At 33.8% G+C, this 72,089-nt stretch overlaps 1 long non-coding RNA gene across 1 annotated transcript; it reads left to right on the plus strand.

Annotated features, from left to right (window-relative positions):
- Nucleotides 1–2,530: 2,530 nt before the first annotated feature.
- LOC150059152 (uncharacterized) lies at nt 2,531–18,478 on the plus strand. Its single transcript, XR_016536596.1, has 3 exons — nt 2,531–2,557; nt 15,490–15,610; nt 18,291–18,478. It is a non-coding gene; the product is annotated as an uncharacterized LOC150059152 (long non-coding RNA).
- The last annotated feature ends 53,611 nt before the right edge of the window (nt 18,479–72,089 follow it).

Raw genomic sequence — 72,089 nt, forward strand, 5'->3', positions numbered from 1 at the left:
TCTGGGTCTCTCATTAGGATTGGAAACAACCAATATCTGTTCAAGTAGTGTTCTCACCCTGCTCATATGTCCAACATTTAATAACCAGTCAAAAAGGTAGCTGCTTAACAGATTCCTCTTTTCCTCTATACATATTTAACTAAACTTGTAATTTTCTGTTCCTCTAAATCTAAAGATTACCATTTTCCTTTGGTCATGATTCCCATTGTACCGGCTTAACTTCTGTGTGAGCTCATTTGGTAATTAGATGACACTGTTTCTTTCAGGTTTATCTGTGAGTTCTTTATGCACAATCAATTTACTATAAAGATTCATATTTTCAGCTATTGTGACTATTGTTCCTGATGCTAAAGCATATATAACAAAGTCAGTTAAAACCCTTGTCACATCATTGTGATTGTTATTCTTAATATACTATGAGAAGTTATTTCTTTTCTCTTTTTCCTCCTCACAGATTATCTCATGTTGTTACTGTATCTGACTTTAGTACCTGGCATATTGTGTATATGTTAATATGTTTCCTAAAAATAGGAAGGGGAAAGGGAAAAACAAGGTGAGAGGAGCAAAAGTGGGAGAAAATCATGGGAAGGGGTATCAATGTTCAAGAAATAATGCACCACTACCTGATGAATGTTACTGTAACCCCTCTATACATCACCCTGACAGCTTTTGGATAATCTATTCATTATGATTTCTGAATAATTTTAATGCCTAATAGAATAGTTAATAATTATCACATAATCAATACATAGTTAAAAGAACCTGTGTTACTTCTTGACGATGAGATTTTATATCCATATCATTTTAGTAATATGGAATAACAGTTAATTTGAATTTTGCTTTACATTAATTTGTAAAGATTTTAAATTTTATTGTCATAGTTTGAAGCAGTGTTTGATTGGAAGCTTGTGTAGATTTGCCCATTAACTGACAAGTGTAACTATAACCCCTCTATACATCACACTTGGGTTGATCTCTCTAAGACCCATCAAAGCTTGCCCAATTACTTCATTTGGATAATATTTTATAATCTCTATAGTCTTCAGTTTATTCACTAGTGAGTGAGTATATGTGATATTTATATCCATAATTATTAAAATGACACGAATATAAACAGCTTTCAATATTCTTTACATAGGTTTTTAAATTGGCAATTTGTTATTCATTGTAATGAAAACAAAATTGAGTCAATTCTTAAAATGGAAGTATTTAAATCATGAGTATATGATGGTTGTTATCTGTTTGACTAACAGAATTTAATAAATCCTCTTATTAAAAATATATGTGCTTTTGAGTAAAAGCATAAATCAATAAAGAAAACTATACTAGCAGTAGTCATTTGTGATGAGTGTTTCTTAAGATAATAGTAATTTCAGTGCAGTCAGAGATTTATTAAATATTTTCCAAAAATATTTTTAAGTTCTTTAATTCAGTAAATCTATGTATCTAGAGATAGAATTGTCATTGAAATAATCATATAGTTTTCTTATTCTATCTTTCAATAAAAAACTTTCTGTTTGTGTTACTAAAATTGTCCAGATGCCAGGTTCATTTTTTTTGTGGGGATAATGTATAGAGTGGTTACAATTATATTCCTTAGGTAGTAGGTGTGTTACTTCTCATGCATTGATACCCCTTCTCAAGTTTTTGTCCCCGTTTCCCTTTTCCATGACTCCAGATTCTTAAACTAAATCCTTTATAGAAGGCTGTCTGTCTTCAAAACCATCTTTGAGTTCAGCGGCAAAAATTTTTTTTGGCAGTTGTATCATTTGGAAGGATTGTATTTTTTTATTAAAGAATTTATTAGCATTGATTTTTACATCATATTTCAAGTGACAAGTTTAATAAACAAGTGTTCAAGAAGGGAATCTCTATATACAATCATTAGGACTTAGATTTTAGAACTTAATCCAAATTAGGCTAAGAGTTTGTATGTCATAGAAATGTATTAATTTATGAAATAAAACAGTATGTCTATAGTCATAAGTTTTTATGTCTATATAGTTATGTTTATATTCTAATTACCATGTCCACAGCAATGGATATGCACATTGGTAATTATAAAAACTAGAATTATGTTTATCTCTGTCCTTTCTACTTGAAAATGCTAGAGTAAAATAACCATATAAAATTTCACTATATTTTAAGAAGTCATTAAGAAATGTAAGTTAGCTAAATCTCCAATTATCCTTGGTCAAAGATCAGAAAACTTTTTTCCTAAAAAGCCTGACAATAAAATATTTCAACTTTTTAGACATGCATTGTAGATCTCTTCTTTTTCTTTTGTGTCAGTTTAAATCAATACAATTGTTTGTTAGCTTTTCCCTGTGAAAGTCAGCATTATAACCAAGCTATAATTATCCCGAGACTTATTAAAGCATTTTTTATTATTTAGAAATCTGAAGGTAAATCCTGAAAGTTCTTAAATTTTCCTGAAATAGTACCCTTACCAAATATCTGGATGACCTTGTATAACTTTTGATAAAAGCACAGCATTTAAGATTGATCTCATCTTCCTCTTACATTTCAGATGAGAGGACAAGTTTGCCAACAAAAGGTAATGCTTTTTTTTATATCACAATGCAGAGTGTTTTTAATGGATATAACTAGAGAAATTAGTTCTAATGTACTACAAACTGATGTCAAAACTTTCCAGGTACGTAATCAATAAGTAGTTAGGGAATTTCATGGTTTCCTGGCCTATTACAAGCAATAAATTCTCATTTTTTCTGAAACCATCATATTGCTCTACAAATAACTTCATTATTTTATATTCTAATCTGTTCTCAGGAAGCTTAATAGTTATCACAGTCCTTTATAATATAAAATTATTTTATCCACACCTGCCACTTTGGCATAAAACATTCCATCACATGAAGAAGCTTGAGAGTTCAAGGAAAACCATTACATTTTCTATGGCATGGAATTATGCCATAATATGCTCTAGTTTTCTGTGGAGGTAATAGCAAAAATTTATCAGCTCCACCTTGAGAAATAAGTAAAATATCTTAAGTGCAGTATGCACGTTTATTTGAAGTTAGATATATTCCCTATCAAATCTTATTACTTTTCTTCTTGATACAGTTTAATTCATTGTTGTACTATTTTGCTTCCCAGTAGGCTTTTTGATTATTTGGATGTAACAAGGAGTGATTCATTCACCTATCTTCACAAATTACCTACATAAGATACATTTATTAAAATATCCTTTGAAAAACTAGACTCATTTTTGGATGATGGTTCATACCTTAGCATTAAAATAGGAAAACATCAGAATAAACACATGATACTTGTTCCATCTCTAAAAATATTACAAAATCTAAGTTACTGAAGCAAATCCTCAAACTCACCTGAATTTATTAGTTATGTGCAGATAATTTTGCTGTGTTGTAGAGATAATGAAGTGGTCTTCAGTAAATATCTCCACCTAAGTATGTTTAATAATGTAAAAAACAGTAGATTCTCTAAATTTTAATAATAAATGGATATTTGAAAGATAGGCACATATGCAAAAAGAGATAAAGTGTTATAAAGAACTCTCTGGCTGAAAATTATACAGCCAACTTCTGCATTCATTAAGTTACCTCTTTTTATAAAACCCCAAGAGTTTATTGAGGCTTCCCTGGCAAGTTTTAATAGATTTATTAGCAAATTTTATAACAGAATGTATTCTTGGAGAAATATAGGTAACATTTCATAAAAATTATCCCTTGTGTTCTCAGGAATGCTAATTCTGCTAGAAGAACTTCTATGAAATATTGGAATAATTTTGCCTGAAATTAGTCATTAAAGGCCAAACAAACTGACTAAAAAGCCATAGGCAGTTGTACTACCAATGCTTAGTAAATCTCCTGTGATGATCGTATCTGTGACCATCACAATACTGGCAAAATTTTAAAGCTTTCAATCCCAAGAGCCCATTAGAACACCACAAAATAAACATCCTCTCCTACATATAACAATGCAGAGGAGTGTGGGAAACTTCTTGGCAAATTCTAGTCACATAATAAGCTTACTTTGAGTGAGAATTGTGACTTACGCAATGCATATATAATTGCTTAATTTTGTTTTTCAGTTTTTACCTTGAAGAAAATCCATTTTCAGAGACCCAGAACTTCAACATTTGGGGCCATGATGAAGAGTTTGAATCTTTTGCATAACTCAGTCATTGTAAAAATGTCCCTATTGCTTTAGATCTATAGGAAAAATAGTATAAAATGGAATTCTGAAACTTTATAGATGCACTAAAACCCTCATATTTTTTCCCTTTTTTAATCGGTTATGGAGCTTAAACTCTGGGCCTTAAACTCTGGAGCTTAAACTCTGTACCTGATTTCTTCAACTCAAGACTAGCACTCTACCACTTTGAGCCACAGTACCACTTCCAGTTTTATGATGGTTAATCGGAGATAAAAATCTCAAGGACTTTGGTTTGGGGGCTGGCCTTGAACTGCCATCCTCAGTTCCTAAGTAGCTAGAATTATAGGCATGAGCCACCAGTACCTGACCTGACCCTCAGGCTTTTGTACTTTAAATTATTTACTATCATAAGATGACAAAGACAACCAATTTTTCTTGAAGTTTGTCAACTTTTTAAGTTAGAAACACCCTACTTAAAATTACAAGATTATTTCTTTTTTTCTGTACCCTCTAATTATTGCCTCAAAACATTGTACAAATTATTGCATCACAACATGGATACATTTTAACAAAACACATGAAATTGATGCATTGTTCCTTTAATCTTCAAATCTCCCTTACATGAACTAAGATCTACAGATGTATTTTCAGTGGAAGCACATTTTAATTTCAATGGAATTTACATACTTCTATACTGTGTGTATATCCATATCTCTGTAAAAATGTGTATGTTTTCATATTTCTTTAAAAACATCTGAACCACAACTATCAAGATGAAGACTTTTGGAATAATTAGAGATAATTTAAAATGAGTCAGTTTTATATATGAATTAATATAGAACAATAATATGCATCTGTGAAACTACATTCTTCTGTATTTATTTTCTGTTACCTTCTTTATTATTAATCTATTAATTTATAAAAAAATTCAGTTTTATTTTTGTCTTTTATACATTTAGTCATATGTGATGAGTCCACTAACCGACTACATTTGTGTGTGTGTGTGTGTGTGTGTGTGTGTGTGTGTGTGTGTGTGTGTGCATCATGGGGCTTGAACTCCACCTGGGCGCTGTCCCTGAGCTGTTCAGCTCAAGGCTACTACCCTACCCTTGAGCCAAGCCCCATTTCCAGTTTTCTAGAGGTTAACTGGAGATAAGAGTCTCAGGTCCTTTTGTACCCAGGCTGGCTTTGAACCTTGATCCTCAAATCTCAGCTTCCTAAGTAGCTAGGATTACAGGCATGAGCCACTGTATCCGTCCTGACTACATTTTGTATAAGTACTTCCTAAAATGAAGTCATAATGATTGCTAGTCTTGTACTAATTTATCTTTAGGATATACTCAGTCTCTTGGTTGACATTCTAATAATGGAACTCAACAATTAAATAGTAAATTTAGATAGTAAACACTGGAAAACCAACTGTGCAAAACCTTTAATCCTCTCTTACCTACAGAAGATATACAACTACAATAGATGACAATTGTTGATCTCCCCTTGGTTCCTGAGAAATCTTTTATCTTGATACACTCTTTCATTGATCCTACCAGTGGAGCTTGGTTGCAGGCATTACCATTATGCCTATTTCTATTTGTTTATCATTTCTTTTTATGAAAAAGTATGTAAATGCCATGGAAAAATCACAAATTTTATCATGAACTAAGTATTAGTGTTAAAAACATTGTGTGTGTGTGTGTGTGTGTGTGTGTGTGTGTGTGTATCACTGAATATAAAATGAATGTGTCATTTCCCAGGATTTATCTAAGCTAATGAGGAATGGAATTTCTAATAGTCTGAGAAAACAAAGCAGAGATTAAATGAATTTATGAAATAGAGGTTTGGAAAGGGACACCATGCTTTGCAATAGTCTTCTCATGGTCCCTTTGAGAGAGCTCAGACTGGGAGAGATTTGCCTAATTCACAAGAGTGACTAGCAAACGTGTTGGTCTGTAACTTTTCTGTTGTAATGTCATACCATCCTATTATGTGGGCTTGGTGAAGTTGATTCCCAGATACAGACATATCTCTTTAAAAAGGGAGTCAGCTGCCACTGTTTAAACATTAGTGTATTGCTCAGAAGACTCTAACAACCAGATCCTCATGAAAATGGGCATATTTGACAAACAGGATCCGTCCTTTCGAACTGGTCCCAGTTTGTACTGCACTGGTCATCCTACATCAGCTATGCTCTTCTGCTTGGCCTTCTGATGATGGTGGATGTGAGAATTTAATCTCTGCTTGTAACAAATTATCTCTGAGATTCTTTATTCTGATTATCACAGTGTATAGATGTAAAAATAAAATGAGTTGGAGGTATTAAAAGAAAGGAAACGCCAATAACACTTTTGCCCTAAATAGTTTGTGAATTTAATATTCATGCATCTTTACTTCTATGCACGTTTCTACTTACAATCGTCTATCTCCAAATTCATTGTCCCTACCTCAAATAATAATTTACATTTTAATACTATTTTCTTACTAAATACAATGTGTTAATGGAGAAAATAAGGAATTACTGGTGTGTATATTTTGAGACTGTGAGTAGGCTATTGTCAAGCTAAATTTGCAAAACAGCCTTTGATCTTCAGAGATACACATGGCAAAATCAAGAATTGAGGTCAGGAAGAGAGAGAGAACAATCAGAAGGAAGAAGAGATCCCTTTGTGAAATTTCACCAAATTGTGATTGTGCTGCTTGTCCTTGGTGTAAGCAGCTAACAGCATACTACTGAATTCACCGTGTCTAACACAGGTTACAATTCTATTTCAAGTGTCATAGGCAGAATTCAAGCTATGGAAAATTACATCTTTTTGTAAGCCTCTAAGTTTATCGTATCAACTTTCCTAGTACTTAGTTGTTGGCAGCATCAAAAGTATATACAGCCTGCTTGTTTCTTCATCATAAAATAGTTTATTATATAGAATGCAGGGAAAATGGGAATTAACTGAAAGTCAAGTCATTACCACATCTCTGATTTAATGATTCTATAAGTAACTTCCCGTGGTTGTTTTATTTCCTTTTATTTTCCACATTAACTCCTAAATGCCTAAGTTCATTTCTCAAAGGCACATTAGTGATTGTCTATGTAGGTGCTCACAAGCTATATTTGCTAATGAGACACATGGGAATAGTTCCATCCAACAAATTTAATGTTTTCCTTTGATTTCTATATAATAGCTTAATATTTCAAAAGTACCAGTAGCATTGAAAGCAGTTTTGCAAGGCTATCTTCCCTATTCTTAATTCCCCTACTATCACATGTCATATTGGATGTAGCCTTCTACCATTGCTTTCAGCAAGACACATGACGACATGCATACTTACCACTGCTTCTGAATGTATGGAATATACTTGTTTTCATATTCTCTCTGTAGCTTTCTTTTTGCAAGAAAAAAATCATCTACCTTTGGGCATAAAAACTTTTCTTCCTGAGGAAACAGTTCTTTCAGCTGCAGGAAGTAAATGCAGAAATTACTTTGGCATACCCCTGTCCAGAGTAAAAAATAACAATTCCAACATTTTTTGATAACTATCTGAATTAGTGAAAGATTGTCATTGATTTCCTAATGATTATCATTGAAGATGTTCACCACATAGCCAAAATTATGATGACATGATTTTGCTAAAGAGCAATAACTTTTACTTATGAGGATTATGTCATTTTTTCCGCACCAGTATTTTAAATGAAAATATGCCTAGTGTCTGTGGGATTGTTCCAAATTAACACAATAGAAAATGTGCTAACACGCTGAGTGCCTACAACAACAAGTTGGAAAAATCGCAAACCAACAAGTTAATGTCTCACCTTAAGCTCCTGGAAAAAGAGCAACAAACCAACCCTAATCCCAGTAGAAGAAAGCAAATTATTAAAATCAAAGCAGAATTAAATGATTTGGAATCCAAAAAAACTATAGAAAGAATCAACAAAACAAGGAGTTGGTTCTTTGAAAGAATTAACAAAATTGACAAGCCCTTAGCAAATCTTACCAAAAAAAGAAGAGAGCATATCGAAATAAACAAAATCACAGACGAAAATGGTAATATCATGACAGAAATTACCAAGATCCAGAATATCATGAGGGAATACTTCTCAAACCTTTATGCCAACAAATCTGAGAATCTAGAAGAAATGGATGAATTCCTAGCCAATATTAACATACCCACACTGAACCAAGAAGAACTAAACCAACTCAACAGTCCTATTTCAGGCTCTGAAATAGAAATGGCAATTAGAGAACTTCCACCTAAGAAAAGCCCAGGGCCAGATGGATTCACAGCTGAATTCTATAAGGTCTTCAAAGCAGAGCTCATACCAATACTCCTCAAGCTCTTCAACGAAATTGAAAATGAAGGTTCTTTACCAAACTCATTCTATGAAGCCAGTATAACCCTCATCCCCAAACCAGACAGAGATTCATCAAAGAAAGAGAACTATAGACCTATTTCTTTGATGAACATCGATGCAAAACTTCTCAACAAAATGCTGGCCAACCGTCTACAACAACTCATCAAAAAAATAATACACTATGATCAAACTGGATTCATCACAGGGAGGCAAAGCTGGTTCAACTATATGCAAATCAATAAATATAATTCAACACATCAACAGGAGCAAGGACAAAAATCACATGATTGTCTCAATAAATGCGGAAAAGGCATTTGACAAGATCCAACACCCCTTTATATTAAAAGCTCTGGAGAAACTAGGAATCCATGGAACATTCCTCAATATAATAAAGGCTGTGTATGACAAACCCTCAGCTAGTATTATACTTTATGTGTTTATATATACACATATTACATTAAGAAAGTTGAAAACTGTAAAATAAATTCAGTTTATTATTAGGAGATTGGAATATTTCAGAGGAAGCTTGATTTTTTAAAAGTCATTAGGTAAACATCAGGTAGAAGAATCAGAGTATTTAAAGTCTCCGGAAGGAAAGGAATAGATTCCAGAGCAACTAATTGAGAGATCTGATTAGCAATATATTATACTGAGATGGTAATAAAAATAAATAGAACAAGGCAGGACATAAAGATGATGTGCAGTTTACAGAGTCATTGGGCTCTCAAAATAGTTTCAGTAGGACAGTGACACAATTTAATTAGTCTTCCAGGAAATAGCAGAACTATGTATAGTGGTGGAGATGAAAAGGCAAGTGGTAAGTAGTTACTGTTCTTAGGAAGACTTTGCTGAGGCTCAGGCAAGATTGTTGATAACATACACAATACACAGTAATAATAATGGCAAATATGTGTATATATTCATAATTATGCACCCATATATTCCACCTTCCTAACACCCGACTCAAATGCCATGCAGTGAGTAGAGATTAAGCTGGGTTGAAAATGATATAGAGGGATGTGACTAGATACAGGACTATTTTATGAATACAAATACCAATTCATTTGTTATATTATAATTTTATATAAAGCATATATCATACGTTATTATATTATATTTTGTTATATTGTAAATCAAATTTGCATTATAGTAGATATTAAGATACATCCACACAATAATCTTAGTCATCTAAATTAGCTATCAATCAGATAATAAGCATCTAAAAATGGTAACTCTAGCCACATGTATGTGAGATTGTACTGGGAAAGCCCATGGAGATGAAAATGTACAGGGAATCCACATAGGATGGAATGGTACAGAAAGAAAGGAAGAAAGAAGGAAGGAAGGAAGGAAGGAAGGAAGGAAGGAAGGAAGGAAGGAAGGAAGGAAGAAAGGAAAGAAAGAGAGAAAGAAGGAAGAAAGAAAGAAAGAAAGAAAAAAAGAAAGAAAGAAAGAAAGAAAGAAGGAAAGAGAGAGAGGGGGAGAAGAGATAAAAAGAAAGAGAAAAAGAAAGAAAGAAAGAAAGAAAGAAAGAAAGAACAAAAGAAAGAAAAGAAAGAAAGGAAGGAAGGAAGAAAGAAAGAGGGAGGGAGGAAGGAAGGGAGGAAGGAGGAGGGAGGAAGAGAAAGAGAAAAAGAAAGAAAAAAAATAAAGAGGGAGGAAATAAAGGAAAGAAGGAAGGAAGAAAAGAGAGTGAGTGATTAAAAACAAGCACTGTTATTTTTGTAATTATAACATTATAATTATTATTTTTGTAATTGCAAATATGCCACCATTAAAATTTATTTTGAATACTGATTATAAATGTTACTTATTCATTTAATAGATTTTTTTCCAAGTTTTTAAAATTTTATTGATATTTGTGTGGAGTTCTAAAGGAACAATTTCATCCTGCCATCATATTTTTAGGTAGCATAAGTAAAGGAAACCAAACTAACAGTCTAAGGCAAAGGACACATTCACAAAACACCTACTTCTATATTCTGGCCTCCATCTGAGATTCTAGCTACAATAGATTCTGTTCCATTTGTCTTTTCTAAACTTTTTTTAATTGCTCCTTTGCATGTGGCCCTTTCTCTTCCACTGCAGAAGCAGTCCATGACCTAGAGGAGTGAGCTTTAGAGGGCCAGTAATTACGTTCAGAGAAATGTACTATCTTTTCAGTGGGATTGAAATCTCTAAAGCAAAACTTACTTCATGATTTATCTTTTAAAGAATGTGAAGAAATAAAGATAGAAGCATAGTAAAACTCATCAGAGTTTTAGGCAGTTGGGATCTTTCAAGCTCTACTGCCTAAATCTGAGCACCTACTTTGTGGCAGGAGTCTTAAAATCCCAGGACAATTCAGTGAGTAAAAAAGTATTCCGTATGTTTCTTCAAAGTGAACTCAGTAATACCACTGTGCAATTTTTTTATCAAAATCATATTGGAAAATTATATCATGAAAAGATAATGAATTGTTGATAGTAGAACAAAGAGATATTGTTGACATTGGTTTCCAGGTTTTGAAAGAGCCCAACAGGTGGAGAAGAGACAGGAAGTTAATGTATCTTCAGCAGAATATGGCAAATGGGTACCGATTTTATTTGCTATTTATTGTTTATTCTCATAATTATATAAATTCCACAAAAGCATGATCATAATTATATAAATTCCACAAGAGCATGATCTTTTAGCATTTGGTTCACCACTGAATCTCTCTCAAATACGTACATGCTTCCATGCACACATACACACATCTCTAATCTGACAACAATGACAATATTCTTAAAACAGGATCAACAGGGTACTTTAAAAATTCTAGATGTGGTCAACTAGACCCAGGATTAGCTCTCTTGCTTATACCTGCTTATGAAGCCTTGAGTCATTTTCAGTTCAGTTTTCTATGGCATAGTACTAGTGTCAGGGTACATTTATTCTTAAAAATGATAGTTTTCTGAATGGAACATTAGTGGGTTTAAGAGGTCTGAAAAATGATAAAATTCATATTTTACTACATTTTTATAGAATATTTCTTAATACTTTAGGAAAGTATGGAGCTCATTTATGTTAGCTGCTAGAAACTATCATTTCAGTATACTCAAATAGCTAAAGAAAACACAATTTAACTACAGAAACTATCATAAAATATTTTTCTCAAGAAAACATTTATAAATCTCTGTTCTTTGGTTCTTATAAGCCATGCTATGACATGAGTACAAGCCTCCAAAGACAGAAGTTCTTACATTATTTATAACTATAATGTTTTTTATGAGACTATTCTAAGTTTCCAATGTTTGGCAGAAAATTGGAGAACATTTTAGCAAGAATAAAACTAAACCTCCAGTTCTTACGGTTATATCAAACACTTTAAGTGAGACTATATCAAGTATAGATAATATAATGTTTTCAAAATAGTAGAACAAATCTGAATTTAAACTAGTAATTACAACTTTACTTTGCATTAATTTTAAATTACATGGTAACTCAAGAAGTTCAATATTGAAAAAGGGATGTCAGTAAATCAATGAAAACAGCTTTAGCTTATACTTCTTATGGATTTTTCATATTTAGATGTTCTCATTTAATTATAAAAGCCATATCACTTTGGAAAATTACTTAGAAATTCTGTATGTAAATCAGAGGAAAGAAATTACACATCCTAGAGTAAGAAAATACTGTACATAAATAATGAATCAAGGAGTAGGTCAATAACCCATTCTAGAGAATTTCATAGAATTACAATAAAATCAATAAAAAGATGACTAATGTAATATATTAATGACCAAAAAAGACAGTAAGCTAGAAAAAAATTAATAGAAGGCAATAGAAACAACCTAAGAAACTGTAGATGTTAGAAAATGTAAGATGTTAGAAAATGTGTTAAAAAACTGAACATACTTAATCATCTCACCAACCACAATTACTTATAATTTGTACTCCCCAGTAGAATACAAGATTTCTTCTATATAACATTTATAATTACAGTATTCAGCTCTCCTTCTACCCAAAGGCTAGTTTTTCCTCAAAGCTATTCTAGTGAACCCTTTAAAAGATTATGTTCCTCCTTCAAAATCTCTATCTCAGAAATATGAGAAAACTTTCCAATGTCAAGCTTTTTATTTAAAGTCTAAGAAAGTCTGACTCAGTAAAAGTATCTTTTAATGTTTTTCTCTCACCTGATGGTGATCAAAAAGAAAAACATAACATTTCAGTGCAGAGATGTGAGAAATGATATGTCCTTCTTGAGCATGATCCAGCAATACACTTACTACAATTGTGCCTCCATTTCTGGGCGAAATAACTATCTATGAATGTAGAAATTTAGTAGATAAAGGTAGTTTCTCCACGTGTGAAAATTAAGCGGAAAAGAGCACAACATAGCTTTCTGTATTAATTAATGAAGATTTTATTTATCTGGATTTATATCTTCATTCACATGTTTACACTTATGTCAGAATATATCATTGTGCACTTGAATGTTCCATAAAGCATATCTCGATATATAAAATAATTCAAACATGTAACTTATCAGGATGGCTACATCCTAGACATATACAAACATAGAACTGATAATGTCAAATACCATAACTTTGGATAAGATATTGACCGTGGATTCAGAAATGATGATACTTTCCTGTGATCTTAGATATTCTAAAAGAAAGTGGTGAAAGTTACACTGTGGACTGAGATTTGCTCTAATCCAAAATTGTAAAATAATTCTTAAAAAAATAGATAAGTCAAGAAAAAACATTGAGGGTGTCTTTCACTTACCTAGAAAACTCAAAAGCCTGGATGAAATTTCTTTTATTAGCAAAATAGAAATAAAGTAGAAATAAATGTTTCATAAAATTCATATGCACACATGTACTGCATTTGAACTAGTAATAAATATTATGTAACAAATTATGCAGAATAAATCTTGATGTTTTCCTATAGATAATATTATCACTTATGTCTCATGCCATCCACCCTCTTCTTTGTTATGCTTCTGCATTTCGTTCTGAATTCTTTCTGTTCCTCTTACTTCTATTAAATTGAGCAGTCACTGTGGAGATTAGGATTATGAACACAGCCTAACACAATTGTTTCTGTATTGCTGAGCAAAGGATGTGCACTGGTTCCATATGTGGATTTTTTTTGTAGACACTGAGAATCTACTTTCTACTGATGGCTACAGATTTCATGGCTCCAGATATATTATGTCACTGAAAGTGAAGCACAAATATCGGGATATACTCTAAGTGATTTGTATTCATAATTTTGCTTAAACTTCAGAGAAACTCAATAATTTAAAGTGATATAATTATGCTTATTACATTTAACAGAGAACTAAACTTAGAAAGGTTAACCTGCCGATAACTAGAGCATTCATATTTTACAGAGACAGTTCTAAATCAGACAGCCTAGTCAGAGAATTTCCCTTACAGTTCTGTAAATTTTTTCCAGTCCAGAAGCTTGAACTCTGGGCCTTAGCACAGCCCGAGAGCTTTCTCAGGGCAAATGCTCTTACCACTTGAGCCACAGCATCACATCTTTTTTCTGTGTATTTGGTACCAAGGAATCGAACTTACGGGTTCAACGGGTTCTTGCATGCTAGGCAAGCATTCCACCACTAGGCCAAACTCCTGTTCCAGTTCTTTGATATTTTATAACAATAAATCATAGGTATTTTCTCCACAAGCTTAACCACTGTGGTGTCTACATTTGCTATAATGTTCTTTACTGCATACCTTTAGCTCTTGAAATCCACGGCATTTTAAAGTATCAAAGATTCTCAGGTATTAGAAACCATGAAGATTGTGTCTTCTGGAAGTAGAACAATTAAATATGAATCATCTGTGTTCCAGAAACATTAATAAGGAGCAATGTTAGAACTTATTTTGACTATATAAAGAAAATGGATTTATCTATTCTAAATAGAGCAAGAAATGTTATCCTATTAATGGCATGATGTTTGTTCAAGAGCCAAAATATCAAGAGCATGTTCAATGGATTTCAAGTGTATACTATTTTATTCCATATAACTGAGCATCACAATCTCAGTTTAGAATAAATTTCTCGATTTTGGCTACATGAAGGAACCTCACAACATTTGAAGTATATCAAATGTAGCAGGCTGACAATACAGTTTGAAACTTAGTCAAATTGCTCTAAATTTTCATTGGCTAGCCAGGAAAACTGAAAAACAGGAAAAAAACTGCCTTACTTCCATATAGGATGAAGCTACATGAAAGATCTCCAGGATGGAAACAAGAGCTTTATATTGTGTGATTGTTGTTCTTAATATACTATATTTTTTCTCTTCTCTTTTGTTGCCCTTTGGTTAATCTCATTTTGTTACAGTATCTGACTTTGTTATCTGGTGTATATATATATACATATATATATGTGTTTATTTGAAATAGGAAAGGGAAGGGAGAAATCAAGATGATTGGGGGATGAAGGGGGGGAAATGGGGACAAAAACATGAGAAGGGGTGTCAATGTGTAAAAAGTAATGTACCCTCTATCTGGCAAATATAACTGTAACCCCTCTATATATTACAATAAAAATGCCTCACTTTAATAAGCATTATCTTTGCTTCAGATTAGATAAAAATAGAAGAAACAGCATGAAGGCTTAGAGTGTGTGCCCACCCATTTAATAAATCAAACGATGTTTAATTCTGTCTGCTACTGGGTTTGTCATTCATAAAAGTGACCAAACCACTTAGTTTCCTTAATGTGATATCACAGTGAAAACATTATTTGATTATTTTAAACAGTAAAGCAATATGATACTACCTGTTTGGCCAAACTGTATTAATATATTATACATACCTGCTTTACTAGAAGACTTACAATATCTGATAACAGAATGTGCCACCTGGGCTTTAGAAGTAGCTGCTTTCCACTAAAATGCCTGGAATCTGAGTTTCTTCCGAACACATCCTAGTTCTGAGGAAGTCACAGTTGTGTCAGTGTGGGAATAGCAAAGCATCTCGCTTACAAATTAAGTTGAAGAATATACTCCCTTCTTTCTTTCAGAGCACATGTTATTCAGGTTGGAGCCCTGAGATGCTGCCAACAATGATGGATTCTCCAAAAAAGAAAAAGAAAAAAAGAAAAGTCATGATAAAAGAGGAAGCAAAATGAGAGTCTTTCTATGGTGAGTGGAGCATCATCCTTATCAGCAGTGCACATGTCCATATCCAGATAAACAACATTTATTAGAGGGGAATGTTTATTAGAAAAAAATCACTTTTTGTTTTCATCAGTTCTCTATCTTGTAAAAACTGTGGAGTGAATTTATTTTCCTGTTACGGGTAGAGCCAGACTTTAGATATATTCAACTGTAGCTAAATGGTGAAAGCCCCTTTTATACAACTGCTTTGGGTGCAATTTTGATTTGTGGAAAGAAAGTCACATAAACCACTAAATGGGGGCTGGGAACATGGCTTAGTGGTAGAGTGCTTGCCTAAAGTGCATGCCAAAGCTCTGGATTCGATTCCCCAGTACCACATATTACAGAAAACGCTGGACGTGGCACTATGGCTCAAGTGATAGAGCACTGGCCTTGAGAAAGCCCTGAGTTCAGGCTCTGGGACTGGCAAAAACAAACAAACAAACAGAAAATACTAAATGGTAATGACTGTGCTCAGTCAGAAGAGGTAAGATAAGAACAGTCTGGCAAAATAAACACATGATTAATTAAGAAACTATTAGGAGAAAGCTAATAATGTAAGTGCAACTATCATGGGGTAACTTATTAGTTACAATCTAACTATTTTTGTCCGTTGTGAGACTTGATTGTTCCCGAGCTCTTCAGTTCAATGATACCACCCTACCCCTTGGCCTGGGCATTGTCTCTGAGCTGCTGTTTTCTAAAGATTAATTGGAGATAGAAGTCTTATGGAATTTAGTGACCTTGCTGGCTTTGAACCACGATCCTCAGATATCAGCCTTCTGAGTAGCTAGAATTACAGGCATGAGTCATGGCGCCCAACTCAATTTTTCATTTTATCATATATTTTTATTGTAATTAATAGAAGGGTTACATTATATTTGCCAGACTTATGTTTCTAAAAGACCCATAAGGTGTATGGGATCATTTTGCAGGTGAATTAAATAAAGACTTTGAAGTATTAAATAAACTTTGAAGTCCCACTTGTGTGATTTTTGGCAAACTGCTTAGGTTCTAGATATCTTTGAAAATTCCATTGTGGTTGTTGCTAGCTTGATCATTTTTGATGTATTCCGGAGTTTCCAGGGCGTGGTTCCACTCTTGCTCCCTTCTTCAAACAGTGAAAGACTTACTTAACCACTATTGCTTTTGAATTACATTTGCAGCACCAAGGAAAGTACACTTACCTGCTTGATATTTGTGTATGTTACAACCAATATCTGCACCAGCTTAGGAAGCAATACACAAAATGGGTAAATAAAATGTTTGCTATGTATTATTGTCACATTTTAATGTTTTGGATATCCCCGACCCATTTATGTTCTTAGCAACACTGGCATTTCAGAATAATGTTTACATTTGTTCCTTTGGTGATTATCCCTTCTATTCACTTCATGCTTATGCATATGAATTTCCTTTATTATAAGTTATATGCAATCTATTGCATTACTTAGGAGGTAAGTAGCTGCATTTCACTTTTCAAATGAATGAACTTATATGAACTTACACTGACTCCATTAAGTCCATCTATTCACAGATGTTAAAGTCCTGCTCTAATTAAAGTCCAATGCTCTTTTATATAGTTATGGCTTTCTTTAAATATTGGGATCAAATACTAAATCTCCATTTACAGAAGTGCTTATAGAGGATACTCATCAAAACCCATTAATATTTCTTTCCCTAGAAATACTTTTAGTTTATGTCCTGAAGCATAAAACAGGAACACAACAGAAGAGGTTGGGTTTATGCAAGTTAGCTATCTACTCTCAAGTTCCTACACACACATCACTTGCATGTCTCAGTTATTGAATTTATAAATATGTAATCAATTGCAGTAAGAAAATAAGCTTGGTGATTTAGTTAACTGATGTATAATAATGTGTAGAAAATGTAACAATGTGTAAACAATGTATATATTTAGACTAATTTATAGTTTAGTTGTAATTATATGATACTTGGTTAACTGTTGTTTTTTTTTCTCCAACCAGCTTAGAATAAAATTCCAAAACATAGTCAACAGAAATACATCCACCAATAAGTAGTTTGCATTTTCCTTGCAAGCTAATTACCCTTCTCTAAGGTTGTTAGTTTCTCTTGCTCCCACTCACATGACAGTGTATAATGGTGAAAAATATGATTATCACTACACCCCCTACAAGCTGAATTTTAATCTCCCCAATTCTTGAAAGTTGCCATCACTTTTTCCTTTCTATATCATATTAATCTGACTCTGTCCCCAGCCCATTTCACCGAAAACCCTTCTCTGATAACAGCCAGCTCTTCCTATTTGCTGGTCTCTATTTTCAATACAAATCTGTATTACAGTTACCACCTGTTTTTTTCTCTTCCTGTCTTAGGGCTTGAACTGAGGGCCTGAGCATTGTCCTGAGCATTATTCCTTAAAGCTAGCACTCTACCACTGGAACTACACTTTATTTCCAGCTTCTTGTTCTTGAATTAGAGATCAATATATCATGGATTTTCCTACCTGAGCTGGTTTGACACTATAATCCTCAGATTTCAGCTTCCTAAATAGCTAGGGCTACAGAATAAACCACCACCATCATCGCTATGCCTGTTACTCTTTTTGTTTGTTTGTTTGTTTGTTTAACAAAACCTTTTGTGTCTTTTTGTTATTTTGTGCATTTTTCTCTCATTCCTAAAGGTTCTCATCATGAATAGTAGTAGTCTTACTCCTTGGGTGATCTCTCTCCCTGATTGCATTTCTTCTCATCAGAATAATACATCTGATAGTTTCTTTGATGACAACTCAAGATTGAAATCAGGTACTTTCTGCACCACTAAAGGAAGAAAAAAGTCATCCCATTTTTCCCACATACTGTTAAATGTAAAGTATTTCCCAATAAAAATTTGATCCATCTCTTCCTGTGTCCTCATTTTTTTTCATCCTAAGAAGATTCAAACCAGAAGGAGTAGGCAGCTAAGAGAACAGTTTCACAGATGCTAAAGAAATGCAGATGATATGCAGAAATAGATGGCATTTTGAAGATCTGTGTTATCATTATTAGTTTACAGTACTTGGCTTATATTTTGAAATAAAACTTTTTATTAGTAGTATTAAATTGTAAGAATTTAATCTGTGGAACCCCAGACCTTACTTCTATTTTAGTTGGCTTCTGATAATGTTCTTGATTTCAGAGATGCTCTTTATATAGGAAAGGCTCATTGTCTAATTATTCTGATGACAAAAGATGAAGACGTGAACTTTAGAAGCATAATTTAGTTCAGGGTTTAGAACATTAATGTTCATCTAAATTTGAAAGTTTCTAAAAGTATATCATGGTATTTCCAAGTCTGTTAGTTTTTAATTATAGTAATTATAATGAAAAAGTCTAATAATTTCTATTTAGGGGAATGGGAAGAAAGTCACATTGCCTTTCCTAGATCATCCTATACAACATATAACATCACCAATAAATTTAATCTAGTATGAATTCTCTGACTCTAAAATCTCAGCACATAAAATCAGCTAAGTATTCATTTAATTACTTCATGTTCCTTTAAAATATACCAGAGACTTTAAGGAAAGATCCATAATGCACTTGAGATTTTCTTAAATAACTTTTTAAGAATTGAGAAGTCATCTCACAAAGTGATATTGGCATTAATATGTAAAAATGGTCTTCATTCTTTTTATGGTTTTCAAGATGGGTTTGCATATAAATCTTACTAAAATTTGACGCCTACTCATTTCAAAGCCAATATTCTAAAAGGTTTCACTATATATTAGAAATAATAAGGATGGTGTATTATAGCATCATAATGGCAAAGATAGAAAAATGTCTTATTTATTATGGTAGTAAGTCAAGTCATAAAATGTAACCTGTGTTGGATCTAGAAGTTTAAAATGTATTTTAAATCAATTTAAAACAGTAAAGCACAGACATTTAAAGCTGTTGCTAAACTGGGTTAAAGAATTACCCTGACTGAAATAAAGTGGAACAATTTTGTCAGAAGCTCTGTTGACTTGCAAGATGAAAGTTGAGATTTCAGGGTTTGGAGTCATCAACATAGCCTTTCAACTATTCTTGCAGCAGTGTGAGAAAACCATAGACCAAACCAAAGTCAAACCCTTTTGTAGATATGACCAAAAATAAAGCTATTGGCAATAAAAAATTATTAAACATGAAATGAGATATGCTTTCTTCCTTTTGAGATTAGTAGTGTGGAATATACTGATTGATTTCAAAATACCACCTCAATTTATTGTTCCCCATGAGGGATCTTGAGGTAAGGCCCAAGATTAGAACCACAGAGCAGCACCAAGCCCAGTAGAGTGAAGGAATGTGATGTCAAGATCCTACCTCTCTCTCAGAGAGGAAATCTCCATAGAAGTTCCTCAAGAAGACTTCAGTGGTATGAGGCTGTACAGAACTAGGCTTCTCAATCAATGCTCCTAGGATAGGATGAAGAAAAACACCACATTTCAATGGGCCAGAAAAATCTGATTCCTACCTGCAGAAACTGGCATGCATTAGTTTGACATGATGTCTGTGTTGAGGAAGGATGGGATTTCTGCTAAAAGGCAGAAAGAAAATAGGCTTCTTTTTCTGTTCTGTTCTGTTTTTCCAGCCATATTTAGATATTGTCTTCATTGAAGCAAAGACTTCAGCAGATAACAAACTTCCCTGATGCCTGGACCTTGGACTCTATAACTTCTAGGATAGTGAGAAATGAATCTCTATCATTTATAAATTAACCAGCTTTAAGTATCTGGGTAGAACAGTATAAACAAAGTTCTTTCTGATTGTTACAAGTCACCTTTCTTCCTTTCAGCACACATTTGTGGTTCCCCAAAGCATTTTTCCATGTGTTCCAAAGAAGATCATGAGTTCTTTTTCCTGGACATAATATTCAGGAGAGAATTTCAGTGTCATAAGGATAATTATCTCGTATTTATAATTCTTCCTTAATTTAGTCTGCTTCATTGTTCACAGTTGAACTCTTCTTTTCCTAACTGACCAAAAATCTCATTGAACTTTGTCAAAAGTTATTAAAGGAATACAATGAATCCAGAACGGGAATATTCACATTAAAACGTCACAAGTGACTTTTCTATAATGCATTAGTTTACATTTATCATTTGTAGTCATTATATATTTTCTTAGCTCCTCTAATGGAAACTACTGGAGTGTATCATGTTGGAAAAATGTCTGTATTCTTACTCAAAACTTAAATACCTTAGGATCTATCAGTGATACTTCATTCCATAAGAAATAAATTCTAAAATTATCTATATTATGTTGCAATGTAACATGCAATTGGGCTCTAATCAATTACCTCTCCACTTATTTTTCTCTGCTGGACCAGCATCCAACTTACTGTATTATTGAATAAATATAATTATACTAACTCATGAAAAATAGCATGCTCTCTCTGTGCATTAGAAAACATGCTTTAACAACTGTTTATTAAGTCTCAGTGACCTGACTTTCAAGGATGCTCAAACTTCCTTTTTATCAAGACTTTTGGATGATGAATTTGTTATAAAAGTGAACAAATGAAACTAAATGAGACATACAATTGCAAACTTAAACATTGGTAATTAAATGTTTTGTGGCAGGAGGATTGTGGGTTCAAATATAGTTTTAAGAAATGACATTGTGATCACATGCCAGTTGGTCATGTCTGAAATCCTAGCTACTCAAGAGGCTGATACCTGGAGGATCCCAGTTCAAACTTTACCCTAGGAAGAAAATCTGTGAGACTCTTCTCTCCTACTAACCACCAAAAAGCCAGTAGTGAAACCACACACACACACACACACACACACACACACACACACACACACACACACACACACAAAGATCTTATGTACATTTTCCAGAGCATCGTCAAGGAAACCTTGAATATTGTACTGTGAAGGAGAATACCAGTACTCACTGGGTCAAACTACAAGCCATTTCTCAAATTTCTCCTTTGTCATTTGTAGTGATTCCATTTCTATGTATCTTTTGCTTTCCTGTTGAAAAATTTTGATGAATTTCATAGAAAAATTATAAACAGCAATATTACTATATAAGTTAAAAACACAAAGAATTCAATTATCATTTTACAAAACTTAAAAGATTCACTTCAGAAAAAATAAACTTGTAATTTAGACTACTAAAGAATTTATAGAGATAACATTAAATGTTATATGCAAATATAAGTAGTTTGATGATATAAGTAGTAGATGATACAAGTAGTTAGTACAGAGGATGAGAGATTCTAAAGATATCCCAATACAATATTACTTTTTTCTTTTTTGGTCTCAGGACCAAAATTAATTATAGGCCTAGATGCTGTCTCTGAGCTTCTTTTGTGCAAAGCTATCCCTCTACCACTTAGCTATAACACCACTTCCAGCTTTTTCTATGATTAATTGGAAATCAGAGTTTCATGGACTTTTCTGTCTGGGCTTACTTTGAACTACAATCCTCAGTTCTCAGTCTCGTGAGTAGAATTAAAGGTGTAAGCCATCAGTGCCAGACTCCAATTTTGAAAGAAATAAAAAGATATACTACTGTTTTTCCTTCAAAAATAGATTTTCATTATATATTTACATTTCATCTGTTTTGCTTTTCCTTTCTACTTTGTTATTAAGAATTTATGGCAGAACCTTTTGTTACTAACAGAATGACCCAAAGAATTCTTTAAAAGTAATTTCCTTTGTACTGTTCATTTGTTCAAAAACATGACAGAGGGGGAGAATATCAATACTTACAATGCTCTCTAAAAATGAACATACATAAAACATAAGGCAGTATACAAACTGAATCAAAAGTATTCATATGTGCATATGTGTATTTAAATACAGATTTAAATATCTTACTTGATTCCAAGTATACTTTTTTTTAACATAGCAGATATATTAACTATGTTTCAGGGTTAGTCATGAGAGCTAGACTTCTCAAAATACTCTTAAAGGACTTTACTCTCTACTTGACTTCACTCATTAAAACTACTCCAACAACAACAACAATAACAAAATAAAAGACTCATTCCCCCAAAATAAAAGAATTTCAGCATTGATAGAGGACATGAAATACAGGGATAAGGAACTTTATCTTTAAGTTTTCTATTTAGTTATTGTATTCTATAACTTTGATTTAAAACAAGTTTTTGATGTAACAATAATTGGTAATTGTTTTAAAGCATTTGGTAGTTGAAGTTTTTCTCCTTATGAACTGAAAGCCCTGGGTAAGAGTGGAACTACAATAGAGTAGATAGGTCTTAAACCCATGTTATCCTCTCTAGAAATGAAATTGAAAATGCAATAGGTTACCTGTCAGATGAACAATTACAACTCACCCAGGAATCACCATGCTCCTCAGGACCCTGCACATAGATTGGAATGGAAAAAGAGTATTATAAAGAACTTCATGTATTTGCCCAGGCTTACCGTTGTATTTTCTTTTTTCTTTCAATGTACATTGTCTATGCATAAAGGATATAGTGTTACATTTATGCTTCAGAAAAAGGCATGTTATTTCTGCCCTTAAATGCCTTCGACAAGCATTTGGGAATTTTTATGGTATTTAGAAATACACACGGAAGATAAGAAAATACTCAATATTGACATTACATGAATAATGCAATAGGGAAAAATCTGAAACAAAAAAGAGTTTATTGGAAACTGATCTTTGTTTAATTTTTTAGCATTCACAGATATAGCAACAAGCTTCTGAACAGGAGTCTAGTTGTTCCATAAATAACACCAAAAATTGATAAATGGAATTACATTTAAAAGTTAAAAGGCTTCTGAGAGGTGAAAAGTATTTAAAAATAATTAAACACACACACACACACACATACATGAATGAGTTCAAATTACATTATGTGAATGTATGAAAGTAGAATATTGAACCCGCATCATATTTCCAATGTTTGTTAACTCAAAAATAAGAATAAAGCTGAGCCTATAATTCTCAGGAGGCTGAGAGCTGAGCATCGTGGTGAAAAGCAAGCTTAGGCCAAAAAGTTTCTGTGAGAGTGTTATCCAATTAACCGCAGGGAACCTGGATGTGATACTGTGGCTCAAAGTGATACCGGGCTAACTAGCCATGAGTTGAAGAGATCAGGGATGGTGTCCAAGCTCAGAATTAATGCCACATAACCAACTTAAGTTAAGTAAGTAGGTAAAGAAACAAACAAGTATCTTCTGCCCAGAGGAAACAATAGAATAAAGAGACAATTTACAGAATGAAAAAAATTCTCTGCCAGCTATTCTTTAGACAGACTTCATGATGTAAAGTATACCAAGAGTTCCAAAAACTAAACACCAAAAGAACAAATTAATCCAAATAATAAGTGGAGGAAATAAATGAACACATAGTTCTCAGAATAAGGTGAAATGATTACAGTTGCTACTACACTGAATTAGACTATAAGAGCTAATGACCAAACCTGAAGAGAGCAGTTCAAAGCCTATGGCAATCACAGAAGTAAGAAGCACACAAATTCAAACAAGAAGGCAGCAGTAGACAAAGAGGAAATGTTCAGAACTTGAGCATAATATGATATGTTGTTGGCTCATGGAGCAATGTGTGCTGTCAGAGAAAGAAAATAATCAACATAAGAGGCTTATCTTAAACTTAACTCAAGACTGAAGCTTTGGATGTTACAAAGAGCATAATCAACTTGAGGTGCTTACCAGGAAACTTAGTAAAGATGCTTCATAAACAGATGAAAGCAAGGAAAGATTCCAGAAACAGGAAATATAAAATTAGAACCAGCAGTGGGATAATTAGGTTTTAAATCTTGACACTCAAGTGATAAAGGGTAGAGGCGATGCAAACCATAAATGATTTTTTTTGTGTGTTCTGACTCCTATGGCAGACCAAATATTTAAAAATCTGGAACAATATGCAGGCATTGTTGGCTCATGCTTTTAATCCTATTTACTAAAAAGGATGGTTGCTTAGCCCAGCCAATGTTTGCAAGATTCAATCTCAGTAGCTGGGCATTGTGGTGCATGCCTGTCATTCTGGTTATAATGGCCAGTTGTCTGAAGCTACAATTTAGGTAGTGTCAATAGAGTTGCAAGAAACACGAGTATGAGGTAATTTTCCATATATATATATATATATATATATATATTGACTTTTCTTTAGATATATAACTAAATGTGATATGTCAGGGCTGAAAAATTGTTTGATTTTTCAGATTTTTTTAGGAACATCCATACATTCTTACTAGCCTTTGATGTTTGTTGATGATTTCCATTCCCACTGTGATAACATGAAATATTAGTGGAGTTGGAATTTTTCACAGTGTGCTATTTTTTCTTGATCTTATTAGCTGTGATTTTTTTCTTCAGAGAAATGTCTGATTCATTCATTTGCTTATATTTTAATTGGATTTTTTGGTTTTTGTTTCTTTAAATATTTTTTCATCTTTGTATATTTTTAATAATCCTTCTTCATCCATTGAATAATTGGTGAAATTTTTTTTCTCCCACTGGGCAAGTTGTTGACTGACTGATTCTGGCAATAGTTTCTTTTAGAAGTAGATAAACTTTATAATTTAATTCCCTTTGATGTACTTTGAGTTTTAAATAAGGTAAAATATATGGGTCTAAATGCTGTTTTCTGTGCGCAGAAAGGCAGTTTTCCAAACTTGTGAATGGTGAATGCTTTTGGCTTGTTTGCTAAAAACCAGATTGCTGAGGTTATGTATTTTCAAACAGTCCTACTGTCTGAAAATCTACAAGGAAACTCACACATATTAGGCAACATACACAATCCAGAAATAATCTTTCGAATCATTATTCTCTTAGTTTGCAGATAATCTTCTGTATTTAGATTTGTTCCAAGTTAGTGGTAAGAACCACTGAGGCACTAGAACAGAAGTGACGATTTTGCAGGCCTCCATATTCCTAAGCATATAATCCTTTATCAGCTCCGAGCCATCTCACAAGTGTGAATGTTCTCCAAAATGTCTACTATTTATAGCAGAAGTTTCCCTCAAAGAAAGTAGATCATTTGATGGGTAGTGTGTGGCACCCTTCCTATAACTCAGCAGGCCAAATAAATATCTCCATATTATTCAAGAATTCTGCTATAGCAGTAGGCTAGATTAGAGGACCTCCATGGCTTCTTTCAATGCCTCTGCATCTTAAATACTTCATATGCATCTCTGTACACAATGTACATGTGTGAACACTTACACTAAAATCTATACATTGTTCTTACAAATGCTGTGTTGTTGGGGGTGGGAGAAGTGTTGTGTGAATGAACCTTGACAGTAATTTGAAGTTAGAATTTAATCTTCATCATTAGTCCTGACATCATGTATTAAGACCACAAAGTTGAGTTAAGCAAAATCAGATTCCTATTTTGGACTTAAACTTTCAGATAATGCTAGAATTTTCTAAGATTTGAACTTCAAAGCTTACTGTGAAATAAAAGCTTCTGTTGTCCATCCAATTATTATTTTTCTTTTCATCATTATCATTGATATCATTATCAGTATATCCATGATCATCATCTCAATAAACCTCTAACCAAACAGTAAACTATTTAAGCACTTCATTTAGCTCATAATTATTTATGATGTATATCTCTGTCAGAAAGGTCATAAAGAGCAACCCGACACTAAAAAAAGCACATAAATAATTAAGAGTGCCTATCTTTCCCTTAAGGTCATTTTGAGCAAACATCATTACAAAGAAATGTTCTTTTTAACTGAGTTATTTCTACCATGGGCAGATGGCCAATGGAGAGTGAGTTCCAATAATGTAATTGCATAGAGCCTTCTACAAGGAATCAAATTACTTTGTGGATGATTTCGATGGTCTCTGTCCCAGCAACAACTACTTTCAAAACAAAATCTTGTATTGAATTAGCATTTGGGAAGTGAGTGAAGTGAATGTCAGCCCAGAAAAAGTTGAAAGAGGAAAAGCTGAAACAGAAATTTCACTAATATTTTCTTGAATCAATATTATTCATTTTGCATCTACAAAAAATGTCATATCATTCTCCAAAGACGTACAACCTTAAGCCCCGAATCCAAGGTAAATAGTCAGGATTGTGCCAAAAGGAAAAGGGAGAAAATGCAGGTAAAAGAGAAGAAAAAACAAAGAAAATGTGGAGGGCAATGAAAAATGTGATTATTAGAGAATTGAACTAGTTCATAGAAGATAACAGTACATTTCCCTTTCCTTGCTGAATTCAAACTTTTCTATACTCAGTGAATCTGAGACAGTGGGCAATAACTCAAATTTTACTCTAATTGTGCTGATTGGAAATTTGATATCAAAGACTCATTATAAGATAAACCTATCAAACAAAAGACAGTGAAAATACTGTATGTTATCATAATGACATTTCACCTCTGTAAACTTTTTTAATGATATTAATGAATAGTAACATAAGACTTCAAGTATTTGCACCCATTGCTGGTGGCTCCCCTGTAATCCTAGCTAAGGAATAGGAGGCTAAGATCTGAGTACAACAGTTCAAAGCCAGCCTGGGCATGAAACATTCCTAAAACACTTATCGCCAATTATTCACTAGAAAATCGTACGTGATGCTGTAACTCAAGTGGTAGAGTTGTAGCCTTGAGTTGAAGAGCTCAAGGACAGCACCTAGGCCCAGAATTCAAGCCCCACAACAGACTAAAATAAACAAAAAAAAACCCTCAAGTATTTGTAAAATGAGAAATTTTGTTCTTAAATTGTAAATAATAAATACACATTACACATTTGTGCCATGCAGTGTTCATACATGTATTGTGTACTCATTTTATATGCTCTACTTATCAGGAATACTTTATGTAAAAATCTAAATTCAGGCTATGCAAGTAATTATTGCATTAGTGCAAAAAGAGTTGGGCATAATTTAGTTGTTCAAAGTAAAAAATGAAACTTTTAGGACATAACTATAAATGACACATTAACAGGTAATTTTATTTCCCTTTGTTCAATATAAGTAAATATTTCACCAAATTTATATTTTATCACAAATAAACACATGAATATCCATAAATATTCATATTTATCCATAAAAAACTTATGATGTGACTTCTCTCCATTCCTGTATGACTGTACAGATTCATAATATGCAAGTTTTTAAATGATTGAGACAGATTCTCCTACTTCTTATAAATGTTTAATTTTCATATAATATACATTTATCTTATTATAATTATGATGTAAAGAGAAAGGTGGTTGCATTAAATAAAGAGAGTTTCAGGCCTATGCTGGAGAATTCTAGGAACGTAAAACTATGCAAAAATACTGTGATTCAGTGATCACATCCTAACTGTTAAAGGCAGAGTTCATACTGGAGCGGTAAGACAAAAGAAGAGGAGAAGTGCGTCCCAAGCTAGAGATGCTGCTGTGGTATTTGTGTTGTAATAGGACATTAGCAGTGCTGTCACAGGAAGTCATCATAATCACAGGAAGACCACCTCAGAGTTTTAAATAAAACAAGATAAATAATACATAATCAGTGGAAATGACAAAACATTTGTTTGAATGGAGATTGTTTTTTTTATTTAAGTACAGGACACAAGTTTAAAAGATGTGTGGAGATATGGTTTTCTTTTGTAATATTTTCAAAAATTTAGAATTTGAAGGTTATAGTACAGAAACTAATAAATACATTACTGTGTAGAATAAACATATCATTTGATCCTTTTATTTTTAGTCTTTTTATTCGTAGAGAAAATACTATAGGTAACATTACTAGGTTTAAAAAAATACTGTTTCTCCTTGGATTTGAGAGGCAGATCTCAAACTTATGTCTCCATTACTGAATATGTGTGGTCAGTCATTTTTAATTTAATTCCATGATTTTTAAAAATATGTGCATTGATGAAATGAATTGTGGTTCTATTGCTTGAAAATTATAGATAAGGAGCAGAACATCAGTTCTATCTCTTTCACATATTTTTTCTAAACCTTTTTAAATCAAGAAAAAAAAAGAAAATTCCTGGTAGCAAAGAGATGGTGATAATAAAGACTTAAGCACAAATATATCTCAAAAAAGACATAATATATTGGACATCAGTGGCTCACAACTGTAATATTAAATACTCATGAGGCTGAGATCCAAGGATCCAGGTTTGGAGCTAGTCCAGTCAGCAGAGTTCTTGAGACTCTTATCTCCAATTAGTCATCAGATAACAGGAAGTAAAACTGTGGCACAAAGAGCCAGCTTTAAGTGGAATAAGCTCATGTCAGCACCCAGGCCCTGAGATCAAACCCATGACAATACATACATACATACATACATACATACATGATAGAATTGAGGAAAATATACTCTATTTATTATAAGGTGGGGTCATAAATTTTCAAATAACAAAAAAATTTATAATAAGATAAATCAAGGTCAACTCAAACCATTCTACTGCTGTCAACGTAAATCTTGAAGATTAAACCTAGATTAGCCAAATGAGATTATAGCTGTTGAAGTTTATCAGAGAATTATTTAAATATCCTAGCAACATCTTTGTGAACATCAAAGTCCTGTTCTTTTAAATTTATATAAGGCATATGTCTAGTAAAATGCTTGGAAGTTTTGAGTATAAGCTGTACTTAACAAGAAGCTTTAAAAATGAGAAATGTTTTTATAATCTGGAAGTGACCTACTGAAATTTTATATTCCCTTAAACTAAATAAGATGTTTAAACTTCTGCAGGATTCACACAAAAGATATGTGTATTAATTATTAAAGTCTATTGTAAATGCATGCTGGAAAAATTTAGACAGTGCAAGAATTTCCTAGAGATCTAGACATCTGAAATAAAATGATTTGGGATTAATTCAAACAGCTCTATATAAATATCCAAGTGTTCTGACATGTTCACAGAGCATTTTTGATTCATCAAGAACTTAATAACTAATTATACAATATAAAGTATATATTATTGTTATTTCAGAAACCTCTGGGTTAATTTTTTCACAAATACTACTTAGGTGACCTTAAGGGATTGATTCAAACATTGGTGATATCACAAGATATAATACTAATGATGATGGCAACATTAAAAATGATAGTAAACAAATTTATATTATGCTAGAAGCCTAAACAAGAAAGGGACAAAAAGGAATAGATTAAAGCCTTCATAATGTATTACAAAACTTATTTTAGATTGGAATGTAGGAATTTCCCCAACTCATCCTTCATTCTTTGGGTTTCTATTATTTCAAGGAAAAGAGTAAGCAAGGTGAATGTTAGAATATTTTCCATTACATTCTTAAAATTCCTTGGTATTTTGAAGTTATATATTTTCAAGGAAAAGTATCTTCATAGGTTCATGAAAATTAGTGCTTTGACTCGGATTCCACCTAACAATAAGCTGACATTGGATGTTTTCAAGGCCTGTTCAGTAATCACATGTCAATTGATGGAGCAAATACCATGACAGAGACATAATCGTCTTTCACTCTGTCTGACAATAAGCCATATTGCAATGTACAAATCCTTTTTTCCAGGACACTGTCTTTTTTTTGTTAAAACAAATTTCCAAAAGCTTTTCTCTAGAAAATGCTGCTCACAATATCATTCTGTAGAGAGTCCAAATCACACAATAAATTCTTAAAGATATCAGGCAGAGAGGGAGGGAGTTATAATTCTAACTTTACACTAGTAATTTCAAAATACCTTAATTTAGATTCCTTTTCCCCTTTATGAGTAACAAAATTCCTACCTAATAAAACTTCTTTTTTTCCCAAACTAAACTAAATTACAGCTTTTCTGATTCATGTTATTTGCAAGTACAGAACTGATTGCTTACAATACAATTTAAAAAAAGAGGAGAAAGTTTTGGAATGTATGTATGAATGATTCCAACATTTATGAAGCCCAGGCGTGTATTCAAATTTCTTTCTCACAATTGATCTAAAAAGATTTCTGAATACAGATTATATGCATTAAAATTGCTATTATCTACTAGAATAAACTGAAAATTGGTATATACTATGTTTCTGCCTCAGTGCCCAGGAGGAAAAATTGTGGTAGAACTGAAGTAGAAAAGTTAGATTTGGTAATTTGTAATTTATTAGACAGTGAAAAATTATTGAGAGATGGGATTTTCTAACATGATATTTTTGTGAAAACCATGAGCATTGATTACCAAGAATGAATCACAGCCTAATGTCCTTGTTGGTAAATTGTTTATGTTGGGAATTCTTGTATTTTTCTTCCTGCTCTTGGGGCTTGAACTTTGGGCCCAGGCACTGTCCCTGAGCTTCTTTGCTCAAGATGAGTGCTCTACTACTTAAGCAACAGTGCCACTCTGGCTTTTGGTGTAGTTTATTGAAGATAAGAGTCTTACAGACTTTCCTGTCTTGGCTGGCTTTGTAAGGCAGTTCTTAGATTCAGCTTCAAATTACAGGCATGAGACACCAGTGCTCAGCTGTGATGGAACTATTCTTGTCAGAGCTCAATTTGGTATCTTTGCTGAATTCGAGTGTCCTACTAACAATGTTGATTTTGAGTTAATAGGACAAATGTACGAAACTTCTTGAAAAGACCTTTTAGGTATAGTATGGCTATGAAATGCCAATAGAGCTGACAAAGTGGCCAGCAAACTGCAAGTACTAGATATCACTTGGTGATTATAAAAATTTACAGCTGTCAGCTCAAATGAGAATGTCTCCCATGGGTGTGAAAGTAAAATGTGAAGATTAGCTGATAAAGCATTCTGTTCTGGCATTTCCTTTCATGAACTAAGATCAGAGAGATGTGAGAATGTCATCCACAAGGCTTCACAAAATGTTCACAATGATTTAGAGCAGAATGCTGAATTTTGAAACCATCTTTCTGATACAAGAAAAAAGTTTTTAACCAAAGGGCAACACAAGAGAAGGGAGAAAAACATAATACATAAAGAATAACAGTCACTTATAATTAAGCTCTTGCTTCCATGTCCTGGAGGTCCATTAATTTGGCCTCATCCTATATGGCCTTATGTCTCTCATATTGTTACAGTATCCCACTTTGTTACCTGGTATGTTATATAGATGTTTATTTGAAATGGGGGAGAAGGAAATGAGGGAAGGGGATGGGAAGAGGAGAATGGGGTCAAAAACATGAGAAGAGATATCAATGTGTGAGAAGTAAAGCACCCTCTATCCTGTGAATATAACTGTAATCCCTCTATATTGAAATAAAAAATAAAAAATTCAATACTTAATGTAAAATCAAGATAAGTAAAGGAAGAGGTGGGATAGGACAGGTGGATGAGAATGTGGGAAGGGGTGAATTGATCAAGAGGCACTATATTCATAAACTTGTGAATGACAGCACCTTTATATAACTTCTGAAAGATAATGAAAATATTCAAAAATGTCTACAATTAAAAAAAGAAGAATGTTTTTAACTACTTTGAAGGACACACACTTGTTCATTGGCAAATGAATTGTAAAAAAGACTAAAATGTGCCTCTGCTAGTATCATACATTTTAAACAACGTAATCATTAATTGTGGCATGTTTTTTTCTGTGATATTCAGAGTATTATAATTTTAATGATCAAAGTAGTCAGTAATTTTACAACCATGATAAACTTTAATGCCAAAAGTAGAGCTGTCACTAAATATTTACTCAATAATTGAACTCCACATAAAGGAAATTGACTCATGAGTTAATATATCCAGACAATTATTTCAGAATTTGCTTTTATTAAGAAATCATAATGAACTGAATAGCTTGCTACTAAATTTTATTGGAATGCGGATGGAGTACTGTTTAATATAGATTAAATTTCCAATTTAGCAAGCTACTCGAATTATCAGAAAATACAGAGACTTATAGAGGTAAAGAAGGAAAGAATAAAAAATGGGCAAAGGGATTGCAGGAGTTGCTCAGTTGGTAGCACTAGCCAATGAGTGAAAACATTTGAGATCCTCTCTACAGCCTCAAAAAAAGGAAGAAAAAAACACATAACATAAAATCATTACTCTCTCAATTTTTTTCTTGTCCATATTTTAGAATTCAATCTAATTTCTCAGTGTTCAACTCCCTAATCCAATCATTGTCCTTTCTAGTCAATATCCTATTATCTTCTCTTTCAAAAGTTCATTATCTTTAAGTAGTTGTACAAAGAAGCTGCCATTCAACAAAGCAGCTTATGAATAGAGTGCATCACGATCAGTGTCTCCCCTTTCATATCCTCATCCATCTCTCCCAACCTATCCCTTCCCTCACTCTTGTTAAATTTTCAGGATAAATATTGGCATTTAAGAAAGCAATTTATGTGTACAATGCATTTTGACCTGCATTATGATATTTTTCACTCCCTTTCACTCATTATTTCCTTTATTTTCCTCAATTCTGTGATAGATACAATGAATTTTTAACTGCCTTCACCCTCCTCCACTTTTTCATTCTTCTAGACCTCACTCCCTTCCTCTTCTCCTTTCAAATACCCATTTTCTGGTGTCTATGTTGTTGAGCTTAAAGTTCATCTTCCCAATAGTATGATACTATTTGAACTCTCCGTAGAGCCTTTCTGCTTCATGTGATTCATTTCTAATCATTAATATAAAACCAACTGTATTGACTTATAGATTTAGAGGCACATTCTAGCTACCACATATGAGGGAAACTATGAAATCTGTGTTTCTCTGGATCTGGCATACTTCATATAATAAAAACTTATGGTCTTAAAAAGTCTTTCCGTTTCCTTATGAATGGCACAATTTTTTTCTTTCTGAAGGAAAGAATGGTATTGTGCCACATTTTCTTCATCCATTAGTCTATTAAGGGGCACCTGGGCCCATTCCATATCTTTGTTATAGCAAATAATGCTGCAATGAACGTAGTTGTGCTGGTGCTCTTAAGGTCTTTTCATACTGCCTGCATGACTAGCTTAACTTTTCTAAATCATGGATCTGATCACAGATGTCTTTATTCTTCCCTTTTTGTGGGACATGTCACATCAAGGGTAAAAGGCCTACCTTGTGGCCCAGTGCTCACTTCCTGGTTTTAGAGATCCAACCTGCCTGTCTCCTGATTGGGAGGTTTGGCTGTGGTTTGTGATTGTAAAATAAGGCTACCTCGAACCCATGGATTGAACCCATGGATTGGCCCTGCCGCCCTCTCTGACCGCACCTACCTCCCCCTGTACTACCTACTTTTATGCTAATGGACTCCTGCTTCTTTCTTTAGCCCTTGGTTTTTTTCCCATTAAATGAGTCTGAAGGCGGCCAGCGGGCCCTATTCTTTCTGGGTCTCATCTTAGTCTGCAGTGTTCTCTTTGCCCTTCCTGCTGGTCAGGAGGCAAAGAGTGCTAAAAACCCCGGGAGTTTGGCCTAGTGGTAGAGTGCTTGCCTTGCATGCAGGAAGACCCAGGTTCAATTCCTCGGTACCACATACATAGAAAAAGCTGGAAGTGGTGCTGAGGCTCAAGTGGTAGAGCTCTAGCCTTGAGAAAGTCCAAGGATAGTGCTCAGGCCCTGAGCTCAAGCCCAAGACTGGCCAAAAAAAAAAAAACAAAAAACAAAAAACAAAAAACAACCGACACCTTTTGAACATAAGGTCAACAGAATTACAATGATGGCCAGGAGCCTAGTGGTAGAGTGCTCGCCTAGCATGCGTGAACCCCTGGGTTCGATTCCTCAGTACCACATACACAGAAAAGGCTAGAAGTGGTGTTGTGGCTCAAGTGGCAGAGCTCTAGCCTTGAGCAAAAAGTGTCCAAGGACAGTGTTCAAGCCCTGAGTTCAAGCCCCAGGTCTGGCAAAAATAACAGAATTACAATGTTTTAGCACTTTGGGCTTAATTTATCATAGCAAGAATTCATCATACATACTACTGATGGTCATCAGTTAACAAGATTTAAATAGACATTAACTCAGCACAGTTAAAGATGATCATAGAAAGTGTTATAGACAATTTCTACAGTTGTTTTGAGGATGGATACCCTTGGTGCAGGGACCACCAGTAACAAAGGTGCAGGCATCTCTTTGTTCACCAAGAGCAGAGAGACAAAAAGAAAATATAATGAAACTAGTGCTTACCACAAAATAACCACTTAGAAAAATGTTTGCTCTAGTATTTGAATTCACTGGTGATATGATTGCCGAAATCCATCCCAGGGTCTTTGGCAATTTCAAAATCGCATATTTTTACAGGACAACACTGGAAACTCAAGCAGAAGACAGGGCTGAATTTGTCCCTTCTTTTTATTCTGTGGCTATATTTTGGCTTGTTTTTTTCTATATCTACAAACATACATTCACATCCAAAATTAAGTTTTTATGAAAGGCAGAAGTGTTTACCTCAATTCTTTCTTTACAAAAAATTCTATGACTTAGAAAAGAAGAAAACATATATCTCAATGCCCCAAAATATTAGTTCAGAATAATTGGACAAGCAAAATCCTGCTAAAATCATAGTCATAAAACTGAGCAACATGGTTTTGGATTGTCATGTACAGGAAATGTGAGAAAATTTCATTAACTCACATCTAAGCTATAGTTCCTAGCATAATACAAATGCTCAAAAATGCCCTCAGTGTACTTATCAAAGAAAAAAATCTATCTGAAACTAAATCAAAGTAGTTTGAATTCAATATTTTGAATAAATTCAATACTTTAATAAGATTATGAAAACAGAATAAACTATCATAATTCTACAAGGAAATACTGTAATTTCAAAGTATGAAGTAAAAAGCAGATATCTGTTTTAAACATTCAAATAACTAATGTTCACAGACAACGCACAAAATTTTCTTTTTTTTTTTTTTGCCAGTCCTGGGCTTTAGCTCAGGGCCTGAGCACTGTCCTTGGACTTTCTCAAGGCTAGAGCTCTACCACTTGAGCCTCAGCACCACTTCTGGCTTTTTTCTATATGTGGTACCGAGGAATCAAACCCGGGTCTTCATGCATGCAAGGCAAGCACTTTAACCACTAGGCCAAACTCCCGGCCCAACGCACAAAATTTTATAGGAAGAAAATCTCAAAGTCTTGTAGTAAATTAACAAATGTTGCTATTATCTACCACCTGGCAGTTATTTGTGAAATGAATTGTACAGACATCCACTACTCACTTTGGGGATTTAAAGAGTTAAAAGAAATAAGAATACATAAACTACATGTTGGAAGCATTTTGGATTGGAAGCATTCCTATACATGCAGTAAATATAACTTTTATGAAGATAATAATATAGTCTGGTTCAACTTTTACCTTGTAAGTACATCATTTAGGGACTGACTCCTACTATTACAAAATTGTGGGAGGGAAATGTGTGTCAGGTGCGTCAGAAAAAAAGAGAGAATATTGAATGTTTAGAAAGTTAGGTATTAAAGATATTCATGGACTATAAATTTTGACTTTGAAAAAGCCTTAAAATATCAAATAATTATAAAAAATAATAGATAATATTAAGTAATAAAAATCTAAATAAACTTTTCTAAGAAAAATGAAAAAACTAACCTTTAGCATTGAAAATTTTATCTATATCAACAGTTACTCTTATTCATTTCCTTCTTTGTACTGAAATATAATTCCCTTTTCCCCTATTTAAGTAATTAACAAGATAGCATTAAATTTGATTGCTTGTTTAAATAACTTGAGCCTCTTTTATGATTTATTTTACTGGTCAAGAATAGGAAACTACATTTACCCAGAGAATAACTAGAAAGTTTGGCTCTTCTTTCTTCTATTACCAGTGAGTTAATCAATGGTAACAGAGTGTGAAAAAGATGTCCCAAAATGCTTTTATTTTCATTTTTTAATGTATTCTATTGCTGGAATAATGTATAGATGGGTTACAGTTACATTCTTCAGGTAATTGGTACATTACTTCCCCAACCTTGATACCCCTTCTTATGTTTTCACCTCCTTCCCCCTCCCAATCCTTTTGTTTTCCCCCTATTTCAAATAAACAAACTTTCATACAATATACCAGGTAACAAAATCCAATGTCAGATACAGTAACCACATGAGATTAACCATAAGTGGAAAAGAAAGAGAAAAGTAATAACTTCACATAGTACATTAGGGACAACAATCACAAAGATAAACCTCTTGTTTCTATAACCTAGGGTTCATCTTGTTTAGTCTTATTCTATATGATCATATGTACACAGCTTTTGAGATATTGTGATCCTGTACTATGAGTATCCTAGATGTGTACTAATTATTACAAATGAGGGAAATCATAGAGTCTAGTGACCTTTGGGTCTTGCTTACTTCATTTAATATGATTTTTTTCCAAGTCTTTTTATTTCCTTACAAATGTGGCAATGGCATTCTTTCTGATGGCAGCATAGAATTCCATTGTGTATAAGTACCACATCTTCTGGATTCATTCATCTATTGATGGGCATCTGTGTTGGTTCCATATCTTAACTATGGTAAATAATGCTGCAATGAACATCATTGTGGTAGTAGCTTTAGTATGGCTTTGTTTCTGGACATTTGCGTAAATGCCAAGGAGTGGGATTGCTGAATCAAAGGGGATCTCTATGTTTAGTCTTTTGAGGACTTGCCCTACTGCTTCCCAGGGTGGGTGAAGGAGTTTACACTCTAGTCAAGAGTGTAGTAGCAATCCCTCCTGGCCACATCCCCACCAGCATCTGATGTTATTAGATTTCTTTATCATGGCCATTCTAACTGGAATAAGGTGGAATAAATGTTTTGAGAAATTTTATGATAAATGGCATAAAATATATTGACCTTTCACACCAATATTTCTATTGTTATGTGCTCTTTCTGTCCTTTTGAAATCAAATTTCTAAACAATGCAGAAAAAGTAACTTTTATTATGCAAAAACTTAACTCTAAATGTATTTAGATAATTTTTAGGAAGCATAACTATTGTTTTCTATTTAAACAAAGAAATTCATGTTGAGTTTATAGAAGATAGTTAATAAAAGATAACTAAGATTTGTATAGAGAAAGAATAAAATAAATGGAAATGAGAAAATATTGAATATCACTCTGTGTGTATTTGCTTTTTTACTTTTTTTTGGTCTACCTCCTTATCATTCCTCTATTAGTGTTAATATATGACATAGGAACATTGTTTCCGATGAAATTCTTTGCATTTACATAATAAATCATCATAGTAAAAATTTATTGTTGTTTTTGTTTGAAAATATTTCATTATAAATCTGAAATAAATTCTAAGTTTAAATCATAAGAGTGATCAACATTCCCATCTAAAATATTGGGTAGAAAACTTTCCTCTGTACTAAATCATCAGGTATTGTTGATTTCCAAATTCAATCTATGTGATGTTGTCAGTATCATATACCTTTAATTGTGATGGAAACTCCAGTTGATTTAATCTGAAACAGGGAAAAATACTATTTCAATGTGCTTTGTTTGGAGTTCTCCGGGAAGAAATAGTCATATTCGTTTTTTATTTTGATAAATCTTTTAATTTTCTGAGGATCAATGTTTCTACTAAGCAACACATGTGTAAAACAATCTATATGCACAATTTCACTGTCTGATTTTTTATTGTTTTTGTAATGGTGATGGAGGTACACTTACACAATTCAGGTAATGAGTGCATTTCTTTTTGAACTGGGTCACCTCTTCCTTCATTTTCTCACAATTTTTTTCCCTCCCAACCTCTCTCCACAAGGTTTTTAGTAGTTGTTTTCTTTTGCTGTTGTTATTTTTTTTGTTGTTTTTTGGTCCATCATGGGGCTTGAACTCTGTGCCTGGTCACTGTCCCTGAGATCATCAGCTCAAGGCTACTGCCCTACCCCTTGAGCCATGGCACCATTTTGGATTTTCTAGTGGTTAACTGGAGGTAATAGTCTCATGAACTTTAGTGCCTAGGCTGGGTTTGAACCGGGATCCTCAGATCTCAGCCTCCTGAGTAGCTAGCATTGCAGGAGTGAGCCACCTCACCCTGATCTCCAGAAGTTTTACAGTTCATTCTCCACTTAGTGTCTAATGAGTATTACTGCTGCATTTGTTCATCCTTGGTCCTAACATTTGTGTGCTCCCTCCTACCCTCCTCAAAACAGTGAAGCTGACATATGAGAGGAAATGAGCAGGAAACCAAAACAACCAAAGAGAACAAATGGCAAAATAACATTTAACCAAGTAAACCAGACTCAAAGGATTCCCTCATTTCTAAAATGTGCCTATAAATGTACAAGTAAACACACCAGATGGTTAAAGACAGAAATACCTATGGACCTGACAATTTATAAACGATTGTAAACACAGAGAGAGCAGAGAATATTCTTAGGAGAGCATCACAAAGGTCCAGTGAATATGTGCATGTGGTCAATAAAATGATGTTTTATCGAAATGAACTCCAAGAAATGGAAACAACAGATTTTTGTTATGTCATTTAACTGATTTTAAAATTATAGATGACCAAATTCATCCCAAGGCAACTTTGTGAAGGAAGTTGGACATGAATCCATTTTTTTTTAAATTCTGCCTCGTAGGTGTTAGTTGTATTCACCCACATTGGGTCCTTAGCCCTTTCCATTCCATTTCCCCCAGGGATGCTTGTAACCCCACCCTACCTTAAAGGTAGACCCACCTTCTCCCTCTACCACCTGGTTTCCTCTCCCATCTGACCTCCCCGCTGCCTGGCTTCCAGCCTCTGGGAATGTCTAGGTACCCAGTAGCAGGGTCACCATCCCTGTCTGTCCCTTCTCCCTCTCCCTGGCAATATGGCCCCCCAAATAAACTCCTTTATTCTCCTCCTGGACTGACTCTTCCTGGCCTTTTTGATATAGGGCTAACAATAGGCAATTTCTAAAAAATGAAAATAGATAAAAAGAATTTTAATTATTAAATCTAGAATAAAGAATGTCAAAGGTGTTTGTGCAAAGTTAAATAACTGAATAAAGACAATCACAATATTGAACTCAATCATATAACTCTAAGTTGTGAATAAAAGCAAAGTGGAAATTCAGCATCACAGTGCAAGTAATAATCATTTTGTTGAATTTTCACTTTTTAGACAATTTAGGTTTATGTAGTTAAAACCAGCCTAATGAGAAATAAAAAGAAACTCAGGTAAAATCATGCAAAAAAATTAAAAGGTAGCTAGAAGGAAGATATTCCTTACTGTGAAAGTCATTACAACCATTCTAATGAGCTGAAAAGTGGGATCATAAAAACTTACTTTATTTTTTCTTTCTGTTTCTAGGTCTGTAAAAGTATAAGCAGAGATTTTATTTAAATGGAAAAATATAGAAGATGCTCTGGACAACAGTGCATTCATATATTTCTTGTCAGATTTTAAACATTTATGTTTTCCAAATATATCAGTGGTTAAGATGAGGATGCAATAAAATATTTCTATGCACTGTGGTAGCCTTACAGGGAAATTAAAAAAATTCCCACAGAGAAATAAAATTTGATTGCTGAAAATACAATATTTTTGAAAGTAATAAGTTAAACTATATGGGCATTTTTACAACTCAGTCTAGCTATTTTTCCCTAATGATACTAATTGGTTAATTTGTTTTTAATAGAGTCAATTTTGAAAATTGTTTGCTGATTTTAAATTTGACCAAATAGTCTTGTTGTTATTTTACTTGACAAATATAGCAGGTAAGAAGCAACTTTTAAAATATGTTTAGATTCTAATAAGAATAACAGCCTTTCAAAGTTCTCTGATGATATTCTTAATTCTTACTTTCTCAATATACTTAAAGATTTTATAATGATATTATACATCCACTTAGATTGTAAGAGTACCATATAGAGACTTTTCCTTAGTGTGAGAAATATAATTACTCACTTTAATTCATTTATTTTATGAACTATTTACCAGTGCCCCAATCCTAGGACAGTGATATAACAGAAATTAGTAACATACTGCCTAGAATATATTTGCAAAACTATTTTTATTTCCCTGAGCTTATTTTCTCTGGGGATTATTCAGTTATGTTTTAGGGGTAGAATTTTTGTCAGTAAAGTTTTAAACATCCTAATAATCCCAGAAGCAAAAAGCCTACTGATAAATCTTTATAAGTTCGTGAAGTCCCAGATAAATGTCTATTCCGAGCTCAACAAGATAGAAGTTAGTTTTTGAGAGCTACAGAAATTAAATCAAGAGAAGAAAAATAGAGATTTATAGTCTATTGAAGTGTTGGAACTCTTCAGATAGCCGTTTCCTTCAGAAGTCTCTTCTGACACTTTCCTGTGAGTCTTCCTGCTCCTGTGGAGGAAAGATTCTGTTTGTGACCTGTAGGTGTGAGGATGTGGCCATTGTGGCTTGGGGCTCCTGCTCCAGGGTGGAGATTGAGGGGTTGGAGAGAGCCTGTGAATGTTTTTTTTAAATATGTGAGTGACCTGTTTTTAAGTAAACTTGTGTATTGAAAAAAGAAATCTAAAAAATTCCCTTTAATTGAATTATTTTTCTGGTCCTGGATCTTGAATCCTGAGTCTGCCTGCTGTCCTTACGCTCCTTTTTCTCAAGGCTAGCATTCTAGCACTTAAGCCTCAACATGACTTCCAGGTTTCTCTGTGATTAATTGGGGCTAAGACACTCATGGATTTTCCATTCCTGACTGGCTTTCAATCTCTATCCTGAGATCTCAGCCTCTTGAGTGGCTTGGATTGCAGGCATGAGCCACCGGTGCCCAGTTAAACAATTATTACTATCTTTTCACGGGAAACCAACAAAATATAAGGTAACTCATTATATAAGAGTCAATATATGCTAGGGGTGTAAGTTACTCTCCTGGTGGAATACTTTCCTAAATTATCTTAGGCTCTAACTTTAAACCATAGCATCACAAAAACAGAGAAAAAGAAATAATGCAAAGTAAGTTGAATTATTCCATGAATACCTCTTTCCATGTTGAAAGGAAGAGTTATTTTTTGAAAACAATATTAATTGAAATGTGTTTCTTCCAGTATTAAAATAAAAGAGTTCTTGGCTAGGTGAGCATTGTGAATTTAAAATTAACAATATTGTATTAAAATATTGAAAATACATCTGTCTTTTGGGAAAACTAAGCAGTTATCTTAAAAGTATGGCTTCAAAAGTTTAGGTTGAAATAGACATTGCAACTCAGATTATATTTTAGTACCTAAAGAATAACTGAAAGTCCAACCCCCGACTAAAATCCTTGATTGCCTTTTTTCCTCAAGATAAAGAATTTTCACAACTCTATTCTCCCACCTCAATTTGTAATACTCTCCACTATTCAATCTGCTCATCTGATATATTTTCCTTCTCTCAATTCTTCCAGTGCCCAAACTAAATGTGGAAGTAGTCTAAGCACCTTGAATAAGACAAACTGTTGAATCTTATTTGTCAGGTAATGCTTTAAATAAAGACATGCATTTGTAATAAGCATTAATTAGTTTGTTAAACAATGTCATAAGATGTGCCACTATTCACTTCATGCTCGGATGAGTAAACATGTGCTTAGAAAATCTGAGCCTCTTTCCCAAGGTTAAACACAGCATGCAGTGGAGAAACTCTTGAAGCAGAAGAACGGGATTAGTGCATTCCGACTGGAAAGTCACATCAGAAAAGACAAATGACTAGGGAAACATAGGCTGAAAAAACACACCTGATTTACTATGGTCCAAATAAAATAGAAGGCACTGACACTCCTCACAAATAATGCTGTAACTGTGCATGTGCCAGCCTCATTTCCCCTATCAAGATATAAATGTGAAAAGTAATATGTCTTTTCTATTTTATATCATTCCTATATTGCATTGCATATTGTATTATTATATATTGTATATGCATTCAGGTTCAAGGACAGTGGTGTATTCAAACTGTGATACCTAAAATATTTAAAAATGATAGAAGAAACATTTGTTACATGTGATAAGTGAAAAACAACCGTTATATAACTGAAATGCTCAGTTATCTTATTGTCCAAATTTTGTCATAGTGCCTTCAACACTGAATAACAATACAAGATTTATTGTTGCCACTAATTCTTTTTTTTTTTTGCCAGTCTTGGGCTTAAGCTCAGGGCCTCAGCACTGTCCTTGGATTTTTCTCAAGGCTAGAGCTCTACCACTTGAGCCTCAGCACCACTTCCTGCTTTTTTTTCTAAGTGTGTGGTACTAAGGAATCGAACCCGGGTCTTCGTGCATGCTAGGCAAGCACTCTATCACTAGACCAAACTCCCGGCCCCTGTTGCCACTAATTCTTTAAGAATGAAATAATAAGGGGGTGGAGGAAGGGAAATGGGGACAAAAACATGAGAAGGGGTATCAATGTGTGAGAAGTAATGCACCTACTATCTGGCAAATATAACTGTAACCCCCTCTATACATTACAATAAAAAATAAAAAAGATGACATTTTCAACTAAAAAAACAATGAAATAATATCAATAACATAAAATCTTTCATCGAGGTATGTGATCAATGATAATCAATCGCATTGATAAGTAAAACAAAACAATGTATAATTTTATTATATAGTTACGAGATCATATGATAAAATTGTTCAAAACCAAATTAGAATTATGCTGTCTAACAGATATTTCTATCTATATATATATTTTTTCAATGAATGAATATCTGGCTTGTGTTTGGTGGTTGCTAGTACAGTTTATGAAAGAGTAGTGAGTTATGTTAACATGCTCAAATATATCATCAGTGAATCAGTGTTATGTTTGTAGCTACAGCTTTGAATTTTTGTATTGTTATCTATTCAAATATAGTAAACAAACATTTCACTTGACCAATTAGTTCATCACGTTAGATATAAAAAATTTTTGAAATTCTGAGTAATAATCTGGGTAGAAGAGATTTAGGATAAACTTTAGAGAAGCTACCTGGCTATGCTTTAGTAATATTTTCTCTGGATTATGCTTTTCATCTGTAGTTTGTTGTTATTTTTCTAAGTACCTATCTGATATTTACATTCATATGAAAGTATGCAGATAATTTCTTGGTTAATCACTTCTAATAATATCCTAATGTTGCTAACCTTGGTTAAGGTGAGCCAAGAGATAATTCAGCCTTAGCTATTTCACTGCTCTGACCTACCTTTTTCCCATTATGTTCTGCCTATTCATTTGTCCAGAAACAGTGGAATCAACCATTGATAGATGGAAGCCACAGAAATCAAGAGCCAAAATGAATCTTTCACACATTCATGTGATTTTTTTCAAGTATTTGTCACAACATCAGAAAATGAAATAACAGTATAGAACATCGTGAAATAATGTGATTTCAGAATCTTACAACAAGATTTATGAATATTTTGATTTAGGTCTTTAAAGTTCTAGAAATATATTCCACCTTCACAGCATAATTTTTTCTAATAAAGTGGGTACAAGTTATCAAGGATTAAAGTACAATACTCAAATTCAGAAGCAAAAATATATGGAGAAAAATTTCAACTTGCCAGTGAGAGATATTAATGTGCAATGAGAAAATAAAAGATAATTAGACAACTAATGGAATTTATTTCTCCTTTTTCATGAAATTAATTGAACAATTGGCATACACATAGTAGTATATGCACAAACAAAATAAGTTTGTATGAAAAGGAAAGGACCAAATCAATGTGGACTGAAATGGTCTTGTCTGAGGAGATGAAATCATAAACAGTATCTGTCTTGGCAAGTCGAAGAGCCCCATGCATGGAGTACATGGTTAATGAAGGCTTTGTTTTCACAGCATGTTAGGATTTAGATAATGGATTTTAAAATACTTGAATTTCATCTTTTCCAAATATTGTTTTATACTGTCTATTTCTATGATTACAGGTCATTGATTAGATGAGAAATAGCTTGCTGTTTGGGAAGATAATGGTAAAACTTAGAAAGTGAGGAATTCAAGGCTAATCACCAGGTCAAAATTTATTGACAAAACAAGTTAGATCATATATTTAAAGAAGACATATATTGCTCAAATATAAACCAGGTATTAACAACACTAAGAATTGCAAAACTTTTCTGCTCCTTTGTGGGTACTTAGGCTATTTGCTTCAGTGATTTAAAGAAAAGCCAGCTCAATCTTTATATTTCTGTTTGTGTTCCTTCTGACTAGAGGGAGATTTCATTAAAATCCTGTTTTAGAGAAGTATTAATGTGAGTGGCTCAATGTATTTTAATAGTAAACCATGAGTACATAGTTTAATGGAAATTTTTCATATTACAAAATCATAAATCAAGTTGTGAGAAATACACCAGAGAGGAATAACATGTAGAAATCTAATGACCTGTTGTCATTTTGCATTTGAACATGGTACATTGATCTTCCTAGAGAAAGCCCTTTCTCTCTCTCTCTCTCTCTCTCTCTCTCTCTCTCTCTCTCTCTCTCTCTCTCTCTCTCTCTCTCTTTCTCTTTCTCTTTCTCTCTCTCTCATGAATATAACATTTATTCATAATTAAAAGAATGAAACTTTCCAGTGTAAGTGATTCTACTATCCACAAATATTGTAAATTTACTAAGTCATTTATACTTTCTAGAACAATATTCAAATGGAATGAAATGTGACTTTTCATATTCTGGACATTTGATCCCCAAATCACTTGTTAAAAAAGATCAGCATGTCCCAAAGTAGAAAAGTATGTATGAGGCATATGACAAGATGCTAGGAAATGTGATAGAAGGAATGTGCTACCAGTGTAATAAGTTGCAAGATCTAAAAATACAAAATCCAAGATCTTCGAAGGTTTGATCCCATAATAATTAACAATTATTTTTAACATGAGGACAAACAGCAAGTTAAGAAGTCTCCATGTTTTAGGATGTTTCTCAAGAACAAACCACTTGGCATTTTCAGTTTTTATCCATTTCCCTATTTCTAAATTCTGTGACAATACTGAAGAGCCAGAATAGGATGAGGGGAATGAATTGGCAAAAACAAAAGAAAAAAAAATCCATCCATGCCATTATCTGTGATCCAGTGCTTGCAGTAAAAATAAATTTTGAGGAGACAAAATTAAAATATATGAGCAATAAATATTAAAGTGCACTAGAATTATAGAAACTGAACTTATGATTACTACTTTGAAATGTTGAGGAAATCTTGTTTAGTTGTAGATACCACTAAATTAATAGGAGGATTGTCAGTTTCTGATACAAACCTAGTAAATCTATTTCATCCAATGAACTGTCATTATTTTATAGTAGAGTATACATCTATCTTTCTCCCACATATAGTCTTACAATTAATAATATACTGTGTTGATTTCGGTTTCAAAAAATAACATACAGGCGCTAGGAGTTTGGTCTAGTGGTAGAGTGCTTGCCTATCATGCACAAAGTCCCGGGTTCGATTCCTTGGTACTACATACATAGAAAAAGCTGGAAATGGTGCTGTGGCTCAAGTGGCAGAGCACTAGCCTTGAGAAAGCCTAAGGACAATGCTTAGTAAGCCCTGATTTCAAGCCCCAGGACTGGCAAAAAAAAAAAAATAACATACTAACATATAGCTGTTCTGATTGCTTAGAATTGTACCTTGTTAGACAGACACTGAATTTCAACATTCATGAAGAAACAGATATGATTAAGATCCCATTGATAGCTTCACAATCTAAGATGTAGAAAGATTGGATAATACCCCTGGAGGAAAACAGCCTGTATTGGAGAACGCTTACATTTTAACCAACATCCATCCGACTCTAAAGAATTAAAGGCTGTACTCTATTAGAACATTTCCTAGTCTCATTTAATATCTTCTCTCCCTCATTCTCTCCAAGTGCACTACTAAGTATACTTTACAGTCAGAATAACTTACCCTGTTCTGACCTGACTACAGGGTAAAACAAAAAGGGGACAAAATTCTTACTGGCTTCACTTCTAAGTATGCCTTTTAAGGACTTCTTTACAAGTTCATTATCTAGAAGAGATACAGGTAGGACAGGATAAATGCCTGCTTACCACCTCCAATGCAGGCCAACATAAACATTCCACTGAGGAACTGGGTTTAGAAGCTGAGACAGGGAGACCTTTATGTAAATATTTATGTAGATGAGTTAAGGTAGAGTTAGCCACTCTTGCAGCGTTTGTTGTGTTATATTAGTCCTTTTTCACTTGAATCTAACATTGCCCTAAATAAAACCTCATATTTTATGAGCATAACTTAGCAAATGATAATAAAGTTTTGAAACAATTTTCTCAGTTTACTTTTATTAGCAAAACATCAAACACAGATAAAACATGAAGCAATGAATATTTTATTTTTAATGCACTCTTGCCATAGATGTATTTAAACAAAATGAGGTTGTTATTTTTATTTTAAAGGGAGTATTTCAAATGAGGTAATCAGCTAGTTTCCCCTTAATTGTTATCACAGAGATCCATCAGTGGATTGCACAATCAACAGATATTGTTAGAACATAATTGGCTGAAAGAAAAATCACTAATTTACCAAACCTCTATGACACTTTATTATGAAACTTTCTATTTAGAGACTCAGGTGCAGAGAAATGTCTTAATTGAAACACTACTTTTGTGAAAGATATTCTCATTTACCATGAATGGTGTTATTTTATTTTATTATGTTTTATTGTAATATGCTTTGGGGTAATAAAATGAATACCTCCATACACTAAACCAGACTACAGACAATAATAGAAGTGCATTTTCTGCCCATTTTTTACTAACTCCTTACATACCCCTCTAAGTTAGCACTGAAATGTGCCTTTGTTATTTCCTTATATTTTTACTGAACTCCTTTCACAGGAGTGTGTACCTCATGATTTATCTAAGTGTGTTTCAATTTCATTTGTCTTCCAACCATATAAAAATTCTATAAAATATTTCTTTCTTTACTTTCACTAAACATTATGTGGATTAAAATATTTAGTTTAAGATCACTGATTTTCATGGCTGTTCAATATGGACATGTACCAAATATTTTTAATTTAATTTTACACTGTTACATTAAGGGGTGTCAATTCAAAAAGACAATACATCTTGGTTTATGTCGCCTTTTCCATCATTACCTTCTGTCTTTCCCAATCCCCAATCCCATTTATACCCTTTTTGTATGGCTCCACTTTCACATACATACACTGAATATGACTGTATTTTTAAGTCAGTTCTCACTATTCATTCCTCTACCTCTTTATTTCCCAAACAAAACAAGTTTCAGCTTCTTGGCATTCATTTCTCTAAATGGTTCCTTCAAATCATGATCTCCAAAGCTGAGTCTTGTGATTAGCCAGTACAGGTGTGAGCCACCAGTACAGTGCTTGGTCTTGTGCTTTGTTGCCAGAACATGCTCTTCCCATTTACATTTCCCTAGCAAGTAGAACCACAGATATATGTCGTCGCGCTAAGATTACCTATTGAGATGATGTCCCATAAAATTTTCTCCATGATGGCTTTGAATTATGGTCCTCCTATTCTTCACTTCCTCTTCCATAAGTAGTTGACCTTACCGGTGTGAAACACCAGACATTGCATCTAACTTCTCATAGTTCATTTCTCTGCATATACTTATTGTTGCTGTCTCCTTAAAAAGGTTATTTCTATTATACAATTCCTATGTCGAGCATTCTCCTATGTCTTTGATAAGGAATCTTCAGATTCCAGCATTTTATCTTTGCTTTAATTAACTTGTAAAGTATTTGTTTTTTAAGAAGGCAATTTTGGGGGCCAGGAGTTTGGCCTAGTAGTAGAGTGCATACCTAGCATGCACAAAGACTCGGGATTGATTCCTTGGTATCATGTACATAGAAAAAGCAGGAAATGGTACTGTGGCCCAAGTGGCAGAGCTCTAGACTTAAGAAAGCCCAAGGACAGTGCTCAGGCCCTGAGTTCAAGCCCAAGGGTCAGCAAAAAATTGCTTTCTGTATAAGCAATACTTAATTGTAGCTTCTATTATTCAGTAAAATTTTTGCAAATTCAGAAAGCTGTAATTTAAAGTTAGCAATTAAGGATTTACTAAAAATCTCTATTTTGCAATAGATGTGCATCTCCATTATGATAAAATAATAAGTACAAATGTTACCTAAAACTTTTACACACGCGCATACCTACACATACATACATACACACACACACAAATATACATACCCACACACAAATATACATCAATGAACTTATGCGTGGAAGATCAGAAGAACAAAATATCAGAATCTTGTTTTGCATGGAAATTTTTCTGCATCTAGATCAAACTATTTTGAATGCAAAGACTTAGAAAGTTTATGAATGCACTTTTATGTACATGAAAACAAAATAGGAGAAAATTATCACCAACTTGAAAAGTATGTGCCCTTGACTTTCTCAAATGTATCACTTCAAAATTTCATGATTACATCTTCTTTCCACTCTCCTGCTCTTTAAACCATACTTGCCTACTAAAATATTAAAAATATGAATAAAATAATAACATAACACTAATAAAATATTATTTTGCAAAATAAAAATATTAATATACATTATTGAAATATGCATGGAACAAAATATGTTGTATAGAATTCAAAAAGTAAAAATTTGAAGAGGTTAGCAATCTTCTGGTAATTGACAGATAATTATTTTTAAAAAGTACTAGCTTTAATATGGATTTGTTTCTGGACATTTGGATAAATGCCAAGGAGTGGGATTGCTGATCATAGGGGAACTCTTCGTTTAGTCTTGAGGAATCACCATACTGTTTTCCAGAGTGGTTTATACTCTCCAGAGTGTTTTACACTCCAGTTAACAGAGTAGTAGCATCTCCTCACTCATACTTTATTCTCAAAACCCTTTACACCTCTTATAATTTCCTAAATTTTAATTAACAGTTCTGACTGGAGTTTTATGTTCAGCCTCACTATTTTCTCTATAAAATTTTGTTACATCTAATAGTAGTAAAATATAGGTCTCTTATGCTTTTAATGCATGTATGCTTTTGTGCTTTCTGTGTGTTCCTTGGATGTCCTTTGTCCTTCTATCTCTCCATCCATCACACTATTCCTCAGCTTAACTATCACTCTTTCCACAAGGCCACTTAGAACTCCTGTCACTCTTTCTTGTGGAATTCCAATTACACTGCCATATATCTCAAATGTCATTTGCATCTATATATCGTGTGTACTTATTTTACTTTCTGTTTCTTTTTTATGATCTTGATACACATATCCCTTCATTATTAATCTTTGTGCTCATGCCTCTTGCACTTCAGAAAGGATGCTCTACCAAAGCAAGGCAATGAATAATAAATAAACAGTTGGGAAGACACCAAGTGGAAAATAATATTTAAATGTGCTACCACTGCAACATAGCTAAAAACATCCAACAGGAATAGCCAGAGCACAGGGAATGCTCATTTATATTGCTTTAACAAAATGTTCAGTGCCAAACCATCCACGATCAGAAACAAGCCTACATTGCCTAAATATCTATAGAGGAGATTTATTTTCTGTTCTATTGTCAAATATGTGCTGGTGATATAAAAATATAACCCCTGGAAGGACTATGTTAGTTTTTTTAAATGAATGTAAAAATTCTAAACACTCAATGCCTTTACACATGCAACTCAACTACAAATATAGATAGAATTAGACATGAAATTATGTCTAGAGAAATGGAAACAAATCCAACAGTTCTAACACAAGTAAGTTCCTGAAAAACATACTAAATCCCCAGAACACAGATGTGGGTAAGTAGCTAGGAACCCATACTAGTCTCAGATTTGCCAATTAAAAACCATAACCAGGCATTTAGATATTGTTGCGTTGATTGTTTATTAAGTGACAATGAATTGAACTGAAAGATGTAGTGGCTTGTCTGAGACTTTCCCCAATCTAGTATTAACATTTTTCACGGATTTATGTGCTTAGCATGATTTTAATCCATAAAGAACTATGTCTAAAATTTATTATACATTGCCTAGTACGTAACAAACACACAGAAGATTTATAATAAATACAGATGAAAAGATATATAAACAAGTGCATGATAGATATAGACAGTTGTAGACAAATGATAGATAGTTTTAGTCATAGCAAATAAAAAGACTTGACTTGTGCTTCTCGTGTATTCAATACAGCTTGTTTTATAATATATTAACACAACCTCAAAGCTCAACGCTTGGATTAGGCTTTAATTTTATGCTTTTAAGCTTCCGGAACCAACACAGAAGACTACTGCATTATATTATTTTTATGAATTCTTGCCTCAGGGGGCTTCGAGTGTTCTTCTAATCCACAATTCTCCCTCAAGATATCACGATAACAAACAGACTGAAGGAAAGCATAAATAAAAATTCTAAGTTGGTTTACACTCCAAAACAATGTACTTCACAATTTTATTTACTTTTAGTAGGTGCTAGAAACATTTTGAGCCATTTCAATTTACTGTGTATGTTCAGTATCCCAAACTAGATCATAATAAAATAGCAATTGTTGTATGACCTTAGGTATTTTCTCATGGCTAAGGGTCAAGTTATTTAATACTCCAGGTTGCAGAAATATATTTTCAATTCATATCATATGATTCAAGCTACATTTCTCTTGAAACAATGCAATACCAGTGTCCTGAACTGACCATTTATTATAGAGATTGTTTCAAAAAAAAACCCCCATATCCTCTGAATTCAATTCTGTAGCTACAAGTTAACTCTGACTCTGGGAAAAAAAAAAAAACAACTATTTTTGGAAGCAGTTGTAGATTTACCTATTAGTCATATGTAAATATTATCTATAATAATGTGCACATGTGTGCATATAAATTATATTTTGCCTATAAAGAAATCAACAAACAGTAATGAATACATTAAATATTATTTTGAACTACCATAGTATTTGATAAATCATGATCATTCCACCCTTCTTTATGTCATCTAAATTCTTTCTGAAATTTCAGAATAAGCTCCAAAGGCTTTATAAGTCACACAATAGTATTAAATACTCTAAAACACATATTCTCTGGTTTCTGTACTTCTTTGCTTATTGTATTTTTGAAATCTAAATTTTCTTCATTCTTAAGCAGCTAACACTTGTTCCTAACAGGATTTTTAACTTTCTTTTTCCATCTTCATTAATTAGAATATTCCTTGTGGCCTACTTTTGTTTTGTTTTGTTTTTGCCAGTCCTGGGCTTGAGCTCAGGGCCTGAGCACTGTGCTTGGACTTTCTCAAGGCTAGAGGTCTACCACTTGAGCCTCAGCACCACTTCTGGCTTTTTTTTCTATGTTTGTGGTACCGAGGAATCGAACCCAGGTCTTCGTGCATGCTAGGCTAGCACTCTACCAGTAGGCCAGACTCCTGGCCTCCTTGTGGCCTACTTTTAAAAATTAAGACAATGCTTTGACATTCCTCCCGTAGATCTTTGTTAAGCTTTGAATTAAATTATTAATTCACGCAATACAATATGATAAAAATGATACTGGCATATGAGACTCTATCATATCATATTTTACATGGATTTTTATTCTTGCTATTTTATTATCATTTCTCTGGATTGAAGAAAGGAAAACTCACTTAGTTGTGGAATTTAGGTACTAAAATTAACAGTACAGCCTCAGAAATATTCCAGCAAGTTGCTAGATACACTGACTTTGTCTAAACTGGTCCTATCTCTGGGTTCTCATCCAGTTCAACCATTCTCAGTCTTGGGTATTCTGAGCCAAAGTCTCAAACTTTTATTCTTTTTCCTTTCTTTTCTTTTCTTTTTCTTTTTTTCTTTTTTTTTTGTCAGTTGTGGGGTTTGAACTCTGGACCTGAGTGTTGCTGTCCCTGAGCTCTTTGGTTAAAAGCTACCTCTTTACCACTTGAGCCACAGAGCCACTTCCAATGTTCTGTGGTTTTTGGAGATAAGAGTCTCACTGCCTTTTTTTTGTCCAGGCTGGCCTTGAACCACCATCCTCAGATCTCAAGTCTCCTGTGTAGCTAGGATTACAGGTGTGAGCCACCAAGGCTCAGATCAAACCATTTTTTAAGCAGATACAAATTATCCTATTGTTCATTATCTGAAATTTTGAGCTACAGAATTCACATGCATTAAAATTAGGTGCTTTAACCTACAATATTCTGAGATGATGTCTTATGCAGTAATGGTAATGATATATCGTACAAGTCCTATCTTAAGTAACATATCTTCAGAAAAATCCCAACAGTTAATTTAAAAATGTCTCCATGGCTAAATATTATTAGCCATAAAATTTTATAGTTATAAACAAAACCTGGAATTAATCCAAAAAATGTTTTTTTCTAAATATGAATGAATAGATAAATGTCAGTATATTTATGTTTGGAATGCAATATATTAACTAGAACAAAATATCCATGCTGACATAGTATAAATGAATCATCCAGATAAAGTTGACTAAAAGTAATAAGAAATAAAAAAGGTTTCTATATGAATCATTTAAAATAAATCTAAAAACAGGTGATATACTTCCCTGAGTAGTTATTATAATATGGTGGCTATTGAAATGTTAGTGCTATATTTTCAATGTTATCTGTTATCTGTATACTATAGACAAAGTAAAAAAATCAATATTCATCTTTAGTTCCTTCCACATTTAAAATACACATTAATGGAAGGAGAAAGGGCAAGCAAATGCAGTCATTATAATCAATGTGCATTATGTAAAAATTGAGTCTGGAGTCAGTGGCTCATGAGTGTAATCCTAGTTACTCAGGAGATTGAGATCTGAGGATCACAGTTCAAAGCCAGCCATGGCAGGAAAGTCTGTGGAATATTTATCATCAGTTAACTACCAAATAAGCAAATAAATAAAACAGAAATGGGCATGAAGCTCAAGTAGTAGAGTGCTGGCCTTGAGCACAAAGGCTAAGGGACATCACTTAGGCCCTGAGTTCAAGCCCCCGGACCAGCACAAAATTTTTTAAAATAAAATTTAAAAAATCACACTATATAATTTGAGAGGAAGGATAAGATGGGGAAAATATGATGATAATTACGAAGAAGTATTGCACATACAACCTAGTTTATGGAATCATAACCCCTTTCTACAACTGCATAATAATGACATTTTTTTATTCTTTTTGCCAGTCCTAGAGCTAGAACTCAGGGCCTGGGCACTGTCCCTGAGCTCTTAAGTTCAAGGCTAGTGCTCTACCACTTGATCCACAGCACTACTTCCAGTTTTCTGAAGGTTAATTGGAAATCAGAGTCTCATGGATTTTCCTGCCCAGGCTGGCTTTGAAACTTGATCGTCAGATCTCACACACTTGAAGCAGCCACGATTATAGGCTTGAGCCACTGGTGCCCTCCTGATTATCTACTTTTAACTTTACTGTGAAAATCTTGGAACTCAGTAAAGCATAGTCTTTCTATTATTTCCATGTGTCCCTACTAAACAACTACATGGAATTAGTATTAGACTGTGTAATACTAGAACTTAGTTCTCCATAATTTCTATTTCAAGATTTGTTATATCATTTTAAAGTGCTTAAATAAAGAGCTGTTTGAAATGAATCATGGAAGATTCTGCTATTGATCCGAGTGTATTTAACATATAAAACCAGAAAAAAATCACAGGACTTGAAACTACTGTGAAGCTACTGTATTGTATCCTAATTAAACAAACCAAATCAAAAGCTTGTGCCAAAACATCAAGGTCCCAGAGAAATATATTAAACTAAAACTTCTTCAGGGAAAATAACTGGAAAGTTTAAGGAAAAAAATCCTCCAAAACATAACTACTGTAAAAATATTGAACATTGCCAACATTTTCGTGAAACTTTCATTTCTGTTTTATGCTTCTATGACACTATTTTATTTGAAAACCAAGGCAGAGATTTTCATTCCTTCTTATCGGTTATCAAATACTCTCTAGATGTTTAACATTCGATTTCTGACTGACTCCCTCATTGGTATAAATTAAAACCATTACACAGTACTTTACACACACATACATACTCCCTCCCTGCCACTCCACTATTTGAAGAGTTTCTATTTGCTTCCCATGGGAGACAAAGTTAGTATCCATTAAAGCATCATGGTTAGACATATCACCAGAAAAGATGACTGTAGTTTTAAGGGTATGCTCTTTGTTTGTTGGTTGGTTGGTTGATTGGTTGATTTTTGGTCAGCTGTGAGGCTGAACTCAGGGCCAGGCACTATCTCTCAGCTATATACTCAAGGTTAGCAGTCTACCACTTTTGAGACAATGTGCCACTTCTAGTTATCTAGTTGTTAATTGGAGATAGGAGTCTCATGGACTTTCCTGACTCAGTTGGCCTTGAACCAGAATCCTAAAATCTCAGCTTCCTAAGTAGGTGTGAGCCACTGGTGCCTTTTCAATTCTATGCTTTTGAACTTGCTGAATAACTACCTTAGTACTTAGTTTGCAGTCTCCTTGAAACTACACCTCAAATACACTTCAAAAATAAATGAAATAAGCAAAAGCACTGCTAATACACTAGTAAGTAAACATACTAGTGCATAATGGATACAAATTAAATACATCTTGACTACATGATTTAAATGTTGACATATAAATATATATGTATTTATGTATGCAGCTATATGTACCAACACTCAATAATCATGAGCTAATGAAAATAGTGCAAAACAATAAAGATAATTTTAAAATTTAACCAAAGTAGATGAGAGAAGCTCAATTTTCTTATTTAAATAATCCCTTTCCTATAAAACTGGATTAGAAATATCACCCAGAATTTTATTTCTAATTTTCCATATGATTTGATTACTTAATATGAGCTTCCAAATGTGTCTACTGATATTCTTAGAGGATAAGTTTATAGGAAAGAATTCTTGTTAAGATCAACTAAAGACTTTTCAACCTGTGCCCACAGGATAACATACAACTAACTTCATGAGATACTGCCACAAATCTAGCAGAACATTCATAAATATTCATTATAATGTTCCCTGAGTCATTTGAAATGAAAACACAGAGGCCAATTCTTTAATTTCATATGCTTAAACTTCACTTATATCAACTCAGTAGGAAAAAATGTTCTTACTAAATAATTTTGAACCAAATCACAATATAATATGTAAATATTTGGTAACTCTACTGGATAAAATAAGAGGAGGTTTTAGTTTGGATGAACTAATTTCAAAAAGTTGGTTCTAAAGCCAGGAATGTGTTCTAGTGGTAACATGCTCGCCTAGCATACATAGAGCTCTCGGTTCAATTCACCATGATCACATACACAGAAAAAGCCAGAAGTGGCGCTGTAACTCAAGTGGCAGAGCACTAGCCTTGAGCAAAAAGTGTCCAAGGACAGTGCTTAGGTCCTGAATTCAAGCCCTAGGACTGGCAAAAAAGGGAAATGGGACCATGTCATAAGAAAGGGTATCAATGTTTGTGAAGTTATGCACCTTCTATCTGGTGAATATAATGTAACCCTTCTATTAATCACGATAAAAAATGAAAAAAATAAAAAATCGGTTCTAGGGTCGATTTTTAGTTTTCTGCATGTGGCTCCCCAGTTTTGCCAGCACCAATAATTGAATAGACTGTGTTCGTTCCATTGTATATCTTTGGCTCCTTTGTCAAACACAAGTTGCCTATAGGTATGTGGTTCTATTTCTGGGTCTTCTATTCTGTTCCACTGATCTTCTGGTCTGTTTTTGTGCCAATACCACACGTTTTTTTTGTTATTATGGCTCTATAGTAGAGTTTGAAGTCTGGTATTTTAATACCACCAGCATTGCTCTTTTTACCTAGAATTGTTCTGGCTATTCTAGGTCTTTTCTTATTCCATATGAATCTTTGGATTATATCTTCTGTTTCTGTAGAGAATGTCTTTGGGATTTTGATGGGGATTGCATTGAATTTGTATATCAATTTTGGCAGTATAGTCATTTTTGCTATGTTGCTTCTCCCTAGCCATGAGCGTGGGAAGTCTTCCCATTTCCTAGTGTCCTCTTTAATTTCTTTCATTAGGCTTTTATAGTTTTCATTGAATAATTCCTTTACATCTTTGGTTAAGTATATTCCTAAGTATTTTATTTTTTTGAGGGCTATTGCGAATGGGATCATTTTCTTGATTTGGCCTTCTGTTTGTGTATTGTTGGTGTACAAGAAGGCTACTGACTTCTTTTGTATCCTTCCACTTTGCTAAAGTAGTTTATTAATTCTAGAAGTTTGGGAGTGGAGTTTGTTGGGTCACTCAAGTAGAGGTTCATGTCATCTGTGAATAGGGATAGTTTAATTTCTTCTTTCTCTATGTGGATCCCTTTGATGTCCTTTTCTTGCCTTATTGCTCTGGCTAAGGGTTCCAGCACTATACTGAAGAGAAGTGGAGAGAGTGGGCATCCCTGTCTAGTTCCTGATTTTAAGGTGAATGGTTCCAGTCTTTCACCATTTAGTATAATACTGGCTGTAGGTTTTTCATATATGGCTTTCACTATTTTGAGGAATGTACCTCTTATTCCTATTTTTTCTAGTGCTTTCAACATGAATGGATGTTGTATTTTGTCAAATGCCTTCTCCGCGTCTAGAGAAATTATCATATGATTCTTATCCTTAACTCTATTGATATGATGTATTACATTGGTTGATTTGCGAATATTAAACCAGCTTTGCATTTGTGGGATGAAGCCCACTTGATCATAGTGTATGATTTTTTAAATTTGTTTCTGGATTCTGTTGGATAATATTTTATTGAGGAGTTTTGCATCTGTGTTCATTAGAGATAGGTCTGTAGTTTTCTTTTTTTTTGTTGGGTCTTTCCCTGGTTTGGGGATGAGAGTAATATTAGCTTCATAAAATGAGTTTGGTATTGTTCCTTCTGTTTCTATTTCTCAGAAGAGTTTCAAGAGTATAGGTGTTATTTCATGTTTAAACGTCTTGTAGAATTCCTCAGTGAATCCATCTGGACATGGGCTCTTTTTGGATAGCATTTCCCTGATTGCTTCCACAATTTCGTTGTAAGAAATTGGTCTGTTCAATTTGTTTACCTCAAATTGACTCTAGCCTTTTGCCATGCACAAGCATTAACTCAAAGTGGATCAAAGACCTTAACGTCAGACCAGAAACCATGAAACTGCTACATGATAAAGTAGGAGAGACACTGGAACTCATAGGCACAGGCAAAAGATTCCTGAACAGAATCCCAGGGTCACAACAGATTGGAGAGAGACTCAATAAATGGGACTACCTAAAAATAAAAAGTTTCTGTACAGATAAAAACATAGTCGAAAAAGTAGAGAGACAGCCAACCAATTGGGAAAAGATATTCACCAACAATACATCTGACAAATGCTTAATATCTATTATCTACAGGGAACTCAAGAAACTAATCCCCTGAAAACCCAATAAACCATTCACTAAATGGGCAAGGGAACTAAAGAGAGAACTATCAGAAGAAGCGATTAAAATGGCAGAAAAGCATATGAGAAAATGTTCATCATCTATGGTCATAAAGGAAATGCAAATAAAACCAACCCTAAGATACTACCTTACCCCAACAAGAATGGCCAAGATTTTGAACTCATACAATGACAGTTGCTGGTGGGGTTGTGGAGAAAAAGGAACCCTACTACACTGCTGGTGGGAATGTAGACTAGTTCAGCCACTCTGGAAAGCAGTGTCAAGGTTCCTTAAAGAACTGAAAATAGACCTTCCCTATGATCCCGCCATACCACTTCTGGGCATCTATCCTGAACAGCATGACCCAGGATATTATAAAGACACCTGCTCAGCTATGTTCATCTCTGCACTATTCACAATAGCCAGGCAATGGAAACAATCTAGATGCCCTACTGCAGATGAATGGATACAGAAAATGTGGTATATATACACAATGGAATTCTACATAGCCAACAGACAAGATAAAATAATGGCATTCGCAGGGAAGTGGATGAATCTAGAGCGAATCATGTTGAGTGAGACAAGTCAAGACCTAAGGAACAAAAGGCGCATGGTATCCTTAATATGTGGCTATTAAATCCAAAGAGTACAAGAGCGAGAACTCAATAACTCATACCCAAAGCTATGGACATGGTAATGGAAATACAAACATAACTATATAGACATAAAAACCTATGACTCTATAGACATAATGTTTTATTTCATAGATTAATATATTTCTATGACATACAAACCCTTAGCCTAATTTTGATTAAGTTCTAAATACTAAGTCCCAGTGATTGTAATTAGAGATTCCCTCCTTGAACACTTGTTTGTTAAACTTGTCATTTAAAATATGATGTAAACATAAGCCATATAATGAATGATTGTTGTTCTAAGGTACTATGTTATCTCTCATCACTTTTGCTGTCCCTTGGTTATCTCATAATGTTACACTGTCTCACTTTGTAACCTGATATATCGGATATATTTGTATTTGGTTATTTGAAATTGGATAGGGAACAGGGAAAATAGGGTGAGGGGTAAGGATGAGGGGGAGGGAAATGGGGACCAAGACATGTGAAAGGGTATCAATGTATGGGAATTAATGCACCATCTATCTGGCAAATATGTAACCCTTCTATTAATTACAATAAAATATATGAAAAAAAGAAATAATGTACTCACTACCTGATGAATGTAACTGTATTTTCTCTATACATCACCCTGATAATAAAATAAAACAAAACCTCTAGAAAAATCAGTTCTAGAATCAACTTGATAATCATGCATCTAAAGAAAAAAATTTAATGATTTTGACAAGTTGCACAAAATAGTCATGTGTCATTATGGAATGTAGTGTAACCACAACCTTAACCACATTTTATTCCTCACACATCAGTATTTGTTAGTTGTTTTTTACGTATCAATGAAAAATGGAAAGTTTGTAATTTCTCATATTTAAAAATAAGAGAATGTAGAAGATTCCTTTCCTCATGACACATTGCTTGTCAACTGAATATTGTTTTATTGTAAAGACCCCACAGAACAATTGCTGATTTCATGCACATATATAAAGAGTGAGTTGTAAAGACTTCAGTGAACTAGATGTCTGGACTAAAGTTCATGTAAGGATTTATTCTAAGAAAAAGCAAATGAAGCATGTTAATGCTGTGCTAAGGAATCACATACTTAATCTTTAAAAACTCATTCTATTAGATAGTGCAAGAGCAGAGTCAAATACAGTCAAATGCCACATTGTAGACCCCCTGAAATATATATGACCTGTTCATCTATAAGTAATCAGTGAACCTTCTCCTGAAATGTGTGTTTACATTTTAAACCTTATACAAACAATTGACTTCTTGGGCATTTTTACAAATCACCTCTGAACTATGCTATGTAATCATGTTATTTTTCTCTGAAAACCTGAAGTAATAGCATCAGAGTCATTTCTGTCTAAATAGCAGTGGGTTATGGGAGCTTTTAAAATTATGTATTCAAAGTAATGTGCTCTTTTCTCAATGAAAAAAATATATAAACATTTCAAAAACCATAGACAAACCATACAACAGATATAAATTGTAATAATGGGATCCAAGTTGATCCCTACAAATAACTTTTAAGTAATCAATTGTCCATATCCAATTTATACAGTTTGCTAAGAATTGTAGAGCAAAAAATCCTTACCAGTACAAGTTTTACATTTTTTTTGTATTTCCTATCAGCATTTATTCATAATAATTCTTATTTTTTCTAATCACAATAACAAATATTTATAAAACACCATATTATTATCTAAGAAAATAAAAGTCAACTTAATTATACCAAAGACTGTGTAGGACAAACAAAATGATATTGGAGTGTAAGGAACCCAGGAATGACAAGAACACAAAAACTTCTGTTAATACTCAGCAACTCTATTTGCTTCAAATTCTTTAACTTTATCAGTAATCTCCTTTTGTCAAGTGTGGTTTTAAAATTTACCTAGCATTAGCCTAGTGCGATGGCTTACACCTATAAACCTAGCTACTCAGTAGGCTGAGATCTGAGGATCAAGGTACAAAGCCAGCCATGGCACAAAATTACCCGAGACTCTTATGTCCAATTAACCTCTAGAAAACAGGAAGTGGTGCTAGACTCAAGGGTAGAATGGTAGCCATGAGTTAAAGAGCTCAGGGACATTGCCCAGGGTGAGTTCAAGCCCCATGACACCCCCACAAAAAGTTTACCTAGCATATCACTCATATAAAGCAAAATCATGAAATCTCCTTAAATCTGTTTTATGCTGTATATTTCACCCAGATAACCAATTCATCTGGAGAAAATATATAGTGAAGTCCTTACTGTTTGCAATATTTTTTGGGTTATCAGTTGGATATTGAGGTATCTGTTGCTGGTAAAGCACACTGAAAATCATTACTCACATTACAAAGATATGTAATAATTATATAGAAAGCCACTCTTGCTTGCTAATCATTTAGGGAAAAAAAGCTGCAGCCTAAGAGAGTATTCTAGAATGGCTTTTGGAAAACAGTTGGAATGGAGCAACTCTGAGTGGGCTGCTGCTGCAAAGTTATTCTAAACATGAGCATCAAAGCTGTGGGGGGGGTGGGGAGGGGGGGTAGGGGTTAAGCAAGTTAAAGGTAAGGGGCAATTCTTGAAAAATGCAACTCTGTACCAAAGTTGAACCTTCCACAGGACATGGAAGTGGTTGGCAGAGTTTAGGATGCTGCCACAAATGCCAGATATTTGTGCTTAGAAAAGAGGAAGAGGACTGATTAGGAGGCCTGTCTTAGAGCAGGGAAGTATGTAGGGATCATTATGGGGCTAAGGGATTAAGTGGAAGTTAAGATTCTTATACACTGTTTCAACTGCACACAAATCCGAGCATAGGCTATTGCTATGGAGTTAGGAAATAAGAGACTTCTGACTGGCACTCTTCTGTTGAGGTAGGTAGATTATGATCACGTTAGGGTCATTCATTAACAGACACAAAGTTTCATAGACATGAAAAGTTTCAGAGTAAGATAATTGGCATGATTGTTTTTGCAAATTAAAAATTTCAACAACTGCGCCTAGGTGGAAATGAAGATGGGAGAGTTAGTGTAAGGTTTTGTACTGGGATAGCCAGTCAAGAAATGTTAATCTAGTGCCAACTGCTTTATGTGAGACAGAAAAGAGCAGAGGTGACTTTTGTCCAAGAGCTCGGGATTAGGAAGAATGGATTTCCATTATTTGAGTCTAAAGACATTTTCAATACTTGTGGCAAAGGGACCCAAGAACAATTTCTACAATTTTTCAATAGTCTGAGTTTTAAGTGAAGATTGGCCAATTTCTAACAAGGAATAGCTAGATCTGTTGAGATATTTAAGGGTTTGTTGTTCATTTGTGAGACAGATAATCACCCATCCAAACTCTGAGGATGAATTCCTAAAAGAATTGCCTCAAAGGGGGGACATCAATGGTCATCTTAAAGCAAGGTTCTGATGGCAGGCATTCTCTCTGAGATTACAAACAATTGCATTCCTAGCAGTTAGAGGTCTCTTTCTTCCAGTTTCTCATTGATCTGAGTATTATGGCATTATATTTTTTTTATGTTGTCTAAGTTATATTACTTTATATTGGGTAATCTGAATACAAACACCTCTAGAGTCTTGTTGAAATTTTGAAGCAGGCTTTTGGCTTGCTCCACCCAGAATTCCTTTGCTCTTTGATGTCAAGAAGACTCTTCTGGGACTGTGCTTTCTGACCAGTACACAGTTTCTATCCAGTTTCTTATTTTATTGCGGTCTATTCTTGTCTTTGCTAAATGGCTCCCTTCTAGACAGTTCCGTGTAGCTATGTACTTTCCAGTGCATGAACTTTGTCACTTCTGCAGAAAGAGATCTCATGGTCCATATTTAATTGTAATGCCCTGTTAACAAAACTTCTGTTAGGAAATGAGGTAGGACAGTAAAGCACATGACCTACTGAAAAAATCCAGAGAAACAAGAAATGTCTACGAATGTGTAGTCACTTGTCATTTGGGACTGCTACTTCTGAAACTTGTTTACTACTGTAAGGACTAAGGACAAATGCTGGAAAAATAATAGGCTTTATGATGAAAGAGTGGACATGCCCCTTCCTCACTATCTTTCTACTTCCTGGCCATTGTAAGATAAACAGGTCTCCGACACACATTGCCACCAGGATGGTTTTTGTACTGCAGATTCAAAGAAGAAGAGATAAGGAAAGAAGAACTGGAATTTCTGAACATGTAAGCCAAAATAAATTTTCTTCCTTTGAAGTTATTTCAGGTGTTTTGTCAAGAAATAGAAAGCTACTGGTGTAAGTTCATAAATCTGGATATAACAGCTAAAACAATGGGGCAGGAGTGTAGCCTAGTGATAGAATGTTTACCTAGCATGCATGAAGACCTAGGTTCAATTCCTCATTATCACATACTTAGAAAAAAGCCAGAAGTGGTGCTGTGGCTCAAAGTGGCAGAGCACTAGCCTTGAGCAAAAGTGTCCAAGGAGAGGGTCTTGGCCCTGAGTTCATGCCCCAAGACTGGCAAAAAATAACTACATAAATAAAAATAAAACAATAAATGTCCAAAATAAATCATAGGAAAACATCTTCTTTTTTCTCACATTTGTAATTAATACAGGGAAAAGAGTTATATTCGCCAGATAGAAGGTACATTACTTCACACACATTAATACCCCTTCTCAAGTTTTTGTCCCATTTCCCTCCCCCACCCCTCCTTTTATCTTGAGAAAACAATTGTTTTCTGTTTTGATATCTATTACTATGTATGATTTCTATAACTACATTATATATGTATATATATGTAAATAGATTGCTCTCTGTATGGGTTTCTGGCCTCTTTCAATAAATGTGTTTGAAAAAACTAAAAAAAAAAGAGTGGACATGCATCAAATACAAATAAAATACTTTATATTTGTGATTGTCTGGACATGCCTCCATTTTTATTTTCAAAGTACGGGATTTTGTGAACTGATTCCTCTAAGGGATGTTCCCACCCAATGCCCACCCAACCCCCCCCACATTCTTGGTTCTTGAAAAGAAATTTACTCTGGCCCTACCTGGAAGTGCATCTTGAACCTCACCTTTAGTCCACTTCGAAGTGCACACCTTCAGCTCTAGCTGGACCTATAAGCTGCCCCTGGTGGACCCCTCTGGGGCAGCTGTCTGATTCTACAACCCAACAGAAACATTATTCAACTATATTCAAACTCCAAGCCCCTCTCCCAGACTCCCACTTCCTTTCAAGCTCCTTTTAAGCCTGGGATCAACCCCTCCTCTTCTGTGCCCTTTGTATGTCCAACTCTGGTTTTACTTGGCCGCTCTTTTGAGCACTCATTAAAATTGGATCTGATTTATCCAGGTGTTTAGTCCCCCTTTCTCCCATTCATCCTTTTGGTGTCAGTCCTAAGAGTTTATCTATCGTTTTTACTGGGCTTAGCCCACTCTTGTAATTTTGAAACCAGATTGGCATGCCAAGTACCTTTAGTTTTATATTTTGTGCTTTAAACTATCAATACGAAAATGAGTAGCTAAATATTATGTTTCCTCTTTGAATGATAGGGAAATATTTTCTAAACCTGGTATGCTTGCTTCTAAAATCTAGAGGCCATTTTTCTTGTAGTTAATAATGCTAGATATTGGAAAAAAATCATATTAAGTGAAGCAGGACAGACCCAAGGAACACAGGCCCCATGGTTTCCCTTACATGTAATAATTAGCTTATGTCTTGAAATTTCCTATCAGAGGAGCACAATAGCTCAAAAATTATGTGTACATGGCCATATAGGATGAGCCTAAGTGAAAGGAATTCCAAGATGAGGAAACAAAAGATTTATCCATGTTGGTGTTGTTTCCAATGTACTGTTATTGTGTTTGGCCTTGATATCTGATATACTGTATATACATCTATTTGCTTATATGAATCTGGGAAAGGAAAGGGAAAAACAAGATGGTATGACAAAGCACAAAGGGTGAACCAGTGTAACAGTGATGTTTACAGAACAATATGTTGGAAATGAATTTTACAGTTTGGGAGGGGTTAGGGGGAGGGAACGTGGGAGAAAATCATGGGAAGGGGGAACAATGTATAAGAAATAATGTGTTCACTACATCAGGAATATAACCATAACCCATTTAAAAATAATAAATATAAAATAAAAGAGGGGTTAATTTAATCAGTTTGTAAGTACAGTAGATCTTGATCAATATCATCTTCATCATTTCTTCCAGACTTGGAATACCTACATAGATTTTTCAATATATTTCAAACCAAATCCATTCACTTACCACTATGTTAAATTTATTTGCTCTAAAGGGTATCCCTATCTAGTCCTTTATCATTTTTTATGATTCAGGATTCTGAGTACTTTGAGAATAATACAGGTTGATAGTAAATAGTAGCTTAAAAATGAGTTAAAATAAGAAGATGAAATCTGAAATTATCTAAATTCTTAAAATTTAATACAAATCCTTAAATACGAATGGATATTTATTAACTATCTTTACCTGGATGCACACAGAAGCACTGTGAGAATAAGTCCTGCCAAGCGCCTTGGCTCATCCTGTAATCCTAGCTACACAGGAGGCTGCAATCTGAGAATCAAAGCCAGCCCAGGCAAAAAACAACCTGAGATACTTGGCTTAGTTCAAGGGTAGGGTGGTAGCCTTGAGCTGAAGAGCTCAGGGACAGTGCCCAGGCCAAGTTCAAGCCTCATGACCCCCTCCCCCTCAAAAAAAAGAAAGGTCCAAATTTTTACTAAATTTCTATTTTTTAAACAAACCAGTTATTTTACATACTCTATGAATATGAAGAAAATACTCAAACTTTTCATTTACTTGGAAATAGAATCTTTAATCTATAGTGTCCATCAATGAAACTCATAACACAGAGATTATTACTGCTATTGTCAATACCATCACGCATAATACTTACAATATTTCACCAATACTTTGCATGCATGTTGTCAATTTCAAAGTGAAATTTTGCAAATGAGATTAAGAGAAAATAAGAAATCATAAGGAAGAAGTGTTCAGATTTTGGTTTGAATATATTGCCCTATAATTTTTAGTATGCAACGTATGAATTTTATTAGATTTTCACATTCTTGATGTATATGGTCAGATCAAATGTCTCAATCCATATCACTGAGTCTCACTTTTTACTTTTGGCATGTTTTAGCACCTGAGTTTTGCTTTGTAGTCCATGCTGGCCTAGAACGTGCTGTGTTGTATTCTCTGCACCCATATTCCCACTCCTCTGTCCTGGAACTCCTAAATACCTGTATGGCAGGTTGGAGACACCAAGGTCCACTCTTATTGAGAAAATGTAACATTATTAACTTTGCTAGTTTCCTAATTTAGACTTAAAATTCTGAAATATATTGTTACACATGAAATAATGAGATACTTAATCTATTTTCCTTTTTATGAAAAGAATCCTCATGGTTTCTCTTAGATAAGTGGAAAGGCAATGCCATGAGATACCCAAAAACTTCCTTATAATTGGGCTGCCAGTTCTCTAAAGAACTCAAAATACATGATGACAATCAGCATCAGGGATGCTTTACAGAATATTACAGTTTAAAAAAGACTATTGAGAGGCGGGGGAGCATGGCCTAGAGCATGGCCTAGAGGTAGGCATGCATGAAGCCCCAGGGTTCAATTCCTCAGTACCACATAAACAGAAAAAAGCCAGAAATGGTGTTGTGGTTCAAGTGGTAGAGCACTAGCCTTGAGAAAGCCCATGGACAGTGCCCAGACCCTGAGTTCAACCCCAGGACCAGAAAAAAAGGAAAAAAAAAGGATAGGGAAAATATCAGAAATACAAATAGTGTGTCACATATTACTAGTATTTATCAGTAGAAAATTTCAGACCTGAAAAGTCTGCAGGCTTGTGCACACAAATTATTTGTAGTCTATTTTCTATTGCTAAATGAATCCTATCTCTGAAGAATGGAATCGAGTTCTCATATTTTCATGTATATTACCAGCATTATAAGCACAAAATCCATATATAAACAGTTACCTTCAATTTGAAGTTACACTACGAGCCATGGAGACAAGGTATCATTTCACTCACCAAACCCTCAAAAACTGAGAGAAAACAACAAGAAGAAGAAAGTATTTGAAATAAGGCTTTTTGCTTCTGGGTGTGATCATTTAAACTTCTGTGCTTTTTCAGCAGTCATTCTAATTGCCTGAAAATGACCAGCATTCTTTGATTCATTCAGTGTAGTTTTGAGAATTACTGCATCTGGCATCACCATTAGTTTGGAGTTGTTATTTCCCTTTCTATTTTATTTTAGAAAGCACTGCTCTCCTAAGCCACTTATCTCTACCTAAGGATCTTAATTACAGTTATTTATGTAAAACAACTTATGCAACTATAGACAACTAAACAAAGTATTCAAAATCATTCTCTGGGACAAATTGATGTGTCTTTCAGGAGAGCTTGTGTTTTATCTTTTGAATGAACTTGTTTTGAATCACGAATTCTGTAGAGGTATTTATCTTGTTTGTCTTAATGGCTCCCTAGGCAGTAAAAAAGGTAGACTGTCAATGGTTCATTAACAGCCGAAAATATCCAGCCATCTTCCCTCCCAGGGTCTGTGGCTGGGGAAAGAGATTAAGCACTTACTCAGAGATTTCAGGAATAGTAATATTTAGGAATTAAATTTGGTTAAAATAGTAAATGATATTAGTAATTTACAATTCTGGCTAAATAATCTCATGAAAAAATGCTATTTAACTTATATGTGAGCAAGCTAGATTCTGTTTCAAGTGATGAAAATTACAGCCTTAGACATGACATGTCATTCTAAGTTTCTGTTAATAGGAAGTGAGTGCAGAAAGGTTTAAGGAAACTAATATAGAGATAAGAATATCAGAGGAAGAAATATAGTAAAATGTAGAGAAAAATGCAGATGTTTGAAAAGAATTCTAGATGAAGACCAATATTTGGCAAGTTGTCTGTGTGCATGATGATCATTAATACTGAGTTCAAATTAAAAAAACATATCAATAATTAAACTCTATAAATTAAAAGCATTAATAATTAAACTATGTGCCTGTGGAAACTTGATTAAAGATGGGGGAAAAAAGCAACCAATGGAAAGGTGCATACATGTAAGTATATAATCATAGGGACTATCAATTTGATGTTAGATTGTGATCCAGAGCAAAAAAAATACCCTTTAACTTTCTTGAAACAAAATAAGAAACTGAAAACAGGCATCATAAAAATCAAACAGAAAAGGGGTATTTTTGCTTCTATCTAACAAATTTGAAGGAAATATGCATGCCTATGCGTGTTCATTTTCAATTTAAATGGCCCATATTAACTTTGTTTCAATATAGTTGTGAACCAAAAGTTTAGCTAAAAAATAATTTTTCGGTTATCCAAGTAGAGTGGAGTAAAGTTTAGAAAGCAAGAAATCGTTGCCTCGGAAGTCTAACAAATAATTGGGCAGGCTTATGTGTTATATTATGTATTGAGAAGGTTCCCATGCAGATGTTTTGTAATGTGTGAGAATCAGATAACTGTAGCCTTTTGTCACTCTTTGGAAAGAATGAGGTTTGAGATAGATATTCAGTTGCTACCCACACATTTCTCATATTCAGTAGGAAAATTCTAGACAGCTTCTGTAACTCCCATTCGCTAATGTCCACAAACATGAAGCTAATCCTGCAGGGATCATCCATCCTTTGCACATACTCTAGCTGGGGAGGTAGGGGTGAAAGCTATGGATGATGTTTTTCATTATTTGAGCTCTCCATGCTGCTTTAACTTTTCAATTCAGCTGCCCACATCTTAAGTTCACCTCTGTGACCATCCTCCTCCTAGTTCCATGGCCAGTTTCTCAAGAACTGCCTTGATTGGGATTTATCCTTGATTATTGAACTTCCCAGGCTTGGCCAAGTCTAAGAGTTTACCTGGCTGCAGGCTGTTTGCAAGCAGCTAATGTAACCTCATAAATAAGGAAGCAACTGTAATCTGATCTTTCTCCTAGGGCTTGGAGCTTTGCTATAGAAACGGCCCTTACATAATAAAATTGCTCTGTCTAGGCAGGACTGAACTACACATCAGGCAACCTTTCCTTGCTTCCTGCTATAAGCTCTTAGCTTGTCTTTGTCAAAATTTCTCATGCCTTAAGTCTACTTTTCATCCTTCAGTCTGAACACTACTGTTTAAGGATCTCAGAATTCCCAGGGCTAGATACTTTTCTTAATTTGAAAAAGTCACACCTATAAATCTAATTTTTGCTTGTTAATTGGTGATAACAATTGAAAGGCCTTTAGAACTAAAATCTTCAGACCTCAGCCTCCTGAATAGCAAGGATTACAGGCATGAGACACCAGCAAATGTCTTCACATATATTTTTGCATGCTAGAATTCAAGTATATGATTATGGTCTTTCTTAATATATCCATGTACATATCTGTGTTCTTGGATGTATTTATATTTCACTGGAAAAGATTTAAATAATACCAAATTTTCAATATTTTCCCAATTCATTGATACACTTTTACAAAAATGAATGTATAGTTTTATATAAGTACTTAAATAAATATGCTTGTACATATGCATGTGTATATGTGTATATGAGCACACCTGGAAGTAAAAATTATACTGATCTTCACTTTAAAAAGTGAAGCTTTCATGTTTTATGTTTTATGTTTTAGCTTTATGTTTTGGAATTTTTTTGTCTAATGTTGAAATCTTATACATCCCTTTCTGATGAAGACACAAGTGGTGTTACCTAACTAACATGATTGTTAAAAGAATCATATAGTTTGTTCAAATTATGACTTTGGCCTATTTCCTAGAATTTAATTTCTTTTCAATAAAAAGGTATCATTTGTATCTCTATTCTCAGTATATATAGGGTACTATTACGAATATTATAGATATTATTGTTATTTTCTATTATTACTTTTATGATGCCAGAGAAGATTTAAATAATTGTCTCTCATGAGTGCAACTAGATGACATATGTCTTAAACTACCTTACTAAAAGGGTTTCTTCTACGTAAATGTAATTACAAATCACATACATATAAATTGCAAATCATATGCATACATCATATAAATATATGTCACTTACATTTGTGAGTTTATTAGGAGGTACTTGCACAAATCCATGTTTTAACCTTTTTAATAATTTATTTCTACAAAAATTTAAAAATAAAAAAATGCTTGTGCTTGGTACAAAACAACTATTTTAAGAGGGTATATATTTTATGTCTTCTAAGTATCATTGATTTAAATCTAATATTTTAAAGCACAATCTTTTTAATTCTTGCTATTACAAGCTATTCTTGCTATTTCCTTCTAAATTCCATTTTTAACAAAAGTTGATAGTAATTTTGAAGGCACAATAAAGCTCATCTTTGTGAGTGTATAATATGTTGAAGGTAAAGGACTCATTATGCAAAATCATAAAATAAATTTCTGACATTCTACTTTGCCATGTTCTTGAATATCGCTAATTTTTATGTGGTGTTTTTATTTCTAAGGTCTGTAAATGTGTCATTACACCTTCTCTAAAGTCTCACCAGGGACACCAGAGCCTGCCAAAAGGACATTAAATTCTGGGAATCAAATCAAGGTCTTTCTGAGGTTATCAGAAGTTGTTAGCAACCAGAAAATGGTGGTACAATGTTTATTGGTATGAGTTAGCTTTCAGTTTAAAACAGTTGTTATCTAGATCTTAGAAGCCTAATTTCAGTTTTACACTATTATAATCTCAACCACCAAGAAGCTCTCACATTCTACAATGGAGGACAATTCTCATTACAGAAGAGTATAGTTATTTCCCCAGTTGGACATGAAACAAACATTTAAAAATTACAAATGCCATTAAATAGTTAACATTAAATATTTTCCCATATATTTTTTTCATTGTAATTAATAGAAGGGTTACATTATATAAACAAGATAGAAGTGCATTACTTCACAAACATTGATAAACTTTCTCATGTCTTGGTTCTCATTTCCCTCCCCTCACCCCTGCCCCTCATCTTGTTTTCCCCCCTTCCCTATTCAGTTTCAAACAACCGAATACCCATATATTCAATATATCAGATAACCAGATGAAATACTGTAACAATATGAGATAACCAAGGGCCAGCAAAAGAGATGAGAGATAACATAGTACATTAAGGACAACAATCACTCATTATATGGCTTTTGTTTCCTTCTCATGGAGGTCCTTTCATTTAGTGTCATACTATTTGGACTTATGTATCTAGGTTTTGTTTATTGTAAATATCTGCTAGGAGAGCCCAAGGTTTCTACTGATTATGACAAATGAGGGAAACCATTGAGCCTATGATTCTTTGAGTCTGGCTTACTTCACTTAATATGATTTTTTTTCTAAGTCTTTCCATTTCCTTACAAACGGGTCGATGTCGTTCTTTCTGACAGCAGTATAGAATTCCATTGTGTATAAATACCACATATTGTTGATCCACTCATCAACTGAGGGGCATCTGGGTTGGTTCCATATCTTTGCTATGGTAAATAGTGCTGCAATGAACATTGTTGCACTAGTGGCTTTAGTATGTCCTTGTTTCTGGACGATTGGGTAAATGCCAAGTAGTGGAATTGCTGGGTCATAGTGGAGCTCTATGTTTAGTGTTTTGAGGAACTGCCATACTGCTTTTCATAGTGGTTACACTCCCATCACCAGTGTAGTAGTGAACCATCCTGGCCGCATCTCCTCCAGCATCTGCTGTTATTAGATTTCTTGATCCTGTCCATTCTAACTAGAATAACATTAAATATTTATGGAATGTTTTAAGATTAAAATTGTAAAGGCTATTCTTTGCAAAACATTAAAAAACGATCAAAGAATTATTTCATTTCTCTGAGCCTTTTGTTTCCAATTCTTGTCCTGTGTGATAACTATTCATATGCCTGAGATCAATGCAATTCTGAAAAATAAAGAATCTTCAGACTATTTTATTGTATGGAAACAGATTTTAGAGTATAGCAGCAAATACCATTTTCCAACATAGTTCATGTTATTTTTCACTTTTCAGAAGACAAATTCCATGATTATACATGCATATATTTCTAAGAAAAATAATTTTGGAACAGCAAGTTTTGGTCCCATTTTCAAACCCAGACAAATATAAGTTTACTTTTTTTGGCATTCTTTCCAATCTCATTCATTTGTGAATATTTCCAACATAAAAATGTATAATTTTAATTTTGATTTCGAGGCATATAGTCATTAGAACTCCATTTATGCACACCTATGTTATCTTAGAAATATTTATTTGCAAATGATCATATAATAACTATGCTAATCATGTTGAAATAATTGAAAATTGTTTAATAGTTTCCAAGTGGCTATGATTGACTTTCTGGAATTTACATAGAATATATGTGCAGATTTAGTAGCAGATTATCTGTCATCTAACAATTCTACAAGAAAAACAAAAAGTCATGTCTTCTCATGGACCCCTCAAGATCTGATACAAAGAATAATATCAAGCCAGCATATAAAAATGATTTAAATATAGCACACATTGGACCTATTATTACCACTAAAATTGCTTTCATTTCTGATTCCAAAATTTACTAATTATTTGTCATAGTTAGCATGGTTTAACCCAATATTAAACCTATTCTATGGGCTGGGAACATTGCTTAGTTGTATGTTGCTTGCCTAGCATGCATGAAGCCCTGGGTTTGATTCCTCAGTAACACATAAACAGAAAATAACAGAAGTGGCACTATAGCTTAAGTGGTAGAGCACTTGCCTTGAGCACATAAAGGCTCAGTGAGAGAGCCCAGACTCAAAGTTCAAGCCAAGGATCA

Source organism: Megascapheus bottae, chromosome 9 (genome assembly GCF_031878675.1).
Source record: "Megascapheus bottae isolate mThoBot1 chromosome 9, mThoBot2.hap1, whole genome shotgun sequence".
Lineage (NCBI taxonomy): Eukaryota > Metazoa > Chordata > Mammalia > Rodentia > Geomyidae > Megascapheus > Megascapheus bottae.